Genomic DNA, 71,175 nt, shown 5'->3' on the forward strand with positions numbered 1-71,175 from the left:
TATAATTGAGCATTGTGATTAGTCTCCATATAAGGGATATATATATATATATATATATATATATATATATATATATATATATATATATATATATATATATATATATATATATATATATATATATATATATATATATATATATATATATATATATATATATATATATATATATATATATATATATATATATATTTAAATATCAAAAGAATTTTTCCCAGGCTTTGCTAAATAAAACAAATGGTCATAGAAATGCGGGGAAAGGCTCATTTGAATATAGATTTAAGTTTACTCTACCTCTGTGACCACCAATACCAGTCAAAGGGGGACCTATCATCAACTAATGGTTCAAATATCCCTTGAATCCCTGAAGTCTCTAAATACCCTGCATCAATTTGTCGGAAAAACTATAAACTTTTAACTAACTCAAAAACCAAGCAAGATAGGATAAAATGAATTGATCCAATTGATAGAATTGTTTAGTTGAAAGGACTGGATTCTTCAGTCGAATAGTGACGACAATGAAATAGGAGGACAAATTACATTATCTTATTCTTAACAGGATCAAAAGTTCTTATATACCACGAAAAGATCAGCATGACTTTTAGACCACTGAATTCTATTTTAGTTGATAAGTACAGCTTTAAGAAATAACAATATTTTATTAGGATCTTGATCGTCAGACTATATGGTAATCAGTTCTTAAATCAGGAGCTAGTGTAGGGTTTATAAGGGTTTCAAATGATACTGGATGCTTCAGCTGATGACAAAAGTTTGTCAGTCTCTTGAATTCATTGTCCACTTAATGACACCCATAGAAACAAAATATTATGTTTTTTCCAAAGGTCAATTTAAAAAGAATTCTAAAAATAAAAAATGTCAAAGAAAGGTAAAGATCTGCATAAGACCAGAAACGATCAATAATAACATAAAATAATGATTCAAGCATAAAACAAAAATAAATTACCACCAATGAACAAATGTGACTACAAACGAATAGAAATTATAATTAATTATCAAATTAACCTTAAAACAAGCAAAAATTATCAGCAACAAGATTAACTTGATACGCTCAACGATTTGTGAGATATTGCACATATGCTCTATTGTCTTTTGGTTTTTCTTTGCATTACCGTTAAATGTTCTGAAAGATTCAACTTAATTCCCTTAGCGGTTCCCGAACTATTGCAGATACCCCATTTTAAACGACCTGGAAGCACAAAGTGTATTTTGGCTAGTTCAACATCTCCTTCAACATGGTTTGAAGGTTTCAACTTGATACACTCAGGCATTTTTGAAATATCACAGATACACCCTTTGACAGCCTGCTTGCACCTAGCGTCTTTTGACTTAGTTCAATACCCTCATAAATATTCCCTGAAAACTTAATCTTGATATATTTTACCTTTTTGGAGACCCAGGATCAAGAATACCACCCTTCCCGAAAATAAAACCTATATGTAAACAATGGGAAAATTGCATAACTTACGGACTTTGCCTCAGGGGCTATGGGGGTCATGTCATCCCCAAAAGCATTGTTATTTGACTTTTCAACTATTTTGAACAAAAAAGCTATAGCAAAACTTCTATTTTACATGAGGGGGACGGTAGCCAATAATAGTGTGGGTAGGGGGCTTGTTGCCCTGCAATCACTCTTGACTCTTATAAAGGGCACTAGACAGTGGCGGATCAAGGGGGGACACCCCCCCCCTCCCCCCCCACATAGTCCAAAGTAGTGTAATTTACTTAATTAACGCAAATTTGCGTTAATCAAACTTGCTCCTAACGCAAGTTAATTGGATCGACCTATTTTGCGCCCCCCCCCTAACAAATCCTGGATCCATCCCTGGTACTAGATTTTTCAATTTTCAACCGAGTTAATCCCTTCTGAAATTTCTATGACAACTCCACCCATGCGACATGGGCTGGGCAAAAATAAATTGAAGCCATATCGCTTTTTACTTAGGCAACGCTACTTCGCTGCCTGTGACTAAATTGTAGTTTCAATCAGTTCATGGCAACAAACTATAAGGAAGGAACGACTCGGCTTAGTAGTAGCCGAAACCCTAGAATATGGAATTTTGATAGCAGTTATTGCATCAAAAGAATTTGATTTTTTTATGCTGATTCCAAGTATATAAAATTGATTGAGTTTTATGCTACCCATCAAAAGCTTTAAGCCTGAGAAAATTTGCTTGATTTTCCAGAAGGCCAGAAAACACCCTAAAAAATTCAAGTAGTATAACACCGACAGATTCAGCATATCAAAGACCTCTACTATAAAAATCCCAAGCTCCTATCTACAAAAATGCCGAATTTTGTTTTTTATTAGAAGAAAGGTAACAGATGCGTGTTCAATTTTTTCCAAAGACATCAAAGGGAAATAGGACTTCTAATTTCCAATTAAGTGAGCTTCCTCCGAAGTTTTTGCGGCCACCTTTTCGATAAAAACCTTATAAGCTCCGGGGCATAACTTACAAACCAAGCCTTTGGACTCTGGCGGTTTGCATCAATCCCGAAGCCATTGTTATATAATTTTTGAACTATTTTTACTAAAAGGGCCATCTCAAATTTTCGATTGGATGCATTTGAGAAAAAAGGGTGTGGATGGGGCTTCTTTTCCTCTGATCACTTTCGGTTCTTAAAATGGGGAACTAGAATGTTTGAATTACAATCAAATGAGCCTACTCTAAAGTTTATACAACCGCTCCTTAGATAAAACCTTATATACCCCGGGGAGTACCACACAACCCTTCACCCTGGGCTGTGCGGGGCCTTGTCAACCCAGTAGTTAATGTTATATGATACATTGACTATTTTGAAAAAATATCTTTCTCAAAATGTAGATCGAATTTATTTTGCGAAAAAGAGCGTAGGGTGGAGGGTTAGTTGTCCTCTTATTAGTTCTGAATCTTAAAATAGAACTAAAACGTTCAATTTCTAATCAAATAAGCCCCCTTCGAAGTTTATACCATCACCCTATCCATAAAAACCTCATATGCACTTGAGGCATAACTTACAACACTTACCCCCCCCCCCCTGAACAAGGCTGGGGGGGGGATGTACAAACCCTTGAGTTTTGTTATATGATCTTTGGTATATTTTGAAAAAAAATGGCTATCTAAAAAATTCAATTAGATACATTTGAGGAAAAGAGGGTGTAAGGAAGGGGGGAGGGGGGTGGGTGATGGGGTAGTTACCCTCCAGTCCCTTTTGACTTTTAAAATGGAACTAGAACTTCCAATTTCCAATAGAATGGGCCCCCTCCAAAGTTATAGACTTTGGAGGAAATTGGATTTCCCATTCTATTGGAAATTGGAAGTTCTAGTTCCATTTTAAAAGTCAAAAGGGACTGGAGGGTAACTACCCCATCACCCCCCCCCCCCTTCCTTACACCCTCTTTTCCTCAAATGTATCTAATTGAATTTTTTAGATAGCCATTTTTTTTTTTAATCCAAGAGACTGACAAACTTCTGTCATCAGCTGAAGCATCCAGTACCATTTGAAACCCTTATAAACCCTTCATTAGCTCCTGATTTAAGAACTGATTACCATATAGTCTGACGATCAAGATCCTAATAAAATATTGTTATTTCTCAAAGCTGTACTTATCAACTAAAATAGAATTCAGTGGTCTAAAAGTCATGCTGATCCTTTCGTGGTATATAAGAACTCGTGATCCTGTTAAGAATAAGATAATGTAATTTGTCCTCCTATTTCATTATCGTCACTATTCGACTGCAGAATCCAGTCCTTTCAACTAAACAATTCTATCAATTGGATCAATTCATTTTATCCTATCTTGCTTGGTTTTTGAGTTAGTTAAAAGTTTATAGTTTTTCCGACAAATTGATGCAGGGTATTTAGAGACTTCAGGGATTCAAGGGATATTTGAACCATTAGTTGATGATAGGTCCCCCTTTGACTGGTATTGGTGGTCACAGAGGTAGAGTAAACTTAAATCTATATTCAAATGAGCCTTTCCCCGCATTTCTATGACCATTTGTTTTATTTAGTAAAGCCCGGGAAAAATTCTTTTGATATTTAAATATATATATATATATATATATATATATATATATATATATATATATATATATATATATATATATATATATATATATATATATATATATATATATATATATATATATATATATATATATATATATATATATATATATATATAGGGAAAAGCTGCTTTTTACTTCCAGTACCACAAACAAAAGGTATATAGTACAAATATTCAACTGAGGAATATTTAGATACCTGATAAATCCGGTTCTTGTGCTCGTCTGTATCCGTTTTCTTTCAAAAATATTTTCATAAGTGTTGCTTACTAAAAGCAAGATTTTCAGAACACACAATCTTTATAGCAGAAATTTAAAAGTAGCAAATATTACTCATGAAACAATGATAAAATATCTTGAGAACATTTGCCAGTTTTAACCCATTGATCTTTATTGGATGTTGATATTTGCGAATATTTGTCGCTTGATGAAAAATTATGAATGAATTTAATTGCCATCTTTTCGTGTTTACGGGGGCTCGAAATATCGCTTTGTGATTCTTTTCAGCATTGGTGCGTACAAATTTGTACTTATTCTTCACCTATAAGTGGTGCCCCAGGTGATCATTGTTTATTAAGAGTGAATGGCACAGTATAGATAAGTCCTTATACAAAGAAATTCTTGACTCAACTCTTGCTAAAATCAACGTACCGTTCCACCTGCTTACTCATGGACAAAATGAAGACAGAATAGCTCTGAACCTCTTTTGCTCCGAAATTATTCACTCGATGAAGCTTGAGGAATCTGCCACTGTTCCAGTGGCAAAAGTGTACCCCAATATTCGTAAAAAGGGATGGGATAACCCAAATGTCAAGTTTGACAAGAAGAGATCCAAACTCTGGTACGAATTGTGGAAGGATTGTGACAAACCCCGCTCTGGAGTAGTTTTTCAGTGCTTTTGATATGCCAAAACAGAATTCAAACGTACTGTTGAGAATATGCAAGTCCAGCAAGTGGAGAAGTTGCCTTGTGATTGCAGGAGTGACCCACACATCCTATGGAAGCAACTCCAATCTAACATGGCTGACGCTGTTGTGCAAAGTCCCATTCCCGACGAAAGTTGGGTAAACCATTACAAGGACGTGTTTGTGCTGCCACCCAACGAGCTGGACTCCTTATATAAATCTGAGTTAGATAGGCAATTAATCAGTGCAAAACTCCGCCGGACTGCTGTCGTTGTTTCCAAATGGCATATTGAGATAATAGTGAGAAAATTGAAAAAGAACAAATCTCCAGGGCTCGATGGGATTACTCCGAGGCACTTACAGCACGGCGCAGAACTTGTACATGAGTACTTAGCCTTATTTTTCCAAATGAGCATAGAGCAGGGACTCACACCTGCCAACTTTCATGGTCGCCACACATCCAATATTCTGAAAAATTGTCGAAACCCATTGCTTTGTAAAAGTTACAGGCTATTCAGAGTTTCATCAGTTGTCAGCAAAGAGTTGGAGAAGGTACTGTTGTCCCATATTACGTCGCACGCTCTAATGGGAGACAAACAACTCGGATTCAGAAATGGGTTGGGCTATAGACATGCCCTTCAGTTACTAAGAAGAATAATGAGGCCTACATTTTTAGTTAAAATGCCACTGTTTGCCAGCAGCATCGACATTTCTGCTGCGTTCGATTCTGTCGTCCACTCGCAAGCACTGTGGTGCTTCTTAGATTCAAGAGTCGACCCCCCCCATTGTCCTTGATCTCCATGATTGGTGCTCCCACACGCATATTCGTCTAGCTTTGGGATGGGAAACAATCACCGGTCACCGCAAGCAAAAGCTTTCTGAACCTATTCAGCTCTTCAAAGGAGTTCGGGAAGGATCTACTCTAAGCCCTTTCATCTTCAACTCTTCGATTTACTCTGTAACTAGACTCATTCGACGGACGTTCTTTTTCGAGGACTTGGATCTAAGTTTCATTTCTTATGCAGATGACTTGTTGCTCATAAGCAGTACGCTAAGGGAACTACAAGGGAATCTTCGTCTCCAAGTGACCCTATACAGAAGAATAGGACTATGAGTCAACATATAAAAAACAGAATTTATCGTTTTTAGCGGCAGTGACTTGACCAATTCCAATCTTGTCCTTGGTGGTATCAGAATACAGCAGTCCCAGTCCCTAAAATACCTTGGTATCACGTACGGTCAGACACCTAGGTCAACTAGAGGCTTGTTGGCCGAATAAGTCCGTAAATTTATCTGCTCAGCATATGAAAAAGCTGTCAACTGCAAGTGGTCATTTAATCGATTTATTAAGTCAAAACTATTTAAAGCCGTCGTTTCTCCTGCCAGCTGTTACATATCACCCTTGTGTGAAATTTTGTCCCTCACTGAGCGTCGAAAAATACGAACCACGTTTTACAGATTTCCAAAATTTTTGCTGGGACTTCCACTAAGATTTTCTAACACGGAGATCTCATCCATATATGGAATCCTTGATCTGTCAACCAATGTGATTGATCTAGAACAGAGAGCCTCAAGACGATCCCGCAGTAAACTCTACGACACACCGCTGACTCAACAGTTTCTGTCAATGAAATACCTGCATTTAATTTTTAGTGTCAAATATGTTTTTCTTCTTTCTTCTGTTTCATTTTGTACTCCGTTTTTTTTTCCATTTATCCATTGTAAGCGGGAACAACTTCACTTCTTCCGTATCTATGCTTTTGATGACTCGGTCTTAGTTTTCTCAATATAGGACTCCCCCCATCCCTCAATTTCTTTTCCGAAACATATTCCTTCTTTGAAGTTTTCAGTCTAGACTGATCAAAAGTGCTCGTATCCGGAATCCTATGTTTCCTTTTATCTTATTATTGCATCTATTTATATTCTAGTAATAGTCACGGAGAAAGTCTTTATATTTCCAGCTGGTTAGAATAGAGTTTAAAAGAGTATCCAATTAGAAGAGTACATTTCATTCCACTATTAATATTAGTCCTTCTTTAATGTTAAGAGAACTTTAGTGTTAAGAGAGATGTAATTATAGTTTCAAGAGACCCTTGTTTCGGGAAGGGGATTTGAATGTACTTCGTACTTGCTATTCCTGGTATGGCAAAATTTGTTTATATTTGCCATACTATTATCATAATTTAAAAATTGTAACTATTTTTTTTCTAACAATATTAGGCTTTTTTCCTTTGTACTATCATCAATATAATCTTATATACTTAATATTTATCACAATTCATTAATTAAATCTAAGGACAAAATTTAAATGTTGACATGCAGCGGCATCTATTCCAAAAGAGTTGGTTCCTTTCTAGTTTCCCAGAAAGCATTTAGTGAAGAAATTCTCATATCAGTGAAACAATCTGATTTGACTTTTTTTTTATTGGCAAAAGTGAGTCAGTGCACTCAAAAGAATGACTACAGCTGCTCGCCCGACATTTGATCCAGCGAAGGGTGGGAAGAATGACTTATCAGCTCTTTCAAAGCAATATTCTAGCAGGGATTTGCCTGGTCACACAAAACTGAAATACAGGTTTGTTGAACTTTGTTTCTAACAACTTTTGAGGTAATCCTTGTCTATGGGTTCTTGTTGGATAAAATTCAAGTTTAGGGAATTTTTGGGTAGAATTCTGGACAAGCTACTAGGCTATTTGTTTCCCCAATTCTTTCTCCCTAGGGCATTTGGTAAATTTCCAGGTAGGAGCCTAGCTCTATAATTTAGCTAGGATGAAAGTGAAAACATCATTTGATGCGTTTTTTATGCTCTTTCGTAATTCAATAATCATTTCTGGGTCAATATATACCAAATCATATTATTGAGTTAGGAATAAAGTGAATACACCATTCAATGCCTTTTTTTATGCTGATTAGGAATATAATAGGCCTAAGCATTTCTATTGGAAATGAATTTCAGCCCCCCCCCCTATATATGCCAATTCAGGGTTAGGTTAGGTAAAGCCTATATAGGGGGGGGGGGCTGAAATTCATTTCCGATAGAAATGCTTATTATATTTGTAATCAGCATAAAAAAGGCATCAAATGGTGTATTCACTTTATTTGAAACTCAATAATATGATTTGGTATATATTGACCCATTTCTGGGGCTAATTGCATCTTGAGCCCATAAAGGGGCCCAAAAATATTTTATATGAATTATGAGAGAGTATAGGCTAAAACAAACATCAACTGATGATTTCACTTTCATCCTAGTTAAATTATATGGCCCACTGCAAATTTACCCACCCCTACCCTTTCAAAATAGATTTTCTGTTCTGCATCATTTATTGGTAAATTTTCAGCAGTTCATATTATTGACTTACAAATAAAGTAAACATACCTCTTGATGTCCTTTTTTATGCTCATTACAAATAAAATAATCATTTTTGTCAGAAATGAATTTTACCCCTACCACTAGGCCTATGTATAGGCTACCAATTCAGGGTAGGCTATGTATTTGTGCATTAGGGGTGTGGTGGTAAATTTTAAACTTACCTCTCATTTGCAGCTGAAATAAAAGTAAATTTTTACCAAATCATATTATTGACTTACAAGTAAAGTCAATATACCACTTGATGCCTTGATTTGAAATCAGAGATCAAAAAGCTAAATATTTGATTCCTTGAAAGATAATTAGGGCTCTGAGAGCCAAATCTAGTAATCTATGAATTAGATCTCCAAGAGCCCATGGATTAATTGAATGAATTTTAGGGCTCAGAATTTTAGAAGCAATTATGAGTTGGAAAATCAGTTTTGATCAATTTCACTCTCCCTATAAAGAATCACAAAATTTAGTAAAGCACAAGTTCTCCTATCATTTGTTTCACAGTAAATTATAGTAAGTAATCTCACTTTAAGTTTTTCTTGTACCACACTTTCAAGAACTTATAATTTTAGGATGTTGTTATAAGCACCCTTTAGCATATGTCTAAGAAAACTGTCATTAGGCTACTTATATTGTTATGTTGGCAGTAAAGACCATCCCTCTGTAGTAATATTAAATTTTCTGTTCTGTTTGTGTTTTTTTTAAATCCACACTTGTTATCCTTAAGAATCTTATTTCTTTGTTTGACAAAGCTCATAAGTCCTATAATGGGTAAATTTATGCTTTTTTGTATAATTGGGCTAGGAAGGAAGTGAATACATCTTTTGAAGCCATTTTTTTATGCTCTTTCTAAGTATATTAATTGCATCCAGGGTAAACTCCATTTTGAGCCATTATTAGGACCCAAAAAGTAACTTATTATAGTTTTTAGACTATGATATAAAATTAAAAAAATAGTTTGTAATAATTAGATATAAAAACTAGCTTTTAAATAAGCCCTTGAACAACTTTCTATGATGTTTTGGTGCCCTGCTAGCAACAAAGAAAAAAGAGCAGAACAAAAAAAGAAACTATGCTGCTATTTGTTAAGGGTATCAGACTCTTTTTAAAAATTCCTGCAAATTCATTTTCTAAATACCATTTTACTACTAAGACTAATCAAAATCAGGTATCATTCCCATATCAGCTACAAATGGCAATTTTTTTTTCTACAAGACTATCTTTCTAGAAACACACTTTTCACCTTTTGGTTACTACAGGCTCTTTTAACCTTCTTTAATGACTCAAACTGGAATTTGCCCCAGAAGTGAATATTAAGTTTAGAAATAGTGTAAAAAAAGTATCAAGTGATATATTTACTTTATTCCTAGCTAAATTATATGAAAAAAATATAAATTTACCCTTTAATGATTCTTTCAAATGCATTTCCACAAACTAAGACAAAGGTAACAATTCTGTGGTTGATTGTTTCTTATTTATCCTTTCCTCATTTAGATTTCATTATTGATAAAGTTTACTTCCAAATGTTCAGGAATTTCAGTTCTTTCCAGGATGATTTGGAATAGACAAAAGTGTCTATCCACTTTTCTGGAAGGCTTTTGTTTAACTTTGGGTGAATACCATCTTGTCTAAAGACCATTTCTTCTTCTTCTTCTATTTGACAGCAGGCAGGCTTTTCAGTGATACTATTTAGCCATTTTCCTTTTGCTTCACTCTGTGGGCTACAGAGCTACTGGCTTGATTGCCTCATGATTATTAGATATTTTCAGATATCTGTCAGTCGATCTGTCAACACTAGGAGTTCAATTATGAGTTGACAGACGTCGATTTCTATGCTCTCTGTGCAGGTATATTTTGCTAGGCTCTTAGCTGATAGTGAGATTTTATGGTGTTTGAAGCGTTTTAACAGTTTGCGAAGCAGAGTATGTTGTGCAGACGTCAGTATATTACATTCAAATAGGCAATGGTCAATTTTTTCATTATATATATTACAATGCCTACAAAGAGGGGACAGGGGAATTGAACCACTTGAATTAGAAAACTTATACAAGAATGCAAGAAAATTTAGTCTATTTGTTCCAGAGCAAATTCTATGATAAATTTTAGAAAGATACTTATTGGGAAAGGGGGAAAGAATAGGATTAACCTTATTGAAATTAATATCTGATAGTCTCCATTGGTAAATTGGCTGGCTCCATTGGCTGGTCAATATTTATAGCATTTTTTGCTATTTCATCAACCTGATGATTACCACTTATGCCAGAATGGCTAGGAATATACTGAAAATAAGTTTGTATGCCACTTGAAGCAAGATTATCTATAATACTGAGACAATGATGTGTCAATGTCCAACTTATACTGAGGAGCTGAGGCCAGCAACTCAAGGCTGGATAAAGAGTTGGAATATACAATAATATTATTTGAATTTGCAATCAAAGGTTGGTTTTCCTTAATGTGTTCTAATGCCATGATTATGGCATTTAACTCAGCAGACATTATAAATACATTATTGTATAATCTCTTGCCCATTGCAATTTTCAGGTGAGGAAGAAAAGCACCACTTGCTACCTTCTCATTCATTTTTGACCCATCAACAAATATTTGGAAGTGATTTTTATAGGTAATTGTATTAAGTTCTGCAAATTTTTTTTTTTTGGACAAAAGCGATGGGGGTTAAATCTTTAGTCCACTTTGAGAAATCAGTATTTATTATGGGACTTGACCAATTCCATGGAGGGGATTGGGGGAAAGTGGGTGCAATAGACTTTGCTGGTACGGGGAACTTCTTCTGAATGTTGGCATACTCATCTGCAATGCCTCTATACATGGCTGGATTTCTTAACCAATTATGTAGGGTGTGTGAGCTATTTGATTCAATTTTTGTAAGATGTTTTGTCAAGAGAAAGCTACATCTCTCCCTTATTGTTGTTAATCCACTCTCCATAAGCAGAAACTTTGTGCTTGTGGGGTTCCTAAGACCAAATATGAGATGTATTATATCATTTTGTGTTGTTTCAATTTTTTGCATCTGGGTCTTTGCACATGCACCATATACAATGAGCCCAAATAGTCAATATGGGGTCTTATATGTGATTTATAAAACTGGAGTAAGGTTTTCTCCTTACATCCCCAGGGTGTGGAAAGAAGTCTTTTTAGTATATTTGTTTTTCTATAGCATTTTTTTATTGTGTTTGAAATGTGGAGTTAGAAATTAAGTTTTTGGTCAAGCATGAGACCTAGATAATTAATATGATTATCTTCTGGAATAGTTGTTTTATTTAGAGTTAGTTTTGCATTAACATGGTTTCGCTTCCGGTGAAATTGGATTATTTTTGACTTGGTAGGTGCAATGGGTAAATCTGAATGTTGAGAGAATTTTTCAAATTGGAAAAGTGACTTTTGCAGATTTCCCCAACTCTTTCTCCCTAGGGCATTTGGTAAATTTTCAGGTAGCTCTATAATTTAGCTAGGATGAAAGTGAAAACATCATTTGATGCGTTTTTTATGCTCTTTCGTAATTCAATAATCATTTCTGGGGCTAATTGCATCTTGAGCCCATAAAGGGGCCCAAAGATATTTTATATGAATTATGAAAGAGTATAGGCTAAAACAAACATCAACTGATGATTTCACTTTCATCCTAGTTAAATTATATGGCCCACTGCAAATTTACCCACCCCTACCCTTTCAAAATAGATTTTCTGTTCTGCATAATTTATTGGTAAATTTTCAGCAGTTCATGACTTACAAATAAAGTAAACATACCACTTGATGCCCTTTTTTATGCTCATTACAAATAAAATAATCATTTTTGTCAGAAATGAATTTTACCCCTACCCCTAGGCCTATGTATAGGCTACCAATTCAGGGTAGGCTATGTATTTGCACATTAGGGGGGTGGGGGTAAAGTTTAAACTTACCTCTCATTTACATCAGAAATAAAGGTAAATTTTTACCAAATCATATTATTGACTTACAAATAAAGTGAATATACCACTTGATGCCTTTTTTATGCTCTTTCCAAATATAATAATCATTTTTGTTGGAAATACAGGGTATATATTTGTAAATAAGGGGTGGGAGGGGGTGGGGGTAAATGTTATTTCTGATGTAAATGGGAGATAAGTTTAAACTTTACCCCAACCCCCCTAATATGCAAATATATACTCTGAATTAGCATATAGGGCTGAATTGGTATATAGGGGTGAGGATTAGTTATATAGGGGTGGGGGTAAAATTCATTTCCAGCAAAAATGATTAGCAAATTATATTTGGAAAGAGCATAAAAAAAGGCATTGAGCAGTATATTCACTTTATTTGTAAGTCAATAATATGATTTGGTAAAAAATTTACCAAAATAAAGTTTACCCACACCCCCCTAATGTGCAAATATATAGCCTAGCCTACCCTGAATTGATATATATAGGAGTGGGGGGTAAAATTCATTTCCAACAAAAATAATTATTATATTTGTAATGAACATAAAAAAGGAACCAAGTGGTATGTTTACGTTATTTGTAAGTCAATAATAGGAACAGCTGAAGATTTACCCATTTATCTTCTTTTGATCTTCCAGTCTTTTTCTTACTCAGAGAAACCTTCCACTTTTATCATTCTCCTCAACTGGTATTGTTGATCAGCTGTAAGAGCCAAATTTATCAATCCTCAGATTAAAACCAGGGGTCTGAAAGCAAAATCTAGTATTCCTTGATTTGAAATCAGAGATCAAAAAGCTAAATATTTGATTCCTTGAAAGATAATTAGGGCTCTGAGAGCCAAATCTATTAATCTATGAATTAGATCTCCAAGAGCCCATGGATTAATTGAATGAATTTTAGGGCTCAGAATTTTAGAAGCAATCATGAGTCTGAAAATCAGTTTTGATCAATTTCACTCTCCCTATAAAGAATCACAAAATTTGGTAAAGCACAAGTTCTCCTATCATTTGTTTCACAGTAAATTATAGTAAGTAATCTCACTTTAAGTTTTCTTGTACCACACTTTCAACAACTTCTAATTTTAGGATGTTGTTATAAGCACCCTTTAGCATATGTCTAAGAAAACTGTCATTAGGCTACTTATATTGTTATGTTGGCAGTAAAGATCATCCCTCTGTAGTAATATTAAATTTTCTGTTCTGTTTGTGTGTTTTTTTTAAATCCATGCTGGTTATCCTTAAGAATCTTATTTCTTTGTTTGACAAAGCTCATAAGTCCTATAATGGGTAAATTTATGCTTTTTTGTATAATTGGGCTAGGAAGGAAGTGAATACATCTTTTGAAGCCATTTTTTTATGCTCTTTCCAAGTATAATAATTGCATCCAAGGTAAACTCCATTTTGAGCCATTATTAGGACCCGAAAAGTAACTTATTATAGTTTTTAGACTATGATATAAAATTAAAAAAATAGTCTGTAATAATTAGATATAAAAACTAGCTTTTAAATAAGCCCTTGAACAACTTTCTATGATGTTTTGGTGCCCTGCTAGCAACAAAGAAAAAAGAGCAGAACCAAAAAAAAGAAACTATGCTGCTATTTGTTAAGGGTATCAGACTCTTTTTAAAAATTCCTGCAAATTCGTTTTCTAAATACCATTTTACTACCAAGACTAATCAAAATCAGGTATCATTTCCAAATCAGCTACAAATGGTAATTTTTTTTTCTACAACACTATCTTTCTAGAAACACACTTTTCAACTTTTGGTTACTACAGGCTCTTTTAACCTTCTTTAATGACTCAAACTGGAATTTGCCCCAGAAGTGAATATTATGTTTAGAAATAGTGTAAAAAAGTATCAAGTGATATATTTACTTTATTCTTAGCTAAATTATATGAAAAAAATATAAATTTACCCTTTAATGATTCTTTCAAATACATTTCCACAAACCAAGAGAAAGGTAACAATTCTGTGGTTGATTGTTTCTTATTTATCCTTTCCTCATTTAGGTTTCATTGTTGATAAAGTTTACTTCCAAATGTTCAGGAATTTCAGTTCTTTCCAGGATGATTTGGAATAGACAAAAGTGTCTATCCACTTTTCTGGAAGGCTTTTGTTTAACTTTGGGTGAATACCTTCTTCATCTAATTCACAACAGGCGGAAGTGATTTTTATAGGTAATTGTATTAAGTTCAGCAAATTTTTTTCTGGACAAAAGCAATGGGGGTTAAATCTTTAGTCCACCTTGAGAAATCAGTATTTATTATGGGACTTGACCAATTCCATGGAGGGGATTGGGGGAAAGTGGGTGCAATAGACTTTGCTGGTACGGGGAACTTCTTCTGAATGTTGACATACTCATCTGCAATGCCTCTATACATGGCTGGATTTCTTAACCAATTATGTAGGGTGTGTGAGCTATTTTATTCAGTTTTTGTAAGATTCTTTGTCAAGAGAAAGCTATATCTCTCCCTTATTGTTGTTAATTCACTCTCCATAAGCAGAAACTTGGTGCTTGTGGGTTTCCTAAGACCAAATATGAGGCGTATTATATCATTTTGTGTTGTTTCAATTTTTTGCATCTGGGTCTTTGCACATGCACCATATACGATGAGCCCATAGTCAATATGGGGTCTTATATGTGATTTATAAAACTGGAGTAAGGTTTTCTCCTTACAGCCCCAGGGCGTGGAAAGAAGTCTTTTTAGTATATTTGTTTTTCTATAGCATTTTTTTTTATTGTGTTTGAAATGTGGAGGTGGAAATTAAGTTTTTGGTCAAGCATGAGACCTAGATAATTAATATGATTATCTTCTGGAATAGTTGTTTTATTTAGAGTTAGTTTTGCATTAACATGGTTTCGCTTTCAGTGAAATTGGATTATTTTTGACTTGGTAGGTGCAATGGGTAAATCTGAATGTTGAGAGAATTTTTCAAATTTGAAAAGTGACTTTTGCAGATTTGACTGTGCTATCTCAAAGGTGTTGCCAGATGACCATAGCACCAGATTGTCAGCATATTGTAGATTCGTGTGGGGTAGGTTCATGTCCCAGAGATATAGAACAAACGGGTGGCAACTGAGGACTGCTCCCTGAGGTAGGCCTTTGGTTGTTGTCTTTTGGGGTGAAGAGGCTGAACCAACACAAACAATGAAACTTCACTCTTCTATGAAGGATTTTATAAAAGATACTAGCTTGGGGGGTAGTCCAAGGTTTGCAAGTTTATTTAAAAGGATTTGGTGGTTCACATTGTCATATGCCCCTTCAAAATCTAGGAAAGCTGCAACTGGGACTTAATTTTTTGAGAATGATTCATTTATTGTATTTGTTAGCAAAATGAAAGCATCTGTTGAGGAGTGGTGTTTCCTGAATCCAGTTTGAGTGTGAGGGATCATATTGTTTTTTTTCAACAAACCAGAGGAGTATGTAATAGATAATTTTCTCCATTATTTTCCCCATCATAGGAGTAATCAATATGGGCCTATAGGACTCAGGGTTCTCTTTGGGTTTATTTTTCTTTAGGATTGGTAGGAGGGACGAACATTTCCATATATTGGGGAAATTAAAAGATGCCCAAGCGTGATTATAACAATTTAGCAGTTCTTGTTTGTATGAAGGGGTGAGATTCTTTATCCATGTAGGGTGTATGTTGTTATAGCTGCCGCTAGTTTTGGTCCTAATATGATGTATTGCATTATTCATTTCCTGGATTGAAAATGGACTACTTATATACTCGGATCCTGGGCGTGGTTGGTAACTTGGGTTCATAGGAATTGGGGACATTTTGCTTTAATTCTTTGATGCTATCTTATTAAAAAAGAGTTGCAAATAGCTTAGCTTTTTCATTATCACTGTCATAGTGGGTATTATTATGTATAAGCTCATACAAGAGTGGGTTGGGGGAAATCTTTTTCCCACAGATGTGGCTTATGACTTTATGTATAATTGGCTCATGTGTTTCTCTGGAGAGATTATTTGCAAAATTATTCCAGTAATTATATTTAGTATCTATTATAGTCCTTTTTAGATTAGATTCTGCTTGTAATTTTTTTAAATATGCACTAGGTGATGTTTTTTTTATGAATTCTGTCCTAGCTGCCTTTTTGATTCTCTATTTATTTTGGCACTCATTTGTCCACCAGGCTTTAGGAATGTGTTTAGGGTAGGTTTTCTTAGGTGTTGTCCTGGGGATAGCATGATTAGCTGTATTTATTAGTAAAGATGTGAATACTTCAGCATGTGTGTCAACTGTTGTGTTTGAAATGTATGAATTTTGGGTGAAACTTGTGATTTCATCATTTAGCTTATTTTGGAACATAGACCAATTTGCTTTAGTGTTGATATATTTGGAGGTATGTGGTAGAATCTCTGCACGTTCATTTAGGGAACACATTAAAACAAAGTGGTCAGTACACAGACTATCCATTTCATTTATATGAATTTTATTCAAAATATTTAATGACACAATTTGTAGATCAATTGTGGAGAATCTGCTACTTTTGGGGTTTAAATAAGTATTCTGGTGGGGTAGCAACTGCTAATTCATTATTATTTGAAGTCATATACTCAATCAATTTACCAGCTTTATTTGCTGGTTTATTCCCCCACAAAAGGCTGTGGGCATTGAAATCTCCACAAATAATGATATTTTTTAACATATTACAATTACTTATATAATTAAAGAAATCCATGGCATCTGTAGTTTGGCCATTAGGGTTATAAAAGCTTATTATGTAGGTTTTTATATTATTCAGCCAAACACTGATACCAATTGCATCAACATCATTAGCTAAATCTGGAAAATTGATGCCACAGAATTTTATATTATTTTTAACTAATAGAGCTACTCCACCTCCTTTTCTCTCTGATGATCTATCCTTTCTCAGGATAGTATATCCCAGATACTTAATTTGTTGATTTTGGGTTAAATGAGTTTCCTGGAGGCAAGCAAGATTAATGGAATTATTATTCATAAAAGATATTAGTTCATTTAGCTTATTTTCTGTGAGAGTGATCTTATGTTCCACTGGAGTATTGATATGTGTTGTGTTGTTGATTTATTTTTCATATGACTGTGTATCAATGTTCAGCTTTGTTAATAGTAAAGTAAGACCTTTTTTTGCTTGAATGCAATCATCAGGGATTTAGATTTTTGCCAATTCTGCAATAATTTTTGTTTTCTGTTGTTGATGTATGTTCATGGCCTGAACTGTATTACAGTTTAGAATGAATAAGCATATATTTGGGTATTGCATGTATGGTTGTGCATCCTGTTTGTCGGTTAAGGGATTGATTCATGGTAGTGTTTCTTGTTTATTTCTTCTTGGGAGGGGGGGCCAGGCTGACCTCATCTCACTGGACAAGGAGGCTCGTTGACTTGGTGGTTCCTTTTGATAGGGATGTGATCTAGGGGGCTTAGAAGATGGCGTTTTATACGGGGTACTTGATGCATTGGGGGTTTTGGTTGGTTTTATTATGGGTTTTATTTGGTATTGTTGGGCAGCATTTGCTTCCATTGCTGCAAAGGGGTATGGGATGGCCTTCTCTGTTACTATTTGGAGTGTTAGAGCTCTTTTCTTATATGTAGGGCATAGTGATTTATTTGTAGATTCATGTGGGCCTTTGCAATTGATACATGTAGACTGAGTGTTGTTGCAAGTTGTCGACTCTTTAGGATGGTATGCTTTACAATTACTACACTATAGGAGAATTTCATTGCATTTGTTTGTTGTGTGACCCAGTTTGTCATACTTCTGATACTGGATAGGCTTAAGTTTGTATTCCTTGTGTGGTTTGATTTGCCCAAATAGGAAGAACTTTTCTGGGATACTAATATATTCCTCCAGTGTGAATAAAAAGGATCTACTAGTTTTTACGCGATTAGAGTTAGGTTTTCCAAGTTGGGTAACATCATCAACTGGGATTATGTTGCCAGCCCTATCGGAGAGCCCTTCTTTTAACTCCTGAATGGATATATTTGGGGGAACATTATAAACTACTATTTTTGTTGGTGATTGTTTTGGGTTCCATTTAGATGCGTTAATTGGGGTATTCAGAAGGTATTTTAGTTTCATTATTGTGTCTGTTTATTTCTGATCGTTGACAGCTATTAGCAGATATCCATCATAGTTAATATTAAGAGAGAACATTGATTTTAGCAATTTAAAAATTGCCACTCTTATTTCAGTAATCTTTTTTATTTCAAAGGGGGTAGTAGGAGTAATTTTAAGGTAAATTTCTAAGTTTTTGGAGGGAGGATCTTGGGCAGTTACAGGGGAAATTCTTTTGATTGGGGAGATTTTTTTCCTTTTTTTAGAGCTTCTAGAAAGGACCTCTTGAAACCCATTATCATCATTTATGGTGACATTAGCCCCTACACTTATCATTGTCCTATTCTCAGAATTGGAGCTATCATTTGAACTTTGAGATAGTGTGCTTGACCAGCCAAAATGGGTATCACTTTCACTGGCATTTGAGGTGGGATCTGGGGGGACTTTTTTTTTTTGGAGGACTTCTAATCATTGCCTATTGGAAAAAGCTTTAAACAAAAACAAAACTAAAAACAAGAAGGGATAATAGAATGATATCAAACCGTCTGCACTATACTATGGGGAGGAGAAACACCACAGTATAGCCTTGAAGATGAATTGAGCAGGATTGGGTTGGTACAACTGCTGATTAAATGCGATAATATTTCACAAGAAAATTTATTTTAAATTTCTTATAAAGTTGCTGCTGTGTATTCTGCCATTTATGTATTCTGTGTATCTGTGTATTAATCTACCATTTCTGGTAGATTTTAGAATATAGTTCAATTCTTCTTTTGTTAAAAGACATCTATTGTTACACTCCTTCCCTTAAAGATTATTTATGTGTTTGTTTTTTTCTGGTTCTTTGCCATTCATATTCATTAATCCCAATTCAATTTTGAATAATTCATTCCTGGTGAGATTTCACTATAAATCCTTTGTCTTGGTATTCCTTCTGCCTCTACTGTTATGCAATTATGATCACTAACTAGTGTTGCTTCTTCCATCACTTTAACCTTGAAATTTGAAAAATACAAGTGTTTCCAAATCAAACATCTATTGTTGTTTAGGATGTTGCTGATGGAGCTATCTCTGTTTGCAGACTTTTCGCATTAGTAAGCATAAATCACTATCCACAAAAAAATCAAATATGTAGGACCCTGGATTGTTCTTTAGTGAGCAATTAAACTAAACTGGATGGTGAATATAGAGATCCCCAACTATGGAATAATCTAATCATATGGAATACTACTATAAATCAATTTAAAACCTTACCTATTTTAGTAGAACCTGAAGGAGTATATATCTAAACAATAATAAATGATTTACTCTAGTAGTATAGCCTATACTTCTGCCACTACCAAATCAACCTCCATTCTACTCAAACTATTTGGAATACTTAAAATTAAAGCTCTTAAACAACATTGAATTCTTTATGCCTATCATAACCCCTTATCCTCTGCCAGCTGTCCTCTGTCTTTCCTAATGACATTAAAGTTTTATAATTTGCTTTACTCTCAAATTGATTAATGGTTCTTTCTGGAAAAAAAATTCCAACCAATGTTCCTGAGCTGGTTTTACACACTGCTTAGCTTTTGTACACTTTCTCTGGGTAATAGGCTATTAATGTCAAAACTTGAGGAGATATGGTCATTTCTGTACAACTTGTGTTACTGCATTCTTTGTCTCACTGCTGTAGTTTGAACTTTCTATGCTTTGGATGGTTTGTTGATTTTTGTGGCTAGACTTGAGCAGTGCCTCTACGTAACTTCTATAAGTTACTGTAGCTCTTGCAATGCCCATTTGTTGTTACTCCCCAATATATGTTATTGTTCAATGTTGTTGTTTTACTGTGCAGAGTTTCAACGTTGTGTGGTTTCAGCCACAGTTGATACATAAATATTGCACTTTTCATTTGATTTTGGTTTTCAACTGAAGTGGGCAGTGATTTGACATTGTTTTGACAGTGTTTTGAGTTTTTGCATATGTCATACAAATTGGAATTAATGAACAACAATTATCCTTCCCATTTCAATGCTTCTGGCATTTCAAACATGTTTGTATTCTTGAACATCTTTGGTGCTGCCATCAAACTAAACTATCATGGGCAGTTCTTCTTCCTTAAAGACAGCCATTATTATTATTAGTCCGGGTTGCAGCAGTAGCTAGCATCCTAGTAAGAGACAATCACATCCAATACTAAAAAATATCATAGCCCATAACTTTTGGAAATAGTGTCAGATCAAAACAAGACATACACTATTAGAACTGCCTTATTCAAAACCCCTATATAGGAAACTTACCATCCCTTGGCTTGATTAACAAGAAAAATGTATTGGCTTGAAAAACAAGATAAGTTGCTTGAACTATGATATCTGCATAAACAGCATCTTTTTTTTAATCTGTTCCACTCAGATAGCAGGGCACTAGAATATCATAAGAGCTGTTTAATGGCTAATTTTAAAAGAAATTGCTGCATCTAGTTCCTTTTGTAATTAAAAAATATCTTTAAAATAGAATAAATTTTTTACGAAAAACTGTATTTTTCATGTACAAGATTGATGAATGAAGTCATGATCATAGATTGCTATATTAAAAGTTTTGCATAAAGGATGAATTATAAATTGGGACTATGTAAGATTCATTGGGTAGGGCTGGAACCTAGTAAAGAACAAACCACAGTGCTTAGTAACTAGAAGTGAAGATAATACAAGAATCTTTTGAAAAGTCTTACATAAAGTTTGATAATAAAGACCAATGGTAGGTTCCAGAACTCAATTATAACATTAGCGATTAATAGTTGTATGTTATTATTTTCATTCCAAGCCAACAGCAAACAAAAAATTGTATCAAAATAGTTTGCGGTAACAAACTAAGGAGCAACATGGCATAATAGTAACCAAAACTCTTAAAAACGAAATTTTGATATCTTTAGATATATCAAAAGAATTGGCTGATTATGCTAATTCCAAACATATAAGATTCATGAAGCTTAATCTTACATATAAAAGGCTACTAACATGAGAAAATCTGCAGGATTTTCAAAAAAAAGGGAAAATCACACCATCAGACTCAGCATATAAGAGAACCATACTGTAGAGATTTTAAGCTTCTATCTGCAAAAATTTGGAATTTTGTATTTTTTTGCCAGAAGAAAGATCATGGTTGCATGTTTCTTTTTTTTTCAGGGGTGATTGTATAAAAAACAATGGTCCTAGAACATTGAGAGAGGACTCATTTGAATGGAAATTAAAAGTTATAGTGCCCTTTGTAAGTGACCAAAAAGATTGAAGGAAAACCAGCCTTCATCCCATATCCCCTTTTTCCCCAAAATCCTGTTATCACAATTCTGAGATGGCCAGTTTGTTCAGTATAGTTGGAAAGTCCCAAAACTAAGCTTTTGGAGATAAAATGACCCCATATAGCCCCTGGGGATAGGTCTTCAAGTTATTAAATTTGTCCATTGTTATGTATAGTATTTGTTATTGGAAAGCATACAGACATTTTTGGGGTGGATTTTGTGCCTGGGATTAATTTTCTTTAGGGAGGGAATTTTTTACACTGGGGGATTTGACAGAATTCTTATATACAATTCCTTTTATTTGTCTTACTTTCTCTTTGCCAACTCAATTTTGCACGTGGAGATGTTCTGGGGGAATTTTCAGCATGTTTTGATTTTAATAAAGAACTCCCATGGAAGGGGTGACTTCCAGAGTGATCAGAAAAACGATTATAACTTAGTTTTTTTTCAAATGAAAGTATGCCCAGGATATTTTTTCAGGCTGAATTGTCAGCAACAAATTTTATGGAGAGGGGGAGATTTTCTGAAATGATGGAATTGTCCAGAAGGAATTTTAAGAGAAAAAAAAGGGATTTTTTTTTGTACTGCAACACAGGTAATGTAACACTTCTTTTGGTGTATTTTCAGTATAACTGAAAGTCTTGAATGCTGAAGTAAACACTTTTAAGCAAGTACATTTATTCTGAAAGATAAATGTGATCAATTTTGAGATGAAAAAAGGTACATATGGAAGTTTTTTTTTCACTAAAGAGCAACTTAAAATTAAGTGTTCAGATGGAAGGGAATAGGGGGCATTAGTCTCATGATATCTCAAAGTATATCTGCTGTTATATGTTTTATCATTGGTCTTTATTTTCATATACTAACTTTTAATGCTATCAAAGTTCAGTGTTGCCAAAGGTTTAAAGAGAGATAAAGGTCAGATTTAAAGATGACATTTGTTGCTGAAAAATGACTATCACAAACCCAAATGGGCAGAATTCGCATTTTAGCGTCAATAGAACAAAAAAAGAACCAAAAACAAACAAACAAACAACAACAGGAAATTATAAAAGGGTCGATATCAAATATGCAAAATGTTATAAACAAATTAAACTCATAAAATTAGAAGGTCAATGCCAAATCAGCAAAAATGTCAAAAAAATGGAAACTTGCAAAATTAAAAAGGGGATAAAAAAAAATTAAAACAAAAACATAAATTAGTTATGTGACTAAAAAATAAAGACCTCCAAATTTGCAAAATGAACATTAAAATTAAAAAATTATGAGGTAAAAAGGGAGTGAGGGAGGGGGGGGGAGTTGCTAAGATTCACTGATTGAAAATGTCAACTATGTAAGGGACATTTCTTCTATATATTTCAGTGCAAACTCTTATTGGGGCAAGAAAGGGGGTTTCTATTGAAACAGAACATGGGAGGCGAGGTCAAAGGGTTGAGTATTGACCAGGGAAAAAAGGTAGTTGTGGGAGGGTTATGAAGGGCATTGTTAGCAAAATGTAAGGAAATTTTTGCTCTCCTTTCCTTAAGGGTGACAAGATTAGCTCTCTGAAGAAGGGAAATATAAGGTACTTTACCCTCATTGAAGATAATTTTTAGGCACCTTTTATGGATTGGCTCTATTCTGTCTGACAATTCAATGGAGATGCCAGGATGCCAAACAGGACAGGCGTACTCAAGGGTTGAGCATACAAATGAGAGGGAAATTCTCAAATAATGTGATTTAGGGCATTTAAATTTTTTAAGGAGTTTTAGGAGGGAAAATGCGGCATTTATACGTTTTACGATGTCATTAATATGGCAATCCTATTTTAAGTCACTTGAGACAGTAATACCCAGTAATTTCATAGTGATAACAGACATTTCAGGGGGATTGGACAGGGGAAAGAAGGGGAAGATTTAAGGAAATTAATAGTAAGAACAGTTGACTTTAAAAGGTTGACTTTCATATCATTAGTAACAGCTTCAGCTGGTATCGATTCCAAGATGTCCATTGGGTTACTTTTTAAATTTTTGGAACATGTCTCTAAGACAGTTAGATCATCAACGAATTTCCATCTATATGGGAAATTGACACCCAGGTTGTTTATCATTGTAAGAAATGAAATTGGACCTAAGAGGGTTCCCTGGTGCACACCATTATAAATTGGGAGGGGATCAGAATATACATTCAGATAATATGAACCAGTTTTTTCAACCATAAGAGATTGTTTGATTCCTCCTGAAAATTAGGTTAAAAACCTTGCATATCAAGGAGACACCAGAAAATAAGAAAGAAGAGGATTGTATTTTGTGTGGTAAATATGGATATCCTTCTTTTTTTGAATATTCTTACCAGAAGTGACTGGCTGATAATTTCGAAGTAAGTAAACTTAGACCATGTATCAAAGTTAGAAATGAAAAATAAGATGAAATGCACCAAAACGTGCTGGAAAACTTGATTTGAACCATTAAATTCTCAAGTATACGGGATTGCACTAGGACTTCTAAATTGTACCGAAACACTACAATTGTATAGTGTTGACAATGCTGTCTGAGTTATTTTGAGTGAAATTTGTAAGAGACATATCTAGCAGTCCATGTTTGGTTGGTACAGCATTTTTTAGTGAGAGATAGGGGAGGCTTTAAATTCAGATATATCAGTAATAGATAACTTATGCAAAAACTAAATAGGTTTATAAAGACAGTCAGCTTAATAGAATTTCTTGGAATAGTTGGTCCCAAAGTATGGTTTCAAGGTACAAAAAACAATAAAAAATGAGGTAGCTACTTCTAGGAAAGGGCTCTACTAATATACCACCCCCTCCACCCCAACATCTGAAAATCCCTTATTTTATTTGGTAGATGGTTTGGGTGAAAGATATGCTCCAGTTTAAGGGGATATTTTTAATTGGATGTCAGGGAATGGCTTGGCTTTGGAAATCGTATTTTTTAGGTCTATTATTGTCTTCAAATAGTAGAAAAATGCCTAGGGACATGGGATTCACTTTAAACTGTGGAATTGAACTAAAGTTTTGTATATTTATAGAGAGCCAGGTCAAGGCACAAATGAAGAGGTCAGAAGCCGTGACTTTCGTAGAGACTTGGAGGAAAGGGAAAGAGTAGCAAGCAGAGATAAAGAACGAGGAAGAGGAGCAGAGAGAGATCGCAGAGCAATTGAACCTGCTCCTGCTGCAAAACGATCCCGGCAGGAAGCTATTCAGGCTAGTATAGATGCAGGTATGCATGACAAAGAAAAACACGACAGAACATCTCGGCTGTGATAATTAAAAGGGCGACATATGCCATTTTGGTCGAAAATGAGTCATGTGTATGTCATGGGTAAACCCAGCACGAGGAATCGAATGGTGAAATCAGAATTCTCCTATCTCCTACCGTTGCGAAGATAAAAAAAAGAGACATATGCCACTTTTGGACGCGGATCGCAGCTGGGCCAAAAAGGAGATACGTGCAGAGCACGTGTCTCCTTTTCGGCTGTAATAATTAAAAGGGCGACATATGCCATTTTGGTCAAAAATAAGGTATGTATATGTTGGTGGTAACCGTAGCACGGGGAATCGAATGGTGCAGTCAGAATTGTCCTATCTCGTACCATATTGAAGATAAAAATGAGACATAACACCACTTTTGACCTACCTCACATCCGACAACTGGGATAATTAAAATGGCAGCATATGCCATTTTGATCGAAAATGACTTATGTATGTGTCATGGGTAAACTTAGCACAAGAAATCGTATAGTGCAGTCAGAATTGCCCTATTTCTGGCCGTTACGAAGATAAATAAGAGACATACGCCACTCCTTTGGACGAGGACAAACTTTGAAGACTAAAAAGAGACATGCACCACGGACAAACATTTTTGCTTTTTTTGGCTCTCCTGAAAAGTTACAAAAATGGCGTATGTCGCCCTTTTAATTATCACAGCCGAACTCATGTAGCAACTTATGCTTGTACCTTTTTGAGGATTAAATAAAAGAAAACAAGTTTTTTTAACTGAAAGTAAGGACCGACGATAACACTGAAACCGACCAGACAAGCTTCCGTATAGGAACGGGGCTGGCCCCGCCACACTGCCTCGCTCCTTACGCTAAATTTTGACGTTCTCACAACTCTATTTTTTTAAACAATAAAAAAAATTTAGCGTAAAGAGCGAGGCGTTGAGGAGGGGACAGCCCCCTTCATATACGGAATAATTTCTGTTCGTTTTAAGTTCTAACGTCGTTCCTTACTTTCAGTTAATAAAACTTTTTTTTTTTTATTTAATTTTTGAACGTTTTTGAATTAATGCAGGTTTTGATTTGGACTTACCGTACATGAATAATTAAAACAAAATTTGCATATTATATTTGGTTAAATGGCTTTCTCGAAACTTGTTTAATTTTATTTACGAACGTTTTTATTAGTAATAAATATACGTAACTTAGAATTAACTTACGTAACGAACTTCTATATTCATAAATGTTTAACACGTATATTAGGGGGTTCGCCCCCTAGTCAATACCCTGCTCTTTAAACTATAGATCGAATTTTTTTTCCAGTTCTTTAAAAATGACCTCTTAATCACAATCAGTCGATCAGTTGAAAAACTTGTTTTTTTTATTTAATTCCTGATATTTTTCTTTAATAATGCTGGGAAATCCGGCGCCCCCTTCATAGCAATTTCCCTTCCCCCATGAAAACTTCCTTCATGGAAAGATCCTTCCATATAGTCCCCGACCCTCTCCTTCCCCCACCTACCAGAAAAAATCTCCTCTGAAAAAGTCTGTATACTTCCCAATAACCAATACTATATGTTAGTAGAAGGGGGGGTTCTACTCGTGTCAGTACATAATTTATGCATGTTTTTATGGACTTTGTCAGTGAGAATTTGAAAAACAGGAACTTTGTCACTTTCATGGACTATAGAGTCATTAGGGAGAACACGTGGTTAATGGGGTCAATGTTATTGTTGTTGTTTTGGGCACGCGATAGAGTCATTAGGGAGAACACGTGGTTAATGGGGTCAATGTTGTTGTTATTGTCTTGGGCACGCTATAGAGTCATTAGTGAGAACACGTGGTTAATGGGGTAAATGTTATTGTTTTTGTTTTGGGCACGCGATAGAGTGATTAGGGAGAACACGTGGTTAATGGGGTCAATGTTGTTGTTGTTGTTTTGAGCAGGCGATAGAGTCATTAGGGAGAACACGTGGTTAATGGGGTCAATGTTGTTGTTGTTGTTTTGGGCCCTCACTCAGTGAACTCCAAGGAAAATGTTGTTGTTGTGGTTTTGGGCACTCTATATAGTCAGTAGGGAGCACGCGTGGTTAATGGGGTCAATGTTGTTGTTGTTGTTTTGGGCACGCGATAGAGTCATTAGGGAGAACACGTGGTTAATGGGGTCAATGTTGTTGTTGTTGTTTTGACCACGCGATAGAGTCATTAGGGAGAACACGTGGTTAATGGGGTCAATGTTGTTGTTGTTGTTTTGGGCACACTCTCAGCGAATGCCAAGGTCAATGTTGTTGTTGTTTCCGGGCAAAGTTAATGACACTTCCTTCCTGTTGTTGTTCGAGGCAAATGATATGAGTTTCCGGGAAACAGTATTTGTTGTTGTCGCTCAAGGCAAATGTCTCTGTGGTCGTTATAATACACAAGTTCCATTTGAACAGTGTTGTGAGGTCCTCTACCCCAACCCCAAAGGGTTCCAATCCACCTACCCCAACCCCGAAGGAAGCCCCAGGTCCTCAAAGGTCCATCAGGCTCCCAAAGGGCCACCCGGCCCTCAAGGGTCCCCCAGACCCCCCCCCCCCGGGCCCCAAAGGGCCCCTCCCCCCTTTGGCCCTCAAAGGGCCCCTCTCCCTCCATCCCCCCTCCTCACCTTCCCCTCCCCCTCCCCTCCTCCCCCCTCCTCCCCCTCCCGCCCCCTCCCCCTCCCCCTCCCTTACTCCCCTTCCCTCCCCCATTTTTTAATATTTTTTTTGTGCGTTGAGACACAGAACGACCCCCTCCCCCGGCCCTTCCCCCCCCCCTCCCAAAGGGCCCCTGGCACCCCAAAGGCCTGATTTTTCAAAGTTCATTTTGAATTTCTTTCGTTGAAAAGCAAGAGTTGGAATATTTCACTATTGTTTGGTTGTGGTTTACCTTGTCACAGTTACATTTTCTTGATTTTTTAAAGTTCATTTTGAATTTCTTTCATTGAAATGCAAGAGTTGGAATATTTCAGTAGTGTTTTGTTGTGGTTTACCTTATCACAGTTACATTTTCTTGATTTATCAAAGTTCATTTTGAATTTCTTTTATTGAAATGCATGAGTTGGAATATTTCAGTAGTGTTTTGTTGTGGTTTACCTTATCACAGTTACATTCTCTTGATTTTTCAAAGTACATTTTGAATTTCTTTTATTGAAATGCAAGAGTGGGATTATTTCACTAGTGTTTGGTCTTGGTTAACCTTGTCACAGTTAGATTTTCTTGATTTTTCAAAGTTCATTTTGGATTTCTTTTATTGAAATGCAAGAGTTGGAATATTTCAGTAGCGTTTTGTCGTTGTTTACCTTGTCACAGTTACATTCTCTTGATTTTTCAAAGTTCATTTTGAATTTCTTTTATTGAAATGCAAGAGTTGGAATATTTCAGTAGTGTTTTGTTGTGGTGGTACCTTGTTAGAGTTACATTTTCATGTTAGGTTAAGTTAGGTTAGGTTAGGTTAGCCTACGTACGCGCGCGTATTTAGGCTAACCCAACCTAACCTAACTTAACCTAACCTAACTTGATCTAACCTAACCTAACCTAGCCTAACAAAAATCAAGAAATTTAACTGTGTCAAGGTAAAGCATGACAAAACATATTTCAACGAAAGAAATCCATAATAAACTTTGAAAAATAAAGAGAATGTAACTGTGACGAAGTAAACCTCAACAAAACACTACTGAAATATTCCAACTCTTGCATTTCAACAAAAGAAATCCAAGATGAACTTTGAAAAATTAAGAGAATGTAACTGTGACAAGGCAAACCATGAGAAAACACTACTGAAATATTGCTACTCCTGCATTTAAATGAAAGATAACAACAATGAACTTTGAAAAATCGTGAGAATGTAATTGTGACAAAGTAAAACAAAAAGAAACTCTACTGAAATATTCCCACTCTTGCGTTTAAATGAAAGAAATCCAAAATAACTTTGAAAAATCAAGGGAATGTAACTGTGACATGGAAAACTACGACAAAATACTACTGAAATAATCCCACTCTTTCATTTCAATAAAAGAAATCCAAGATGTACTTTGAAAAATCAATAGAATATAACTGTGACAAGGTAAGCCACCACAAAACGCTTCTGAAATATTCCAACTCTTGCATTTCAACTAGAGAAGTCCAAAATGAACTTTGAAAAATCAAGGGAATGTAACTGTGACAAGGTAAACCATGACAAAACACTACTGAAATATTCCAACTCTTGCATTTCAATGAAAGAAAACCAAGATGAACATTTAAAAATCAAGAAAATGTAACTCTGACAAGGTAAACCACTACAAAACACTACTGAAATAATCCAACTCTTGCATTTCAATGAAAGAAAGTCAAAATGAACTTTGAAAAATCAAGAAAATGTAACTGCGACAGGGTAAACCACGACAAAACACTACTGAAATAGTCCAACTCTTGCATTTCAACGAAAGAAGCTCAAAATGAACTTTGAAAAATCAAGAGAATGTACCTTTGACAATGTAAACCACGAAAAAACACTACTGAAATAATCCAGCTCTTGCATTTCAATGAAAGAAATTCAAAATGAACTTTGAAAAATCAAGAAAATGTAACTGTGACAAGGTTAACCATGGCAAAACACTACTGAAATATTCCAACTCTTGCATTTCAACGAAAGAAATCCAAAATGAACTTTGAAAAATCAAGAGAATGTAACTGTGTCAAGGTAAACCACGAGAAAATACTACTGAAATAATTCAACTCTTGCATTTCAACGAGATAAATCCAAAATGAACTTTGAAAAATCAAGAGAATGTAACTGTGACAAGGTAAACCACGATAAAACACTACTGAAATATTCCAACTCTTGCATTTCAATGAAAGAAATCCAAAATGAACTTTGAAAAATCAAGAAAATGTAAGTGTGACAAGGTAAACCATAACAAAACACTACTGAAATATTCCAACTCTTGCATTTCAATGAAAGAAATCAAAAATGAACTTTGAAAAATCAAGAAAATCTAAGGGTGACAAGGTAAACCATATCAAAACACTACTGAAATATTCCAACTCTTGCATTTCAATGAAAGAAATCTAAAATGAACTTTGAAAAATCTATAGAATGTAAGTGTGACAAGGTAAACCACGACAAAACACTACTAAAATATTCCAACTCTTGCATTTCAATGAAATGAATCCAAAATGAACTTTGAAAAATCATGAGAATGTAACTGTGGCTTGGTAAACCATGTCAAAACACTACTGAAATAATCCCACTCTTGCATTTCAAGGAAAGAAATCCAAAATGAACTTTGAAAAATCAAGAGAATGTAACTGTGACATGGTAAACCATGGCAAAACGTTGCTGAAATGTTCCAACTATTGCATTTCAAGGAATGAAATCAAAAATGAACTTTGAAAAATCAAGAAAATGTAAGTGTGAGAAGGTAAACCACAACAAAACACTACTGAAATATTCCAACTCTTGCATTTCAACGAAAGAAAACCGAAATGAACTTTTAAAAACCAAGAAAATGTAACTGTGACAAGGTAAACCACAAAAAAACACTAGTTAAACGTTCCAACTCTTTCATTTCGACTAAGGAAATTCAAAATAAACTTTGAAAGATCATGAGAATGTAATTCTAAAAAGGTAAACCATGACAAAACACTACTGAAATATTCCAACTCTTTCATTTCAATGAAAGAAATTCAAAATGAACTTTGATAAATCAAGAAAATGTAACTGTGATACGGTAAATCACAACAAAAGACTACTAAAATATTACGACTCTTTCATTTAAATTAAAGAAATACCAAATTAACTTTGAAAAATCAAGATAGTGTAACTTTGACAAGAAAAACCATTAAATAACCCTACTGAAATATTTCAACTCTTGACTTTCAACAAATGTAAAACAAAAAGGACTTTGAAAAATCATGAAAATGTAACTGTGACAAGGTAAACCACGACAGAACACTAGTGAAATATTCCAACTCTTGCATTTCAACGAAAGATATTCAAAATGAACTTGTAACTCTAGCAAGGTAAACAACGACAAAACACTCCTGAAATATTCCAACTCTTGCATTTCAATAAAATGAAATATTTCAACTCTTGCATTTCAATTAAAGAAATCCAAAATAAACTTTGAAAAATCAGGAAAATGTAAGTGTGAAAAGGTAAACCATAGCAAAACACTAATGAAATATTCCAACTCTTGCATTTCAATGAAAGAAATCCAAAATGAACTTTGAAAAATCTATAGAATGTAAGCTTGACAAGGTAAACCACGACAAAACACTACTAAAATATCCCAACTCTTGCATTTCAATGGAAGAAATCCAAAATGAACTTTGAAAAATCATGAGAATGTAACTGTGACATGGTAAACCATGGCAAAACACTACTGAAATATCCCAACTCTTGCATTTCAATGAAAGAAATCCAAAATGAACTTTGAGAAATCTATAGAATGTAAGTGTGACAAGGTAAACCACGACAAAACACTACTAAAATATCCCAACTCTTGCATTTCAATGAAAGAAATCCAAAATTAAATTTGAAAAATCAAGATAATGTAACTGTGACAAGGTAAACCACGACAAAACACTACTGAAATATTCCAACTCTTGCATTTCAACGAAAGAAATCCAAAATGAACTTTGAAAAATCAAGAGAATGCAACTGTGACATGGTAAACCATGGCAAAACGCTACTGAAATATTCCAACTGTTGCATTTTAAGGAATGAAATCCAAAATGAACTTTGAAACATCAAGAAAATGTAACTGTGACAAGGTAAACCATGACAAAAAAATACTACTGAAATATTCCAACTCTTGCATTTCAAGGAAAGAAAACCGAAATGAACTTTTAAAAATCAAGAAAATGTAACTGTGATAAGGTAAACCATAACAAAACACTAGTGAAATATTCCAACTCTTGCATTTCAATGAAAGAAATTCAAAATGAACTTTGAAAAATCATGAAAATGTAACTCTAACAAGGTAAACCATGACAAAACACTAGTGAAATATTCCAACTCTTGCATTTCAATAAAAGAAATTCAAAATGAACTTTGATAAATCAAGAAAATGTAACTGTGATAAGATAAACCACAAAAAAACACTACTCAAATAGTCCAACTCTTACATTTCAATTAAATAAATCCAAACTCAACTTTGAAAAACCATGAAAATGTAACTCTAACAAGGTAAACCACGACGAAACACTACTGAAATATTCCAACTCTTGCATTTCAATAAAAGAAATTCAAAATGAACTTTGATAAATCAAGAAAATGTAACTGTGATATGGTAAACCACAACAAAACACTAATGAAATATTCCCACTCTTGCATTTCAACGATAGAAATTCAAACTGAAGATTTGAAAAATCAAGAGAATGTAACTGTGACAAGGTAAACCATGACATAACACTACTGAAATATTCCAACTCTTGCATTTCAACGTGATAAATCCAAAATGAACTTTGAAAAATCAAGAGAATGTAACTGTGACAAGGTAAACCACGACAAAACAGTACTGAAATATTCCAACTCTTGCATTTCAATGAAAGAAATTCAAATGAGTTTTGAAAAATCAAGAGAATGTAACTGTGACAAGGTAAACCAACAACAAAACACTACTGAAATATTCCAGCTCTTGCATTTCAACGATAAAAATTCAAAATGAACTATGAAAATCAAGAGAATGTAACTGTGATAAGGTAAACCCTACCAAAACACAACTGCAATATTCCAACTCTTGCATTTCAATGAAAGAAATCCAAAATTAACTTTGAAAAATCATGAGAATGTAACTCTAACAAGGTAAACCACGACAAAACACTGCTGAAATATTCCAACTCCTGCATTTCAATAAAAGAAATTCAAAATGAACTTTGATAAATCAAGAAAATGTAACTGTGATAGGGTAAACCATAACAAAACACTACTGAAATATTCCAACTCTTGCTTTTCAACATAAGAAAGTCAAAATGAATTTTAAAAATCAAGAAAATGTAACTGTGACAAGGTAAACCATGACAAAACACTACTGCAATGTTCCAACTCTTGCATTTCAACGTGATAAATCCAAAATGAACTTTGAAAAATCAAGAGAATGTAACTGTGACATGGTAAACCATGACGAAACACTAAACACTAGTGAAATATTCCAACTCTTGCATTTCAACGAAAGAAATTCAAAATGAACTTTGAAAAATCATGAAAATGTAACTCTAACAAGGTAAACCACGACAAAACACTACTGAAATATTCCAACTCCTGCATTTCAATAAAAGAAATTCAAAATGAACTTTGATAAATCAAGAAAATGTAACTGTGATAAGGTAAACCATAACAAAACACTACTGAAATATTCCAACTCTTGCTTTTCAACATAAGAAAGTCAAAATGAATTTGAAAAATCAAGAAAATGTAACTGTGACAAGGTAAACCATGACAAAACACTACTGCAATGTTCCAACTCTTGCATTTCAACGTGATAAATCCAAAATGAACTTTGAAAAATCAAGAGAATGTAACTGTGACATGGTAAACCACGACGAAACACTACTGAAATATTCCAACTCTTGCTTTTCAATGAAAGAAATCCAAAATGAACTTTGAAAAATCAAGAGAATGTAACTGTGACATTGTAAACCACGACAAAACACGACTGAAATATTCCAACTCTTGCATTTCAACGAAAGAAATTCAAATGAGCTTTGAAAAATCAAGAGAATGTAACTGTGACAAGGTAAACCAACAACAAAACACTACTGAAATATTTCAGCTCTTGCATTTCAACGATAGAAATTCAAAATGAACTATGAAAATCAAGAGAATTTAACTGTGATAAGGTAAACCCCACCAAAACACTACTGCAATATCCCAACTCTTGCATTTCAATGAAAGAAATCCAAAATTAACTTTGAAAAATCAAGAAAATGTAACTGTGACATGGTAAACCACGACAAAAAACTAGTGAAATAATCCAACTCTTGCATTTCAACGAAACAAATTCAAAATAAACTTTGAAAAATCATGAAAATGTAACTCTGAAAAGGTAAACCACAACAAAACACTAGTGAAATATTCCAACTCTTGCATTTCAATAAAAGAAATTCAAAATGTACTTTGAAAAATCAAGAGAATGTAACTGTGACAAGGTAAACCACGACAAAACACTACTGAAATAATTCAACTCTTGCATTTCAATAAAAGAAATTCAAAATGAACTTTGAAAAATCAAGAAAATGTAACTGTGATAAGGTAAACCACAACAAAACACTACTGAAATATTCCAACTCTTGCATTTCAATAAAAGAAATTCAAAATGTACTTTGAAAAATCAAGAAAATGTAACTGTGATAAGGAAAACCACAGCAAAACACTACTGAAATATTCCAACTCTTGCATTTCAATGAAAGAAATTCAAAATGAACTTTGAAAAATCAAGAAAATGTAACTGTGACAAGGTAAACCACAACCAAACAATAGTGAAAGATTCCAACTCTTGCTTTTCAACGAAAGAAATTCAAAATGAACTTTGAAAAATCAGGCCTTTGGGGTGGCAGGGGCCCTTTGGGAGGGGGGGGAGGGGCCGGGGGAGGGGGTCGTTCTGTGTCTCAACGCACAAAAAAAAATATTAAAAAATGGGGGAGGGAAGGGGAGTAAGGGAGGGGGAGGGGGAGGAGCGGAGGGGGAGGGGAAGGTGAGGAGGGGGATGGAGGGAGAGAGGCCCTTTGGGGGTCAAAGGGAGGAGGGGCCCTTTGGGGCCCGGGGGGGGGGGTCTGGGGGACCCTTGAGGGCCGGGTGGCCCTTTGGGAGCCTGATGGACCTTTGAGGACCTGGGGCTTCCTTCGGGGTTGGGGTAGGGGGATTGGAACCCTTTGGGGTTGGGGTAGAGGACCTCACAACACTGTTCAAATGGAACTTGTGTATTATAACGACCACAGAGACATTTACCTTGAGCGACAACAACAAATACTGTTTCCCGGAAACTCATATCATTTGCCTCGAACAACAACAGGAAGGAAGTGTCATTAACTTTGCCCAGAAACAACAACAACATTGAGCTTGGCATTCGCTGAGAGAGTGCCCAAAACAACAACAACAACATTGACCCCATTAACCACGTGTTCTCCCTAATGACTCTATCGCGTGAACAAAACAACAACAACAACATTGACCCCATTATCCACGTGTTCTCCATAATGACTCTATAGCGTGCCCAAAACAAGAACAAAAACATTGACCCCATTAACCACGTGTTCTCCCTAATGACTCTATCGCGTGCCCAAAACAACAACAACAACATTGACCTTGGAATACGCTGAGAGAGTGATCAAAACAACAACAACAACATTGACCACATTAACCACGTGTTCTCCCTAATGACTCTATCGCATGCTCAAAACAACAACAACAACATTGACCCCATTAACCACGTGTTCTCCCTAATGACTCTATCGCGTGCCCAAAGCAACAACAATAACATTGACCCCATGACCCCTGTGTTCTCCCTCATGACTCTACCACGTACACAAAACAACACCCACAACCTTGCCACAGGAACCAAGTGTGATCTCTTCTTAGTCTATAACATGTCCAAAACACCAACAACAACAATGATCCTAGTAACCACGAAGTCTGTCCAATCACTCTATAGTCCATGAAAGTAACAAAGTTCCTGTTTTTCCAATTCTCACTGACAAAATCCATAAAAACATGCATAAATTATGTACTGACACGAGTAGAACCCCCCCCCCCCTTCTACTTATGTTAACATTGAGTAAAGTTCATAACTTTCAGCCCTCCCCCTGGGGACTTTGGGGGATCAAGTCATCCTAAAAGACATTTTTATCATATTTTCGACCATGCTGAAGAAAATGGCTATCTCAAAATTTTGATAGGGTGACTTTGGGAAAAAATGAGAGTGGGAGGGGGCCTAGTTGCCCTCCATTTTTTTGGTCACTTAGAAAGGGCACTAGAACTTTTAATTTCCGTTCCAATGAGCCCTCCCATGATATTCTAGGATCCAGGGGTCGACACGATCACCCCTGGGAAAAAAAAAACAAAAAAACAAGCCAACATAAACCCGCAGCCGTAATCTTTCGTCTGTCAAAAAAAGGAAAATTCCACATTTTTGTAGACAGGAGCTTGGAACCTCTAGAGTAGTGCTCTCTGATACGCTGAATATGATGATGCAATTTACATTAAGGTTATATAGCTTTTAGGGGGTCTTTCACCCTTTTTTCGAAAATCAGCCAAATTTTCTCAAGCACGTAACTTTTGATGGGTAAGATTAAACTTAATTAAACTTATATATTTGAAATCAGCATTAAAATCTGATTCTTTTGATGTATCTATTGGTATCAAAATCCCGTTTTTTAGAGTTTCGGTTACTATTGAGCCGGGTCGCTCCTTACTTACAGTTCGTTACCACGAACTGTTTGAAAATTTTGGAATATACTGAATATTGGGAATATGTGTACACACGTTAAGTGTATCAAATATATTAAATACATGATAGATATTTGCTTTGCACATGAAAAATTCGTATGGTATACGAATGCAAAAATTTAGATTGAGGAGGGGGGGGGGGTACAACTTTGTAAATTCATAGACACATTATTTTGAGAATATAAGCAACTATTGGAATAATCATAAACATCTTGAGATTCGCAGGGGAGAGGGACATTGACCAAAACTCCCTCTCTTGGTTCTTACCTGACTTTACATCAAACTAGACATTTTGTGTTTGCAAGGTAGAAATTGTCTTTTTAGTTTCAAGCTAAATGATTATAATGTGAATTAATAAACTAAGAAGTGAATAAGCTATAAAAAATAACGAATCACCTACAATTTTTTGTTGTTGCTTTTTTTATATTTCGTCTTCTGATCCTGCTTTAGATATTTGTTGATTACCAAACCAAGTCTGACTGCCAAAAGTACACTAAGAATTTCTCCATTGCCAAAATTTCTTTTGTAGCAACTTTTTGATGCTTTTTGCACTATTTTCAGCCTGGATTTTTTAAGGGATATTCATAGAGTCTTTATGTGTTGAATTGAAAATTGCAACCAGATTTTTTGCATATGCTAATGATATTTTTAGTTTTTTTTCTAGTTTTTTCTTTATATGAATAACCAAAGATAGGTCCTAAAAATATCTGTTTTTTTTCCGAGAGCAAATCCAATGTTCTATTAAAGATGGGATTGTGTTTCAAAAACACAGGAAAAGCTTGTTATTATATCACGTTTATCATGTATTATATTAAATTGAAAATTCTAATCCGATTTTTTCTAGTGGCTTCAGTTTTGCATAGCCTAATGATATTTTTGTGTTATTGCCTGAATAACCAAAGATTCCACCAAAAAATATTTATTGGGTTCTAGAGGAGTAGAGTGGCTTTTCACCAACAAGAGTTACTTTGTTTGATGAGTGAAACTTTCAGAAATAAATCTACATTCCAAATCATGTAAGAGAAAGTGTTTCGAGGTTTGCCCTTGTCCCCTCTTTATACTTGTAGGGCTTGGAAGATTTTAATGACTGGCAGCTGAGCTTGCACAGTCACACCATTGACCCCCACCTCAAGCCAAAAGATTGTTGATACTAGGACCTTCCCCTGTCTCAAAGGACACAGGATTGCAAGTCTAGCATGCCATACACTCGGCTAAAGTGGCTCACGCATGTACCACACACAATGTCTATGAACAGAGTTATGATTATGATTAATTCAGACCAATGAACAGAAATTGAAATCGCTTGTAGTGGCCAACAATTTGATTGGACTCCCATTTAACATATTAATGACTGAACTCTGTCTTGTCACTAGTTCCAAAATTAAGCTACCAAGTAATTCACTGTCAATATTGACGATTCTATCAATTAGCCTTTTGGTTTGTTCAGGTACCTAGACCTCCCTATTTGACCCACATTGAAAGTGACTCAATCATTTTCTGATTTACCGCTTCTCTTCCTGTCTTCTGGTCTTGTTGTTGCCAACAAGAGTTGTTTTAACTCTTTTTTGGTTGCTCAGCTCTATAATGTGACAGTAAGCACTCTTTTCTTTCCTATGGCTTCCTTCTTGAAAGTCACTATAGAGCTGCTGGGTTTTGTAAATGGAACTTTCAGGAATAGATCTATAACTCAAATTAGTGTAAGGAATGGAATTTTTAAGATCAGTTCCCCTCCACCTTTTTTCTACATATAAGGCTTGGAAGATTCTATAGACAGTTTTTGTGGGGTCGACTTTTCACTGATGACTATCACTGACAATGGCTACTTGGAGCGCATTCGATGTCAGTGAACAGAATTAACTTATAGAGACCTATAATGCGATTGGGCTCTGTTCTAACAAATCAGGACTGAACACCTTCTTGTCAACGGTTCTGAACTAAGGTACCAAGTAACCACTGCTAATCTTGCCAATTCTATAATGAAGGTTTTTGAGTCGCTTGGGTACCTGGGTCTCCCCATTTTACCCTTTTTGAATAGTACTTACTCAGCTCTGATTCACTACTGGTATTCCCGTCTTCTGCAATTGGTGTTGCCAGCAAGAGTCTTTCTAAACCCAGTTTTATACTGCGGCTGTAACCCCTCATCTCTTAGCTCTGGCGCCCTTCTGAAAAGTGTTCACAGTAACACATAAGAAGGTCATAAAACTCGTATTCTGTCAATTAGCCAAGATCTTTTCGCGATTCCTCTTTTGGCTCAGAAATATAACCACATCCATCAAGTGCCATATTGCACACTTCTTCCCAGCTGTCAAAAGAAGAAATAAAAATTTCTGAGCTGATGTGATTAAATCTGTTTATTCATAGTTTAGTTGGATTTTATAATATTTTGTAATTATTATTATTTTATTGGAAAACCCTTCATACAAAAAAAGGAAAAGACAGAGCAATAAGCTAAAAGAAAAGAAGAAATACACATAGACTTAGCAGTTATACATCTGGTTTTTAGTGACGAACGCTGGAGCTAAGATCTAAATCAGCTCTTAGAACAATTTACACAAAACGAGAAAGAAAAACTCAATTATACACTGCACTGCACGTACGCGACATGTTTTTTAAGCTCCCAAATGCTGAACAAACATAAGCAATATGAACATTGTTGCATCAAGCCACATTTGGTAAACAATTAACCCAAATAATCATCAGTGAATTAAAAATATACAGTAGATAATCATATCAACTAGTGCAAATATGACAAGAAACATTAAAACAACACTTTTGCCTGCTGGTCTTGAAATCAGACCACTCTCAACAAATGATGCGTTTACTCCAATATACATAAATATGAGAAACAAGAAAATTATTCAATCACGGATTTTTTACATCTTTACTTAAAACAATATGCTTAAAAGAATGGATAATTAATAAACAGTTAAATTACTAGTAATGTACGCAATATATTATCAGAAAAAATTGACACCAAGATTGAGAATAACCAGCGTCACTTAGATTGGACTCATATGAAAAGAGACTAAATTATCGATCAGTCTGAAAATTGCACCAATTACACTAAGCGCAAAAAAAAAAACTTAAAAAAACACAACAAATACATCTTAACTACTGGGCCAGTACCGACGACCAAGGATGGTTCAACTTTGTTAAACGGGAATTATAAGCACGAATTTGCTTTTCTACAGCTATAATAAGAGTTGCGGATCCAAGAGGAAAACATAAAAGTTTTTTTGAGAACTGGAAGAAAACAGAACGGATTTTTGACATGTCAGATTTTGTGAGCATTTTCCAAGACGGCGGTGTTTACAGATAATGTGGTAGAGCAACAGAGTTAAAAAGCTTCGAAAGAAGACGGTGGTTGAAGCGTAACTTATTAGTTACAAAAGAAGCATATGATAACCCAACTCTACGTTCAATGTGAGCTATTAATAGTTGTTGCGTGTGTATTATTGACGAACCAATGGGAAGACCAAGGTAGGGGATATGATCTACTGGCTTAATCCTACTGTTTCCGAGATGAATATCCTCAGGCAACGCCTGTTTCCAGTTTAAGAATGCAGATTCGGACTTTCCAGCATTGAACTGAAGACCTAGTTTTGCATACTTAAATTGTAGCGTTACGAAAATCTCGCTAATGCGCTGAATAGTGTGGCTCAGATTCAGAATGTCGTCTGCATAACATACAAGAGATAAATCAAGGCCAGCAAATATTAAAGATGTGGGAACTGCTGACTGTGCATCAAGAACTCCATTATTGAAGAGAGGGTAAGAAACAGCACCTTGACGGGTACCTTTTTCGACGTTGACAAAAATATCAGGGGTTGGTGCGTAGACTTGAGAGCCGTCAACTTTAGCTAATGGGTGGAGTATTAGGCGAACTTTAAGACGAGAATACATGTCTCAAAGGGCTCTGATATATGAAGGACTCACTCCACGTTTAGCGTAGCATAGCGGCGTGAATGAGAGAGTATCAATTTTAAACCCAAAGTCAGTTGCCAATTCTCTTTTAGTGTCTGTTGTCTCAGAATTTGCAGCAACCAAAATATTACCTAATACAAAATGAAAAATAATTGAGAAAAAACTGATTAAATGTGAAGCTATACAAACAGACTACAACGCTTTACAAACATCGTGCCTAGCTAACACGAGAGTTTCACCTGATGCATCAGCATCGATCAATGCGTCGCGACAACCGACAAAGCGTGGGCACAACCGAGACGTGGCTGGAATCCAAATAGGTAAGGTGGAACTTAGCCTTTCGCGTTCAGCTGGTCAATGAACAGAAATTTGAAAAAAAATTACAGAAGGTAGTAGCCACCATTATAGGGCGGAAAGACGAGCACTAGGTGGCGAGTTTACCTTTCTTTGGAATTCGAGTAAGATCTCCAATCGAGAAAGAAGAAGGTACAACTCCTTGGGCAACAATCACCTGCATCAAAAGAGCAATATGGTTTACCAGCAGCTCGCTTCCATGCAGAATGTGAAGAGCCATTAATATTCCACGAAAGTACAGCTTTCGGAGTAGTAGACAGATCCATATCGTACCGTGGGCTTTGCTAGTTGACTTTTGTTATTGGGACGCTTTACACTGTAACAAGTATGGCCGGCAACTTTACATTCTAGACAGAACATTTTTTTAGAGCACGGAGAGGCACTGTTAGAGGTGTGATCGCTTGATCCACAGCAAGAGCAGGGGGCCCGATTGGAGTATTGCGAAGCCAGATGCCCAGTCTTATGATACGAGAAACAACGCTTTGGGAGATATACAAATGCTTGTGCAGAAAGCTTTTCGTAGCCAACTTTCACAGACACTTTCAAAAACTTATACAGGTTTTGTTTCGACCCAAAGTAGACCTTGAACACTTGGTGTTAGAGATTTGACTTGATTTTCATCATATTCGATCGGTACGCTTTTCAGGATCCCTATAAATAGTGGGGATTTCACACTCATCGAGGTACTTAAGGTACTGTTCTTAGCATTCTCGGCAATTTTGTTTGCTGCACGCTTTGACTTAAAAACAAGTTTCCATTCTGAAACCGATTTTTTAAGTTCAGTTATTTCACCTGAGGCCTCAGGGCAAACTTTATCGACAAAGTCGTTACGAGCTTTAGGTGAGGTCAGGTTTGTAAGTGCAAACCTAAACCTTTTACCTTTGGTGAAACCTTTGTTGAAAGTGTATTTTATTTGTCTCTTGTTTTCCTCTATATTCTGTCTTTTACTAGTTACTTCCTCCTATGCCAGCTGCCACATAAGGCGACAACAGTGCCTCTCCACCACAGCTTCTGAAGAGCTTGCGGCCACAGTCTTCCAAATATGTTGCCACCAGTGTAACATCTCTCTCAAAGCACCAGCCAAGCATTGGTTTCTGTCGTCCACGTCTTCTAATACCAGGGGAGAGGACAGGACTGGAAATCGTCGAGAAGCCTGCCATCGCCCATACGAACCATGAGGCTCCAGCCGTCATCTTCTACTCTGGATTGTGCAAAGGTGTTCCCACGATGCACTGGAGGCAGTATTTTCAAACAGTTCGTGGTAACGAACTGTAAGTAAGGAGCGACCCGGCTCAATGGTAATCGAAACTTAAAAAACGGAATTTTGATACCAATAGATACATCAAAAGAATCAGATTTTAATTCAGATTTCAAATATATAAGTTTCATCAAGTTTCATCTTACCTATCAAAAGTTACGAGCCTGAGAAAATTTGGCTGATTTTTGAAAAAAGGGGGAAAGACCCCCTAAAAGTTATAGAACCCTAATGAAAATCAAACCATCATATTCAGCGTATCAGAGAACCCTACTGTAGAGGTTTCAAGCTCCTATCTATAAAAATGTGGCACTTTCCATTTCTTGCCAGAAGAAAGATCACGGATGTGTGTTTATTTGTTTTTTTTTGTTTTTTTTCTTTTCCCCTTGGGTGATCATATCGACCCAGTGGTCCTAGAATATCGTGAAAGGGCTCATTGGAACGGAAATTAAAAGTTCTAGTGTCCTTTTTAAGTGACCAAAAAAATGGAGGGCAACTAGGCCCCCTCCCAAGCTCATTTTTTCCCAAAGTCACCCGATCCAAATTTTCGAGATAGCCATTTTGTTCAGCATGGTCGAAAATATTATAACTGGGTCTTTTAGGATGACTTAATCCCTCGAAGCCCCCAAGGGGAGGGCTGAAAATTATGAACTTTACCCAATGTTAACATATAGTATTGGTTATTGGGACCTGGCTCAATGGTAACCGAAACTCTAGAAAACAGTATTGTACCGTGAGTAAAATATGATATATTTAAAATACAAAAAAATAAAGTTCCTTCTTTCTAAGGATAATTCTGACTTCCTCTAATTAAGTTTAAATCTAGTTTCAAAAAAAGAAAAATTCTTAATCAGCAAAGAAAGAAAATTGCATCTTAGCCTCAGACAAAGAACGGTGCTATCCAGTTTTGAATTTTGCCGAGAAGAGTGGTAATAAAAAAAACTAGAAAATACAATGTTTTCGCAGGAAGTCTAAGTTATAAGAGTGTGTGAACGTTTAAATCATAAAAAATATTTAAGACAGATTATTGGACGGAGGGTTTGGCCCGCCTCAGGACTTAGGCCAATTGTGGGTCGGCTCTTAGAGCGCAGGACGAGGACTATGTTGGATAGTGTGGTAAAAAAGTGCTTTTTGAAAGATTATTAAGATGAGAATTATATTGGCATTCAGGCATTGCGATTCAAATTATTATGCAGTCATTTTAGAGACTTGGTTATTATTTACCGTCAATTGAAGTGAGCCCTGTTGTACACCAAAATGTAAGTTACAATAAATCTATTGCTCTTCTTTTTGTGTTTATTTTGTTTTATATGTCTGTATCTAGTCACACGACAGGCAATTAGTTCGTATGTCTCCAAGGTACGTTCCCAGGGATCTGATCTCCAGATAGCTCGAGGAAAAGAGGTTACACTTATATAGTTATACATCTCATTTTCTATCAAGAATTGAAGGTGGCGCGGTAATAAATCTGCCTTACTCCCCATTGCTGTGGCGCAGTCCTAGATGGCATAATCCTTAGCGCTATACGTGGGACTATTGGAGAACTTATAAGGTGTAAGTTCACGGCTTTTAAGCATACATTTGACGCGGTCAATCTTCATTACCGCAATTAAGCCCAGTCCCATAAATTTTTATCGCTATAAATGGCGCGTCGGAAATTGGAGAAAATCATGTGAACTAATTAGGCTATAAACTTTAATTTAAATTTAATTATTGGAGAGATACAGACATATAAGAAAAAGTGTGTAGGCCTATAACCCCTAAGCTATTATAGGAAAACCCTTTAAAATATCTTATAGGAGATAATAGCCTCCCCCGAAATAGGTTAATTGAAAAAATAAATTTACTTTGAGTTATTCAAACGAAAAAAAAAAATATCAGAAGAATTAGAAGAACAATTAAAGGCGCAAAAGTTGGTCGCAAAAAATGTAAAAATAGCAAAGTCTATTCCACAATACAATGGACAATCAGATATTGACGAATTTAATATCCAATTGGCCCAGTTTGTAGAATTAACAAAAACAGAGCTAGAAACGTTAGTTGCCATGCTCCTATTAAGATTAAAACACCAGGCCTTAACCTTTCTAAGACAGATTGAACATACTAGAGGTGACGAAACCAACTTGCCAATAAAAACGGTGGATACATTGTTAACAGCATTTATAAACAGATTTATCGAAACCAGTTCTACAAATAAATTAAAACACGGAATGGTATGCTTTGACCATTCACAAAATATAAGAGCATATCTTGATAATATAAGGATTTCGGTAGAAGCAAAATACGAAAAAGGTTCAGGAGAACTGTATGAAAAAGTCAATGTTAAATACCTTTTTGCAAGGGCTATCCCCAAAACTATAGATAATGTTAACATCCAAAAATATTCAGTAGCTTGATGTTGCAGTTCAGGAAGTAGAGCGATTGATCGAAGTTGATACGATGGTGGCTAATCCCAGTAAAGCAAAAAAAAAAAATAGCCTAGGCGAATCAAACGCAAACATGATCTTCAAGGATAATCAGGTATTTCTCAAGTTCTTTCGAGCAGACAGCTCCCCAGTTCAACAAAGAAATAAACATAAGAGCTCAGTAGGTAGGACACTTTGCGTTTTCAGCCCTTTAAATAATCCAGTTACGAAAATAACCCTACAATAATAAGATGCTGTATTTGCAATCGACCTGGACACATCGCAAGGGAGTGCCGTTATGTCCCCAATAGCACACCAAGAATTGCTGTTGGCAGTATGTAAAATTATGGCAACCATTTGTTCGGAAGAACTAATTTTAGCGCCGGCGGTGCACTAGGCTATAACCTGGGGAGATTGCGGCAATCAGTACCTTACCACGTGTACCAAACAAAATTGTACAACCCTCCCCCAATAGACTAATTAATTACCGATTTGAAAACCCAAATACTCGCCAAAGCCAATATAATGCGAGAATGCTATATAGAAATCACGAAAATTTGCCGACGGGAAATGAAAATTTTGCAAGCCAACGGCATTTGCCGTCAGCGCCAGCAAGCGGCACTGACGCAAGACATCCAAGTTACCGTAATAATACATGGCGAAGGCAGACAAATCTAAGTCAATTAGATATGCCTATGGAATCTCATATGTCTGAATATCTATTGCAGGCACCGACGCATGAAATAAATCCTCAGGGAAACGTTTCAGGCCCCTCAGAAATATAAATTGGACCCAGAGGGCGCCTAAAATGTCTTACAGGTCCAAACTGATAGTAGTACCGTCTTGTAGTGATAATAAATAACAAGTTACCTATATTTAATGATTTTTGTGTGGCAAATTTTTACTTTAAAGCTTTGATTGACTCTGGTGCAACGATTAGTATCATAAACTCATGCGTATTTAATATGTTGCCTCAGCTTATTAGGCGACAGAGGAACCCCAATAATCCCAATTTAACTAGCGTGACAGGGCATAAATTGGATACAAAAGGTTTAATTCGCCTAAACCTAAAGAGGGATAACAAAATTTTTCCGACAAATTTTATAATATGCGATAACTTTCAGTACGAAGCCATTATTGGCGCAAATTTTTTAAGGTCTAATAGAGTACTATTAGACGTGGCAAACGAAAGGCTTGTCTACCCGGCTAAGGTAGGGGAAGAAATTTCTACCTTAAGAAATTGTAACAGAGGTTACGAAGAGAACGTAACAGTAAATAAAATTTCTGGTGGCATAATCAGAAATTTGTTCAATTATTCTGAGAGACATTGCAGAAACGAAGTAAATTTAAATAATAAGTGGATTGAATCTGCGAAAATAAAAATAGGAGATATGCGACAGTATAGATCAAACGAAATTAAGAAAATAGTGGAATTATGGAAAAACATAGTAAAGCCCAACGTTGCGCCACAAGGTTCCTCAATGGTGCTACATAGCGCCAGTATGAATCTAATAGACAATGAAAATAAAGATATATATTACGGATTCACGATAAAGAAAACGAAAGTCCCTCCCAAAACGATGCAAAGAATTCAAATATCACAGATAATGGAACCAGTGGATAGCAAATCTGAAATATGGTTTGCGATCCCATCAAATGTAATTCCTGAAAATCTGTTATGCGAAGAACAGATTATATCTTACGACAAAGGAGAAGGTGTTATTTGGGTAACTAATAACCACGAAAATGATACAATTACTATGAAAAAGGGGGCATGTTTAGTCCAAATCCAAGTTTTATCGGAGAATGATTTAAATAGATGCGAAAACTAAAAGGAACCTAGTTAACGGCATTAAAGCCTCTAATAACAAATATCCTCTAACTAAATCGCAATTTTTAAACAAATTTAATATGGATCATATTACGGACTTGGAACTTAAGAAAAAATAATGCAAATTATTTTGGAATTTTAAATATGCATTTTCCGCATCCTAGAATGACTTCGGAATTATACAATTTTACTAAGATTAAATTTAAAAAACAGAGAATCTTGTAGTAACACAACCATATCGTGCGCCATATAAGCACAAAGAGTGGCTAAAAAACAAAATTCATGACTTAGAAAAAAAATGAAATTATACGTTCAAGTATAAGTCCGTATAGTACACCAGTGGTCTTGGTACCAAAAAAGAATGGTGATCTTAGACTTGTAGTAGATTATAGAGCCCTCAACAAACAAGTAGTTAGCGATAAATTTCCTTTACCAAGAAGAGATGAAATTCTTGACTCCATTTCAAGCAAAAACAAAATCTTTACTTCTTTAGATCTCACCCAAGGCTACCACCAAGTCAAAATAGCCGAAAAAAGATGTCCATAAGATTGCATTTTCACCATCTGAATGTGGTTCATATGAATACTTAAGAGTACCTTTAGGACTTAAAACAAGTTCAAGCGCACTATGTAGACCCTTATTACACCTATTAAGAGGATTAAAAAATATCATTCATTTTGTTGATGATGTCATATGCGTGGGAGAAAACGCTGAACAACATTTAGCAACATTAGCTAAGGTGTTCGAGAAATTCAGACAGGGTAATTTAACCTGCCGGCCTGAAAAAGTAAATTTATTTCAACCTAAAATTAAATTTTTAGGATTAGTAGTAACACAAGGAGAGATATCCCCAGACCCAGATAAAATAAAATGTGTTAAAAACCTCAAACCCCCTAGAACTATGAAAGAATTAGGAGGAATTTTAGGCCTTACTGGTTACTTCTGAAAATTTGTGCGCAATTACGCCCAAAATGCAAAACCCCTCACGGAATTAACTAAAGGAAACTCCCAAAATGTTACCTGGTCCCAGGAAGCTCAAACTTCCCGGAGACCGTCTCAAAAAGGCACTCACTTCTGAAACAATATTATCACTTCCTGATTTCGAAAACAGACAATTTGTGGTCACAACCGATGCTAGTTCAAAGGGCATTGGCGCTATGCTTTTGCAAATAATCCCGGTAGAAAACCCTAATCCTCTAGAGGGAACGCTTAAACAAAAACAAATGGAAAAAGTTATATGCTATTCGAGTAGAACTTTATCAAAGGGCGAAAGTAGTTGTTCCGCCACAAACTTAGAATTATTATCTATAATCCACCACTTAGACAAATTTAGACACTATTTAATTGGTAGAAAATTTATACTACGATCAGACCATAAAAGCTTGCAGTACCTGCGCACATTTAAAAACCCCACGGGAATTCTAGCTAGATGGATTATGAAAATCCAAGATCTAGATTACGAATTTGAATATTTAAAAGGTAAACAAAATACATCTTGCGACTTTTTGAGTAGATACCCAGAAAATATGCGGTCAGAAGGTGAGGAAAAAGAAGTTAACGTTATCAATGCTAAGAGCAAACATGAATGTAATAAAAACAAAGTTAAAGACACAGTAAAAGAAAATAAGGTTAACTATTGTCCCCTGTCTTTAGAAAATATAAAAAGAAAGCAAAAAAGGACGAAATGTGTGTAGCACTTATTAATTATTTTGTGAATGATGATGCGTTACCAGATAAATTCAAAACTCTTAGAAAAGAGATAGACAATTTTTACTATAATCTTGATGAAGAAATACTATGTAGAATCGTGACTTCTGAGACAAATAGAAACCAAACCTCAATAATACCTGTATTACCACAAAGCTTAATAATACATGCCTTCAAATATTTTCATTCAGATATAGGTGGACACTTAGAAGTAACGAAAACTTTCCATAAATTAAAAGAATATTTTTACGTGCCGTCGGGAATAACAAAACTTGTAAGTACATGCGAAGCGTGTAACTTAAGAAAAAACCCCAAGCTTATCCTAATCCTCCAATGGGAAGGGTCCCGGTAGCAAAGTACCCCTTCGATATTGTCTCATTTGACTTATATGGAACCAGCGAAGGCTTGCCTGTTTCCAACAGAGGCCATACTTGTATTCTTTCAGTTATAGACCATTTTTCCGGATTTGCTTTTGCAAAAGCATTAAAAAAATAAAGCGCTTACGCCACAAGTAAGGCGTTGGCAAAATTATTTTTAAAATTTAGCATTCCAAATAAGGTTTTAAGTGACAACTGAAGCAATTTTGTTTCAAAGGTAACAAAAGATTTAATAAGTTTTCTTAACATAGAGAAAATGGTGACATCTCAGTATCACCAACAAGCTAATGGTAAAATAGAAAATAGGCATAAAATATTTTCGAATGTATACAAAAGACAATAGGAACGATTGGGATCAATTCTTACCTTATTTAACTAACGTAATCAATACTGCTCATTCAGAAACAACTAAAGACAATCCACTTTATTTACTTTTTGGTCGTTATTTTAGAATCCCTTATAATGAGATTATTGAATCTCGGCAGTATTATAATAACTCGGAAGATTACAAACAAGAATTCATAAATAGGATGAGGAAAACTTATAAAATAGTTAGGCAAGAGTTGGAAAAATGTAAAATAAACCAAGAGCTAAGAAACCAACCCAAAGTCAAGGGGAGCATAGACTTCAAAATAGGAGACTGCGTCTACCTAAAGAACGAGGCAAAAACGGAAGGCAAAAAAACTTTCCAACTAATATTCTGGACCGTACAGAATAGTCAAAAAATACGATAACGATTATACTTTTAAAATGGAGAACCCCGATAGTGGAAGAACTTACAAGTCACATGTTAGCCGAATAAAAAGAGCCAAATTTCCAGAGAGATGGGTATCACATCCCTCCTCTTCTGATTCGTCAGATGCAGAAAATGAGCCCCCTAAATCAAGACTGGCAGAGCTAAAACCCTTTAATTTCAAGCAAGACTTTCGAGAATGAGAGCGATGAGGAAAACTTTGAAGAATTTATAGCTATGAAAAATCTAGTTATTCCCAAGAGACCATCCCTAATACCAAACAGATTAAAAACGCCAAAATATCCAAAAAGTACATCATCAGAGAGCGCGTGAGAATTTGATTTTACTATATCTCCAAAAAACCAATTTTTTCCCGATAAAATTTTAACTCCTTGTTCCCCCACGAGATTTCCAGATGATAAGGTTTCCCCTGCAACACCAATAGAGAGGCCCCTGTTATTACAGAAAGAATTGAACAGAGCTGTAGAAACTCCGGGTATTACTGTAAAGAAAACTCCTCCCAAAGGTTCAACTAAAACAAATCTGCGAGAAAATTAAACGTCCCCATAAAGAAGAGTTGAAGTACATTGTCAAAGAATAAAACTCCCAAGGAGGACCAGCAAGGACAATATCATTATATAACTGTGTCCAAGATCGAACCTAGACAAAGGGCATCCTGGATAAACACACTCTTTCAAAGAATGCCCCACCCCCCTGAAGACCTGCCATTCGAACAGTGGAGGAATCCCGCGAAAACTTTGGATTCCTCTCAAAGCTCTCAAGAACCCTTCAAATCTGCCGAGTTGAAAACTCAAAGCGAGGACTTAGAGAATAAACCTTCTACTTCCAGAGGAGTAGAAATTTACAAATGAAGGGGAGGTGATACCTCCAAAATGCAAGGTGCAACTTCTAAAAATTCTGCTACGGAATCATCGGAAACCAGTTCCGAAGAGTCTGACGGCGAATCAGACCATAAAGTAGTTAAAGAAATAGGGAAATCAAAACCGACTTCAGCAGCCGCACACGCGAAAGAGACAAAATTAAAAGGGCAAGAATTTTTGAAAAAACTACAAAAAGTTTGATTTTATTTCGCTAGAAAAACCGACAAAGAAAGAACCGCAAAAAGTCAAGGAGAAAGTGACGACACAATCGGGTAGAACGGTTAAAAAACCCGATTTATGGAATTACACTTAATCAGTATAGGATTAAAAGATTTTAATGGATAAGCGTCATAAAGGAACAATAATTAAAAAAAAACAACTTTTAGCTCACAAGTAAAAATCATACAATTATAAAAAATGATGTAGAAAAATATTATTCAGAATATGTTATGGCTTCGCATGAATCGATACCGTCTGATACCGTCTATTCAACATATATCAGTTCCCAAAAACAAATTCTAATTAAAAAGCCACATTGTATATAATTAATTCGTATAATTTCCTTTAATATAAAAATTATACCCGTACCATTGCAGTACGATGTATCCAGTCCAACTGAAAGAAGCCGTGATAGGAAGTACTAAGCGAGAAATATTCATTCATCTTAGAAATGATATTTGGCTATTTTCTGTTCAAAGAGAAACTGTTGGAACTTTGTTTTGCTACAACAATAAAGAAAAAATAGACCCAAATTACAAAACAGAATTACTGTTACAAGATATAGTTACGATAACCAGAAAACAAGGATTTCGACTTGTAACTAAAGAGTCAACTGTTCGAACCCCGTTAATTACCACGAGCACAAAGATAATAAGTCCCAAAATAATCAATTTCAAGGCAATTACCCTGTCGTACACTATTCACAATATAGAAAATGAGGAAATGAAAACCTCAATATGGTCCAAAATAGAAAAAAATAAAGAGACATGAAAGCTTAGAAAAATAAGAGAAGCATTAGATTCCCAGATCCCCCTATTTACGGATGAAGACCAGAGAATAACGTATGTGGATGATATATACGGACTATTCTCAACCTATTTTTGGTGGAACATACTACTGACCGTATGTTTCGTATTTGCGACTTCCTTGACCATAAGAACCTTATTGACTTTTAATTATGGAAAAATCCTGAGACTAAGAAGGCGAAAACCAAGAGAAGAACACGGGGAAACGGCTGAAATGCAGAAGTTAAACCCGGAACCCCCTGAGAACGTCTAAGCCAAGAAAAAGGGAAGACATTAGAAAACGAGTAGGTATAGAGGTCTCCACTCGTCCTTGCCATGTCTTGTTCCCTCATTGTAAGGTTGTTTACGTAAAACCGTGTGGCTATGACGCTGCAAAATGCGTTTCTTAAACAGCACGGACGTGCGTGAACATGCAGGCATGAAATATGTTGTAAAATTAGACCTCAAACTTAATAATGTAGAGTAACTTATGTTTAAAGGATTTTTTTAAATCTAAGAGAGAACTTGATAAGTATTTTAGAATTAAATAAGCCTTTTATCGTTTTTTCCTTTCTCAAAACAAATTTGAAGACATCTATGTTTTAGATTTCCCAATGGGAATTATATGCATACGAAACCAACATGATAATAATGTCGTTTTATTATAACCAACGTTATGTAGTAATATCAGTGTATCTTTTTATATTATCTTGTAGGGTAATATTCACCCTAAAATGCACTCAATCGTATCGTTTATTATGTATTATGACTCCTTGATTTTAAAGAACGCGTGATTCTGCCTCGTTATTTTTATTACAGGAAGTGGATTGACATATTGGATATCGATCATTACAATGAGTTGTCCAGTGCAGATACAACCTAGTAGCATTTATTTTCATCATACCTCAACCAACGAAGAGTACTCACCATAGACTCCTACCAATTTCCATCCCATCTACGTCTACGAAAATTACAGTTACCTTTTGATCGTTGTTTCCTCGACCACGAACCATATTACGTATCAGGTAACATTATATTTGAATCTCAGTATCCAGTGCATTATCGAACTATATAATCACATAAATCCTGAGAACCCCATCGATCAGTACAAGATATAAGTACCTAAATATCACCCATGATAATCCTTATGGACACATGAACCATTTGACTGTATAGTTATGATATTTGATGATCCCAAAAATTATTTATATGACGCAGATTCGCGCGTTGAATCCCTTTCGACCATCTCGGAATCCATCCTATCCCCTCTGTCTGGAAAGTTCATATCTCTGTTATCCCATAATATTACGAGATAATTTCTGAAAAATGGACCTGGAAACCAAGCATTGAATTACAGAAACCAAAATTAACCCCATCGACTAACCCCTCAATAACTATATACCCCTCCCACAACTTAAAGACAATATGTTGAAGGAGTCACTATAGTTTGATGTCGACCTGTTCCAAATCCAAACTTCAATTCCCCTGTGATTAACTTAGGAATCACCGCAAAGGTTAACAGACGCAAGCCATGAAATAACAATTTTATAAGAGAACTGTGAACCCTAAGTGCACGAAGGAACAATTTTATACGAGAAATACATTCTCTCTGTGCCCTAAAATATCCCAAAAATGATATGCTGAGGAGAAAATAAACGCACTCCCAGTGTTCGACCCCTTAATGATAAGGCACCCTATGAACTATCAAAAAGAAAGTGAGAATGAACTCTGATAAGCACATTCCTACACCTGTAGTTGGAAGCATCATTTCCAAGTTGACAATTAGACAAAGCTCGTCGTGTGAACACAATTATGCTCGAACTGTTCCATGAAGAAACTATATTGTAAGTGCCTTAAAAATTTTGCCAAGACGAAAGGAGTAAAGGACCATAATTTACAACAGGAGGATTGAGTACGCTAAAGAGACTCGAAGGTGATGAAATAGGTGTGAATTTACATATGTTACTTCTTAATAACTTTGATAACTCAAAAATCCCAATATCCTATCATTAACGTTGCGTAGCAAACATCCCCTGTGAAAGTATTCTAATATTACCAGTGAACATGGTAAACCCAATATTGTGTATAATAAATCGTTCTTGTATGTAGTTTTAGATGCTCAAATAGAATTATGGGTCGCGTTGTCGTGCTATTTATTTAATGTCGTCTAGATAAAAATAAGTATGCCCTATAGACAGCAAAATAAAAAAAAAACTTGTAAAAGGTAGATTCTCAAAAAAAGAATCTTATGTAAAGGTAGAATAGCCCCAAACTTTGTTGGAAATGTAAAAGTAATCAGTGTTAGATGTAGAAAGAAAAAAAAATCTTTAGTATAGTAGCTAGACTAGAACCATGAATAATCTTAGTCCGGTAAATAAGAAAAGTAATAGAGAAAACTTTTAGCACTCCTGATTAAGCCAAAATAAAAATATGAAATAATGCAATGTCAATCAAAATTATGTAGAATAAATAGTTAATAAATTGTGAACATTTCAAAAGCCCAAAGGCAAGCAAGTCTTAATGACGGGACGTCATTAAATAATGTGAAGGGTAATATGTACCGTGAGTAAAAGGTGATATATTTAAAATACAAAAAAATAAAGTTCCTTCTTTCTAAAGATAATTCCGACTTCCTTTAATTAAGTTTAAATCTAGTTTCAAAAAAAGAAAAGTCCTTAATCAGCAAAGAAAAAATTTGCATCTTAGCCTCAGACAAAGAACGGCGCTATCCAGTTTTGAATTTCGCCGAGAAGAGTGCTAATAAAAAAAACTACAAAATACAATTTTTTCGCAGGAAGTCTAAGTTATAAGAGTGTGTGAACGTTTAAATCATCAAAAATATTTAAGACAGATTATTGGACGGAGGGTTTGGCCCGCCTCAGGATTTAGGCCAATTGTGGGTCGGCTCTTAGAGCGCAGAACGAGGACTATGTTGGATAGTGTGGTAAAAAAGCGCTTTTTGGAAGATTATTAAGATGAGAATTATATTGGCATTCAGGCATTGCGATTCAAATTATTATGCCGTCATTATAGAGACTTGATTATTATTTACCGTCAATTGAAGTGAGCCCTGTTGTACACCATATGTAAGTTACAATAAATCTATAGCTCTTCTATTTGTGTTTATTTTGTTTTATATGTCTGTATCTAGTCACACGACAGGCAATTAGTTCGTATGTCTCCAAGGTACGTTCCCAGGGATCTGATCTCCAGATAGCTCGAGGAAAAGAGGTTACACTTATGTAGCTATACATCTTGTTTTTTCTCAAGAATTGAAGGTGGCGCGGTAATAAATCTGCCTTACTCCCCATTGCTGTGGCGCAGGCCTAGATGGCACAATCTTTAGCGCTATAAGTGGCTCTATTGGAGAACTCATAAGGTGTAAGTTCACGGCTTTTAAGCATACATTTGACGCGGTCAATCTTCATTACCGCAATTAAGCCCAGTCCCATAAATTTTTATCGCTACAGTATTTTGATACAAATAGATACATCAAAAGAATCGGATTTTAATGTTGATTTCAAATATATAAGTTTCATCAAGTTTAATCCTACCCATCAAAAGTTACGCGCCTGAGTAAATTTGGCTGATTTTCGAAAAAAAGGGAAAGACCCTCTAAAGGTTATAGAACCTTAATGAAAATCACACCATCATATTCCGCGTATCAGTGAACCCTGCTGTAGAGGTTTCAAGCTCCTATCTACAAAAATGTGGAATTTTGCATTTTTCGCAGAAGAAAGATCACGGATGCGTGTTTATTTATTTTTTTTTTTTTTGCCAGGGGTGATCGTATGGACCCAGTGGTCCTAGAATATTGTGGGAGGGCTCATTGGAATGGAAATTAAAAGTTCTAGTGCTCTTTTTAAGTGACCAAGAAAATTGAGGGCAGCTAGGCCCCCTCCCACGCTCATTTTTTTCCCAAGGTCACCCGATCAAAATTTTGAGATAGACATTTTGTTCAGCATGTTCGAGAATATAATAAGTATGTCTTTTAGGATGAATTAATCTCCCGAAGTTCCCGGGAGGAGGGCTGAAAGTTATGAACTTTACCCAATGTTAACATATAGTATTGGTTATTAGGAAGTATACAGTACAGACGTTTTCAGGGGAGATTTTTCCTGGTAGTGGGGGGGGGGTCGGGGGCTATGTGGGAGGATCTTTCCATGAAGGAAGTTTTCACGGGGGAAGGGACATTGCTATAAAGGGGACGCCGGACTTCCCAGCATTATTTAAAAAAAGATCAGAAATTAAATGAAAAACAAGTTTTTCAACTGCAACAGCAGCAACGTCAAAACTTTAAACGAACAGAAAATATTACATATATGATTGGGTTCATCCCCTAGTCAATACCTCGCTCTTTAAGCCAAATAAGAGCTATTTTCATAAGAGCTATTTATTCTAATTAATGGCCTTTGTGATTAAGCGGTCATTTTTAAAGAATTGGAACAGAATTCGAACTTTTGCTTAAAGAGCAAGGTATTGACTAGCTGGCGAACCCCCTAATATACGTATTAAAAATATATGAATATAGAAGTTCGTTACGTAAGTTAATTCGTAAGTTACATATATTTATTACTAATAAAAATGTTCGTAAATAAAATGAAACAAGTTTCGAGAAAGCCATTTAACCAAATAAAAGTAAATTAATATGAAAATTTTGTTTTAATTATTCATGTACTGTGAGCCAAGATCAAAACCTGCATTTATTCAAAAACGTTAAAAATTAAATAAAAAAAACAAGTTGTTTTAACTGAAAATATGGAGCAACATTAAAACTTAAAACAAACAGAAATTGTTCCGTATATGAAAGGGGCTGTCCCCTCCTCAACGCCTCGATCTTTACGCTGAAGTTTGACTCTCTCACAACTCTATCTTCTTAACAAATACAAAACTTTAGCCTAAAGAGCGAGGCGTTGAGGAGGGGGCAGCCCCTTTCATACACGGAAAAACTTCTATTCGTTTTAAGTTTTAATGTCGCTCCTTACTTTCAGTTAAAAAAACTTATTGTTTTTATTTATTTTCAAAATCTTGGATTCATTTCTCAAGCTGCTTTAGAAGTGCCCATGCCTTGCATCTGTACATTAGTAATATGTCTTGTACTGTTTTTATTATTATTATTTATTTATTGACAGGTGATAAATCTATAATAATAATGTCCCAACTTCTTAAAAAGTTCGTGTCGAAGAAAATTCCTGTCCTGCCTAACAAAAAGTTGCTTATATTCTACTCATTATGGTTCTAGGCTTTGGCAAGCTAGTTCGCATGATATCTGCTGGACTCTAACCTGAGTTCGAACTTCCTTTTATAGTTAAAACTTATTTAATCTTGCTGCAATTTCTTTCCTTTTCAGGTAACCATTTAAATTCTGCTTTCTTGCTTTCTTTTAGGTTCATCCCTTTGAGTTTTTCATAGTTGCTGCAACCATCGCAGCCTAATAAAGAACAAAGTATAGCCCAGAACAACCGAAACAGGATACACAGTTGTGTGGTTCTTCAGCTATACATAATTTAAAAAATGACTTTTTAATTGTTGTCATGTTGGGGACCCAACCTCCTCAGATCTACAACATCACAATATTGTTGGTTATTAACGGGTCTAGCTAGAGGGGAGGAGGGCAAAGGTGGACAGTATCCTTCCTACAAATCTCATTGTCCCCATGATACTTAAATATAAACGCAGAGCTAATTTTGGACAGGGCATGGTAAATCCCCACCAAAAATCATTTGCTACACCTATAACTTGTTTTTCGTTCTTTTTTTTTGTTTGGCCAAAAACTAATTAACATTCCAAGACAGTATGCATATTTAAATAAGTAATTAAATTAAATATTTAGTATTTATAAAATGTCTATGGTATACAAAATCTTATAAATAAAGTATTAAATAGGCTACGTATCTATATTATTTGTGCCTTTGGATCTAAACTAAAAAGGGTGAATTCAAATTCTGCTTTCTTCTCATAATGAGAAAAAGCTTTCTTTTCTTGCTTGCTTGTTTTACTTCAATTTGCTTTCTTTTCAGATGACCGTGATTCAGATTCAGATTCCAGTGATTCAGATGAAGACGACACTGCTGAACTTATGGCTGAGCTTGCGCGTATCAAAGCAGAAAGAGCTGCTGAAGCAATTAGAAAGGTTTGGTTATTTATTTTGAATACTGACATAATGGGATGGTGTTTTTTGTGGAAAAATATTGCATATCAAGAAATGTTATACGAATGCATAGAGAATAAGGAAACATAAGAAAAATGCAAAAAAAAAGTTCTGCCTAGCCAATATTTCGGCCTTGCATCAGAAGCCTTTATCAACAGGAGAAAAAAAACCCCACTAAAACGTCGTTTAAACATGCTCATTTAAAAAAAAAACTAAGAAAAACATGAAAAAAGAACACAAACAGTAAACAAAAATTAAGTGAAAACGAAAGAAAAACATATCTAATAAAGTCCAATATGGTATTTCAGTTACTATATCACTATTTCTGTTACTATTTCAGTTACTATATCCAATATGGTGTTGCAGTTACTATATAGAATATCCACTGTCTTAAACTAGCTTTTGATTTTGGAATCCAGCAGAATTAAACTATATATTTATTAAAAATATATTTATTAAAATCTTACATGTGCCCTTGATAATTAAAACCAGATACAGGTTAAAGAAAACATTCATATGATTACATTTAAAAAGTTATACTAATCCTTTATTTTGCTAATTCATTCAATTTTTTCAAACGTTATTATTTTAAAAGTTTCTTGACTTGTGTTCGGTTTCAATTATTTCAATTGAATTAATTTAATTATTTAATTTAATTGGGCATGTGGAAGAATCTAAACAGATTGTTTCATTTTGCTAGATTCTAATATATAAACCACCACATTCGAATAAAAACATTTTCTGCTTTTTAGTAATTTATTGATTTGCTAGATTCGCCAGTATCTAGAGCAAAAATCGTTTTAAAAATGCCAATAATTAAGTAATTACATAGGTAAAACTGTAATAATTAAAACCATCTATCTTGTAGTGTCTTTTTTTCGTGTCATCCCGTCAAAGCGCTCTGTTGAAATATCGAACTGAAATTTCTTTTTTTTTTCTTGTTATGTTTTTTTTTCTTATTTTGACTCGAAAATGTGAATTCAGCCAACCTGGACTCGTAATAGACATTAAAACAATATCTTTATCTCGTCTTTAATGATTGTTCAGCAGATACATTAAATTCTCTAGAGATAATACTAGGTAGAGGCCTCTTGCTGATGTCATGTCAACGCTGACCCTTGCGATACTTCAAAAGGGAATATAATGAATATTATTTATGTAATTATTTCAATAAAATAAAAGTTCAAAATAGGGATAAAATACTTTTTAGAGCTAATTCTGAGCTTTTTCCGCTTAGGGCTAATTCTGTATTTATCCGCAGATTCTTTCAAAACAACTGCTGAAACACAAGGGCCGTTAAACTAGAATAAGAATTTCCTTCAGACACTGAAGTCAGTAGCAACTCATTCGATAGCAGTTTGCGGAAAAGCAGGCTAAATCCTAGAAAAGGGCACTGGAACTTTTGATTTCCAATTGAGTCCCCTCCAAAGCTTATTCGACCACCCCTTCCATATGAAGTGCCTAAGGGAAAAAATAAATGAATAAATTAAAACTGAGTCCTTATGGGTCTTTACTATAGGTAGTGCATTACGATTGCCCCTGACTTAAACTGGGGAGTAGAAATATCAATTTCCCTTCTAATGAAAATCTGGAATTATCCAAGGTGAAAATAGGGGTAATTTTGCGTTCGGGAGAGGAGAATATTCCGCGGGGAGGGGGGGGGGGTAAACATCGGCTCGCGGGGAAAAGACATCATGAATACAAGATTTATCTGAGAAGTTAAATTTAAAATAAAAATGAGGATATTGATTCTGCTTTGTCCCTCCACATTGTTGAAAGTCCAAATCATTTAGTTCTTTTTGATGAGGCAGATTTAATATTTGAAGCCAATGGCTTCCCACATTCTTTTAGGAAGGTAATTGCAATTAAAAAAAAAATCCATAAATAAGAGACCTTGCTTTAAATAGTGGCACTGGAGATATTCCTGTAAAACCAATTTACAAAAACTTAAAATTATAGGATTGAAATAACACTTTTTCTTCAGTTTAAATTAAGATCATCTGACCAAACTTTTAATGAGAATTAGGTCAGTAGACAAGCTAAGTCAATCACTAATCAGAGAATTCTTGTCCATTCTAATTGTTGAATAATCTTTATTTTATTCTGGCTTGGTTTGTTTGATTCAGTCTTTCTTCTGCTCTGTTAGAGTTAATTCAAAAGGTTACTTTTTTTATTGAGCACTGAATACTGCTGGGCGGAAGTCCCTGATGAAATGTCATTTTCTCTTCCTTTTTGTCCGCTGGCCGACATTACCCTCATTTTTCTCGGCTATTAATGTTGTTATTTCTTTCTTGTTTGTCATATGTCATCCTGCTTGTATTTTTGCCTTTAACAGTTCTCAGAACTAATGTAATTTTATTTCAGCTAATATGTCACCATTTTAACCTGTACAGTTACATATTCAATCCTTTTTCTGCCAGCCTCTTCACGCTTTTTTGTGCTCTGAAAATTGCAAGGCGTCGTAAAATATGTAAGATACCGGTAAAATAGGTAAATTACGTAAAATAGGTAAAATACCAATTCTACAGGGATCCGTAAAATATGGTAAAATACATAAAATACCCAATTTTAGCGTGATCAATTTTACCAGTTGCAACACTAGTAATGACTTATCTTAAATTTGATTATTCTTCATTTTTTATTATTTTTGGAAGAATAGCGAAGGCAGCAAAAGGATATTAATTGAATTCAATGAAAATTGTGCAAAAGCGCTTTCGTAATAATCAAAGTAAAATGAAGAATAAAACGAATAATTATATAGTAAATGATTAAAATTAATGTAATGGCTTTACTATTGGATTTATAATATAAGTTTAATAATGAATTTAATATGTTATGGCACGTGTGCTGGCTTGTCTGCGCTCCTCTAAATCTTGTAATTGTGATCCTCTTTTTTCATAATTTCTAATAATCCCTGCACAAATCACTTACTTTAATACGCTGGCTGGTCTTTGCGCTCCCCTAAATCTTTTAATTGTGATCGTCTTTTTTCATAATTTATAATGTTCCCTGTACAAATCTCTTACTTTAATTTGTGAAACTGGGATTTTTTTTTTCGTTTTTACTTTTTTTCATTTTTTACTTTTACAGGAAGAACAGCAAAGGCAACGAGAGGAACAAATTAGAACTGAGAATCTCCTTCAAGGAAATCCTTTGCTTCAGTATGCTAGCACTGCCACTAAAGCCGATTTCCGCGTTAAAAGACGTTGGGACGATGACGTAGTTTTCAAGAATTGTTCACGATCTGAGCCAGAGAAGAAAGATAAAATCTTTATCAATGATTCGCTTCGATCAGAGTTTCATCGACGTTTCATGGAAAAATACATTAAGTGATTGACGAAGGCTTTACGTCAAGACTATCTATAATGTGTTCTATAATTGAAAATGTTAAAATGTTGTTGTATTGGAAGCAGTTTTTTTTTTTTTTTTGGAAAGAATAAGTTTATAAATAAAAATCCGTTGGAAATGTTTATGATTAAAGATTGTAGGCATATAAAGATTTTCGCAGTGTTGGGGAAAAAGTCGCAGTCCTTGGGGAAAAAGAAGGAAATCCAATTTCAAAGATTCTCTTTGGTCCCTGCTTCATTGAAATTTCCTGAAAAAATATATATATAAGTGACTAGCAAAGTTCAGTAATTTTTTAGGGGAAACTTTTTTTTTGTTGTTATTTCATTATTTTTAAAATGTGACCTTAAAGGGCAGTGATGAAAGCATTTTTTTTTTTTCACAATTTACGTTCATCAATTCAAACCAATCGGAAGCAGTACCTCAAAATCTCAGAAGCTCAAAGATTCTGAATATATAAAGATCGTAAATATTAGGGTACATGTACAATTTTCCACTAAAGGAGTGTCAAGTGGATATTTGAGGCCGATTTTGAGCTGTTTGACAATTGCTTTAAAAAAAAGCAGTAGAATTTAATTTTTTCTATTTTTACGAATATTGTCCTTCTTCTTTAAACGGTAGTTCATCTTGCTAAAAATTCTACTGCGGCCGATAAATATCTTCTTATTCACAAAGACTTTCCTCGGCAGCGTCGCCGGCTTAGAGGTAACTAGACGTCAGTGCCGTTAGTCATCTTCAGAGTGGTCTGTTGCGGGCGATGGTTGAAGCTTCTTGGAGGTCGATTTTTTGGGAAGTGAATCGACCGCAAATGACGTCCGTTTGTCTGGTGCGTGGTTCCTCTGTGGTGCTTCCAACCATTTGCAGTTGAGTCAAAGTCGACAACGAAGCGGGCGGGAGTTTGTTGGTGCTGACAAAGTAGTGACATCTAGAGTAGTGACATGTACTGACAAAGTAGTGACATCTGACAAAGTAGATTGCTATACCAATGGAGTGAGTGAGACAAAGACCGCTGGGACAGGGGTAGTAATTTGAAGGATTGGAGAATTTCCTTGTTCCTTACCTTCTCAAACTATCTGACGTATTCAGTTTTTGAGCTGTTTCGTCTGGGTGGCATCCAAATTCATCACCTGGGTCTGGGTCTTAGGCTATTGACAAATATAGGACAAATTAGGCCTTAGGAGAAATATATATAAGGACAACTAGGTCTGGGTCTTAAAACAAATATAGGTTTCTTTTTTTTAAGAAGTGAATCAATGTACAAATTTCATAACGTAATTTTATCTATGAAAACCAATTATTGATAAAGAAAATCTCAAATTGAATGAAATAAAAAATATATTTAGTTGTTTTTATTTCTTGTTACAGATATTATTCTTCACTCCTGAACGGTAGTGCAACCTCAGAGTGGCTGACAAATGTAGGTGAAGATTTTTTGATTGTTTTTATTTTCTTAGGAAATGAGCGACAAATATGCTCGGCCACATAAGTTTCCGTAATTGATTTTAAATTCTTTATTGAACTTTTAGGCAATAGAATTAATTCTAAAATGTTTTAGTGCCAAAGCACTGGTACTTATACCAGACAGAACATTTTTTTGAAGGATCTACGCTTCGACATAACTTGTATAACATTAAAACAACAGTTTTAATTCTTATCACACTGACCAGATCTTTCTTTTGTTATGTTTAATTGTACGTTTTATTCTTTCTTTTAATTTTCATTTTTAGAAAATTCATCTGATTCGGTTTACTGTATTTTGTCACTAGATAAGGCTTAGTAACGAAATAATTTGTTTGAATACATGGAACTGTATTTCACTGCAAATTAATATGCGGAAAGGGAATTTGATCTCGGTTTCGTGACTTAAAATCATTTCACAAGGCTTTTTACGTGGCTTACACAGAGTAGAAGAATTGTTTATATATTGGATTTCTTACAAATCTTAAAAATGATTTAGTTGAGTTTGGCTATTAACTAATATAGTAAATGAAAGCTAATTTATTTCATTATATTTTAGTTCAGCGCCACCTGAACTAAAGCTGGTTTTATTTATAATATTTCGTACTTCATTGGTAGCACTTTCCCTTCAACTGAAAATTTATTTTTGATGAAATATTCCTTATTAAGTACGGTTAACGCCAGGCTTAAGGAAATTTTTGCTTGAGTTCAAAATAAGGCCAAATTAACTTATAAATTAAATAATTAAATTTTTGCTGATGCATTGGTCCCTGTTTCCCTTGAAGCTTCGTCCCCTATTGATGTATCGTTGTATCTAAAGATGATTACCGTGGCCAAACTGAAGGATATGCCATGAAAAATAGTTTGTCTGGCAATGACTTGAGGAGTTCAAAAATTCTGAACTATATTTTTCCATCTATATCTAGTATTCTAAAACCGTTAATTGACAGTTGTTTCCAACATGGTAAGTTTCCAAACTTTTTAGAATATGAAAGAGTGATACCTTTCTATAAAGGAGTTGATAGAAATTATATTGGTAATTATCGCCCAATATCAGTTTTGCCGGTTATTTCCTGTCTTATTGAAATAGTCTGGTGACGAATATATAAAAGATTATAGGCATATTATCATAATTTCTGGATTTTAGATGGGGGTTGGGTTGGTGTTATAAGCCTGAATTATTACCAATTTAGGTTCAAATTTTGTTTTCTGGATCTTGTTTACTTTTTGGTTCTTTTTTTCAATCCCAAGAGCTTAATCAAGGGTCAAAGGTCTTTAGCAGATGTCAATTGTTGTCCAAATTTTGTCAAAGTTGAAATAAAAAATCATCCAAGCTCGTATGGCTAAATAAGTTTCTTTTGTAGGAACTACAAATTATGTTCTTTGACAAAATTCTAATACCTTTCTATAAAGGAGTTGATAGAAATTATATTGGTAATTATCGCCCAATATCAGTTTTGCCGGTTATTTCCTGTCTTATTGAAATAGTCTGGTGACGAATATATAAAAGATTATAGGCATATTATCATAATTTCTGGATTTTAGATGGGAGTTGGGTTGGTGTTATAAGCCTGAATTATTACCAATTTAGGTTCAAATTTTGTTTTCTGGACCTTGTTTACTTTTTGGTTCTTTTTTTCTAATCTACGGGTTTTAATTAATGGTCAAGTATCTTTCGAATATTGCAATTGTTGTTCAAAATTATTAAAAGCAGAAATAACGACTCATCTAAGGTCGTGTATCCAAAAATACTTCTTTTGTAGGAACTACAAATTACGGTGTTTGACAAAAATCTAACACCTTTCTATAAAGGAGTTGATAGAAATTATATTGGTAATTATCGCCCAATAGCAGTTTTGCCGGTTATTTCCTGTCTTATTGAAATTGTCTGGTGACTTCTGGTCACCAGAAATTGAAAAATTCTGGTGACGAATATATAAAAGATTATAGGCATATTATCATAATTTCTGGATTTTAGATGGGGGTTGGGTTGGTGTTATAAGCCTGAATTATTACCAATTTAGGTTAAAATTTTGTTTTCTGGACCTTGTTTGCTTTTTGGTTCTTTTTTTGAATCCCAAGAGCTTAATCAAGTAAGTAACAATGGGTTTATTTAAAAAAAAAATATCCATCATCAATTCCCTGAAGCAATGCTTGTGCGGGAGAAAACCCTCCTAATAAATAAAAAAAAAAACAAGAAACAAAAAAAAGAGAGAAAAAAAAAGAAAAAAAAAAAAAGAAAAAAAAAAAATAAAAAAAAAACAAAAAAAAAGATCGTGTCAAATGATCGTGAATAGTAGACGCAAGACTAAAAATTCCTGAAAAACATGATGGTAACTCCGAAGCTAAATATTTAAACATAAACAGAGCATTATAGAATACACATATTCCTGCTAACGGTAGAATTTTCTACTCACGGTAAAGATGCCTCACCGATACAGATAGGTCAATTTGATTACCATAAAGAACTCTAATTGCCATATTCTGTGTTACGCAGAGCGGATGGAGGTGAGTTACGAATGTTTTCGACCAAACCATACAACAGTAAATGAGATATGGGTGAACCATAGAAAATACAACATTCTCAGAATTTCACACAGAAAAAGATACCTAAGTTTACGCATAATACCAATATTACGAGACAATTTGCTGTTAACAGATGCAATATGGTCTTTAAAACTAAGGCTTTCATCAATTATAACACCAAGGTATCTAGTACTAGTAGATCTTACAATAGTATGGTGCCCTACTTCTATACTATTAATCCATGGATAATGTCCAGTAATTCTACCATAAATCAAAAAATTTTACTTATTGTGATTCAGTTTCAATTTATTTACTTGCATCCACTTTTCAATTGAAGAAATATCTTGTTTTAATATAGTCATCAACTCATTTCAGTTCTAGCAGCTACAGTGAAATGGGCATCATCAGCAAAACATGGTAGAATTCCTTTAGTACCGTAAGTATCAAGGTCTAAAGAACAAGACACATTAGTTGAATCTCTACAAAGGTCATTAATATAAACCAAAAACAACAAAGGGCCCAAAACGGAACCCTGGGGTACTCCAGTCGAAATATATTCAATTTTAGATGTAACTCCACCCATCACGACACACTGAGTCCTTCCACTAAGAAAACTAACTATGACATTTAAAAAATCACCACGTATACCACTACTATATAGCTTTTGAACTAGTATATCATGATCAACAGAGTCAAATGCTTTAGTAATATCCAAAAATATCGAAGCTATTTTCAGACCCTTGTCTAAAGCATCATTAATAAAAGTTGTTAAAAATAAAACTCCATGCTCTGTAGAATGATGACTCCTAAACCCGAACTGACTAGAACTAAAAAATTGTCTTTTCTCGAAAAAACTTACCATCCTACTATGAATCAACTTTTCAAACACTTTAGAAATAAATGGCAGTAAAGAAATCGGTCTATAATCACTAAAACAATGCTTATCCCCTCCTTTAAATATCGGGATAACATTCGCACATTTTAGACAATCGGGAAATATTCCAGCTTTTAAAAAATTATTTATCAGTTCTAAAAAATGACTAGATATAACAGGTAATATCGACTTCAAAACCTTCAACGAAATAAAATCGCCTCCTGATGCACCATTTTTCATATTATTTATAACATCAAATAATTCATCAATTGTTACAGATTTAAGGTACGCAGACACATCACAATCTTCAAGTAGGAACTGACGAAAATCTCCATCTTGATCCAATACTGGCACCGATGATGACACACGCTGCCCAATAGTAGTGAAGTGATTACACATCTCATCTGCAACATTATTATTCATTCCCATATTATCTGGACGGATCAAGACGCTACCAGGGCAAGTCACCGACTTAATCAATGTCCAAGTCTTACTCGGGTTACCCTCAACTTTTTTAAATTTAACCTTATAATATTCTACCTTAGCCAGTCGGAGTGCAGCATTTAACCTATTATTATAAACTCTATATATTACATTATCATGAGGATCATTGCTCCTTGTTGATAACTTATATAAAAAACGTCTTCTATTAATTGACAGTAACAAACTCTTTGTAATCCAAGGTTTATTCGGAGACACCCTTCTCTTCTGTATTCCTGACACTTCACAACATTCCAAAAACGTATCCTTAATCTTACCATACCAAAGGTCAAACTTCAAATTTAAATCTAATTCTTCTGGTAAAAATTTAAAGTCTAACTGTTCTATCCTAAGCTTAAATCATGAAATAGTATTTGAATCAACTAATAATTTCTTAGGCTTAGGGCGAGCATCACAATTAATATTAATATTCTTAAATATACCCGGAACTAATATAGCCAAACTAAAGTGATCCGAAACATCATTTAACACAACACTTGACGAATCATGGGGAACATTCAAAAATACATTATCAATTAGAGATGAAGATGACTCCGTCACTCTAGTACAAATATTTACAGCAGGATGCATCCCATAACCTAACATTAAATTCAAAAAATTCCGGGCTTTTAAATTAGATGTTAACAATTTCAAATCAATGTTAAAATCTCCACACACAAAACACGGCATGTTCTTACGAGTTAGAAGGTCCATTTGTTGCTCTAATAATTCTAAAAAACAATCTACACTAGCTGAAGGGGGGCGGTTACAAACAGCAATAAAAAATGGGTCACCATTCTTATCAACCTCCGTAACAAAACACTCAAAAATCATCTCTTTATTAACACACAAATCATCCCTAACCTTCACATTCAAATCAGTTCTAATATACAGGGCAAGTCCTCCATGCTGATGGTGAGTACGATTCTTAACATACATATTATAATTTGAAATATCCAATAGTCCAGAATTATTATTCATTAACCATGTTTCAGTAAGTGCAAGAATATGAAAATCAGATAGCATACACAGCTCCGACAAATAATCCAATGTACTATTTAACCCCTGACAATTCAAATGAAAAATGCCAAGTTTATCCGGTGCCAGTCTAGTATGTAAATCAGCTGGGCACTTATAATTTACCTTCGGAAAAACATCATCTACCCCCATATCAAAATCCCTGTGAAGTACCCCTAATCCTAAATCCGAAACACTCAATGGATTATTCGCAAGGCAATCCAAACGATCATTACGAACAATTACCATTTTTTATAAATATATATATAAATAAAAAAGAAAAGGAGGGTAGTTGCAACCAAACCTAACCAACTGAATAACTTAACTTACTATAACTTGGAGGGTCGGTGGTCCCGTTTCCAACGTAATTGAAGCTCCAGAAAAAACACAAAATAACCTAAAAATAATAAGAAACATATTAACAAAATAATATAAATAAACAAACGAATACAAAAAAAGTGAAAAATTGTCACTAATACTAGCCTGTCAAAATACAGGCTTACTATTTCCATTACTGAATTCCAGAAAATAATAATTGAAGAAAACACAATGCTCTACATGTGTCTACCACTTACCCATTCTAAATTCTAACAAAAACCAAATAAATGAGAAAAAAACAACAACTTTTTTTTTTTTCCATAAATACAAAAAAAAAAGAAAAAAAAAATATATTAACAAAATCTTAATTAACCATTCATTATATAACTATCTATTGGTCACATAACTCAGGGATAGGCTCATCGTAACCAAATTTTGCCGCCACCACAACGGTCGATCTGTATATATGGTGGAACTGTATTGGAAACCCATGATGAAACTCCTATAGCATTTAATCTAGATTTTTTTACATACAACTTCCTTCGAGCTTCACGAACTGATTTTGGTGAATCATCGCTAACAGATACATTTCTATGGTGTCCAACAACTTTACCTTTTAATTTCTTTCCGTTCTTAAGCACACTGACCTTCGCATCTCGAGAACCAACATCAACTTTAAAATACGGTTGCTCCTTACTGACACTACCAACAACTCGAAACCTCGGGACCATGGACAGACCTAGACCCTCCAAACACAACTGGTCAAAAAAAGTTTCGGCTTGGGTGGTATTTTCGCAGGGAGCATTCCAAACGATAATATTCGTCTCTGTATGTCGATACTCAGATGCCATAAGCCAACGAGACAGATCTGCATTCCCAGTTTCATACTTTTTCGTTGCACTAGCGATAATTGACATTTGATTTCTTAAGCTTAGAACATCAGATACAAGCTGTGTAACACGCGAACTCGTAGTATTAACTTCTGATTTTAGCTCAGACTGTGTATTTTCCACAGATACCATGCGATTTTCTAACATTTTTATACTATCGTTTATAGAGTCCAGTTTCTTACCATTTTCAGTAAGTATTGTTAGCATCTTAGCAAAATCATCCGCCAGGGTCTTCAGTGAAGCGACATCGTTATTTCCTTCAGATGAAACGGTCGAATTCAACAAACTGTTCTCAACAGACTGGGATCCTACTTGGACAGTTTTAGCAATCTTCCTTTTTCGCCCCATGGCAAGTGCAAATAAAATAAAATATGTAATCTCTCTTACCTATTTTGGCACCTATAATTTATCCACGTCGATGCGGACGTGCAGTTCACTAAGCCACCGTTAATTTGGGCACGGCTAACACCCCTATCTCCTGCACCGACGACTTCCAACAGCGATTGAATACCGACGCTACTTCAGGAATCACAACCAACTTTCAGGAATACTCTGTAGCGTTTGCAAAATTCAACTAATCAAATATTTGCATTTCATTCCACTCTTCAGGGCAAGCGGTAAAGACACCTGAACTACTACTCAATCAGAGCTTGATTCATTGTCTTTGGCCTATTTTCTTTTTTTTTCATAATTAAATGACGTAATCCAAGGTGTATAATCCCAAGCCAATTCAATCTTTCGCAATATCTTCACTGTCTAACAAATACACTTTTTACAAACCAAATAAATTCAAAGTTAAATCCAATTTGCGTCCTCACAGTTCAAAGGCTCATTCAGTACTGAAAGGGTCAAAGGTCTTTAGCAGATGTCAATTGTTGTCCAAATTTAGTCAAAGTTGAAATAAAAATTCATCCAAGTTCGTATGGCTAAATAAGTTTCTTTTGTAGGAACTACAAATTATGTTCTTTGACAAAATTCTAATACCTTTCTATAAAGGAGTTGATAGAAATTATATTGGTAATTATCGCCCAATAGCAGTTTTGCCGGTTATTTCCTGTCTTATTGAAATAGTCTGGTGACTTCCGGTCACCAGAAATTGAAAAATTCTGGTGACGAATATATAAAAGATTATAGGCATATTATCATAAATTCTGGATTTTAGATGGGGGTTGGGTTGGTGTTATAAGCCTGAATTATTACCAATTTAGGTTCAAATTTTGTTTTCTGGACCTTGTTTACTTTTTGGTTCTTTTTTTCAATCCCAAGAGCTTAATCAATGGTCAAATGTCTTTCGAAGATTTCAATTGTTGTTCAAATTTAGTCAAAGCTGAAATAAAATCTCATCCAAGTTCATACGGCTAAATATGCTTCTTTTATAGGAACTACAAATTATGGTCTTTGACAAAATTCTAACTTTTAGGATTCAACAGTTTAAAAAAAAATGTGTGCAAATAGGGAAATTTTTTGATGAAAATTAATAATAATTATTAAAAACTAATACTAATTTAATATATATCACTTATACAATTGAACTGAAAGTGCACAGTACTAACAACTTAAGAAGAACTGTAGTAAACCACGTAAATATGTCTATTTCAGAATAAACATAAAATTGGAGACAATAGTGTTTCTTAAATGTTCAGTTTTTGGTACGGTTTACTTTTTGGTTCTTTTTTTATCATATACGTGGTATAAATAATGTTCAAATAATTGTATATTATGTCAATTGTTCTTCACTAATATTCTATTCTGAAATAAAAACAAATACATGTTCGTGTGTATAAAATTGTTTCTTTTGAAGGAACTATAAATTACAGTGTTTGACAAAATTCTAACTTTTAGGACTCAACAGTTTAAAAAAAAAATGTATGCAAAAAGAGACATTTTTCGAAGAAAAGTAAAAAGCCTTATTAAAATCTAAGACAAGTAGAATATATATCATTTAATAATTGAACTGAAAAAGAACTGAAATCTCTCAGGTTGAATAAATGAAGCCAAAAACGTACAGATATTAAGGTTATTGTTATAAGCCTGAATTATTACCAATTTAGGTTCAAATTTACTTTTCTGGACCTTGTTTACTTTTCGGTTCCTTTCTTCTCATCCCAAGGGCTTAATCAAGGGTCAAAGATCTTTAGAAGATGTCAATTGTTGTTCAAATTTAGTCAAAGTTGAAATAAAAATTCATCCAAGTTCGTATGGCCAAATAAGCTTCTTTTGAATGAACTACAAATTATTTTATTTGAAAGAATTCAAACTTTTAGGATTCAACAGTTTGAAAAAAAATGTGTGCAGAAAGGGAAATTTACCGATGAAAAGTAAAAAGCCTTATTAAAAACTAAGACAAATAGAATATATATCATTTAATAATTGAACTGAACGCGAACTGAAATCTCTCAGGTTGAATAAATGAAGTCAAAAACGTACAGATATTAAGGTTATTGTTATAAGCCTGAATTATTACCAATTTAGGTTCAAATTTCGTTTTTTGTATCTTGTTTACTTTTTGGTTCTTTTCTTCTCATCTAAGGGGTTAAATAAAGGGTCAATTATCTTGAGAAGATGTCAATTTTTGTTCAAATTTATTCAAAGCAGAAATAAAATCTCATCCAAGTTCGTACGGCTAAATAAGTTTCTTTTGTAGGAACTACAAATTATGTTCTTTGACAAAATTCTAACTTTTAGGATTCGACAGTTAAAAAAAAAAATATCTGCCAAAAGAGGCATTTTCGAAGAAAGTAAAAACCCTTATTAAAGTCTAACACAATTATAATATATAACAATTAAAAACTTGAACTGAAAAAGAACTGAGATCTCTCAGGTTAAATAAATAAAGCCAAAAACGTACAGATATCAAGTTTGATGTTATAAGCCTGAATTATTACCAATTTAGGTTCAAATTTCGTTTTCTGGACCTTGTTTACTTTTCGGTTCTTTTTTTCTAATCTAAAGGGTTTAATCAAGTGTCAAATATCTTGCGAATATGTCAATTATTGTTCAAATTTAGTCAAAGTAGAAATGAAAATTCATCCCTGGTCATGCATAAAAAATTGCTTATCTTATAGTAACTAAACATTACGGTCTTTTAAAACATTATAAATTTGATGGTAAGGCGGTTTAAAAAAAAAAATTCGTGCTGAAAGACGCCTAGTTGAAGTAAATAATAACATGTATTAAAGTCTAAGAAACTTGGAATATATAAAACTTAAAAACTGTAACCGAAAGAGATCTGAGATATCTAAGGATGAATAAATAAAGCCAAAAATGTACAGATATTAAGTTTGGTGTTATAAGCCTGAATTATTACCAATTTAGGTTCAAATTTCATTTTTTGGACCTTGTTTACTTTTCGGTTCTTTTCTTCTAATCCCAAGAGCTTA

General features: G+C 34.7%; 1 protein-coding gene across 1 annotated transcript; it reads left to right on the forward strand.

The window, feature by feature from the left end:
- Positions 1-7,359: 7,359 nt before the first annotated feature.
- Positions 7,360-60,357, forward strand: c12.1 (spliceosome-associated protein CWC15). The gene is made up of 4 exons (XM_089103919.1): positions 7,360-7,547; positions 24,629-24,819; positions 56,757-56,869; positions 59,978-60,357. Exons 1-4 carry the CDS (start codon positions 7,429-7,431, stop codon positions 60,218-60,220), a joined length of 666 nt encoding a protein of 221 aa, XP_088960045.1. The 5' UTR covers positions 7,360-7,428; the 3' UTR covers positions 60,221-60,357.
- Positions 60,358-71,175: the final 10,818 nt, after the last annotated feature.

The sequence above is a fragment of the Artemia sp. Qi Xiang Cuo genome, chromosome 18 (genome assembly GCF_049724085.1).
Source record: "Artemia sp. Qi Xiang Cuo chromosome 18, ASM4972408v1, whole genome shotgun sequence".
NCBI lineage: Eukaryota > Metazoa > Arthropoda > Branchiopoda > Anostraca > Artemiidae > Artemia > Artemia sp. Qi Xiang Cuo.

What these genes read in the sequence shown, in the direction of transcription:
- c12.1 (XM_089103919.1), top strand. Translation starts at nt 7,429, where the DNA reads ATGACTACAGCTGCTCGCCCGACATTTGATCCAGCGAAGGGTGGGAAG. An exon ending in TCAGGCTAGTATAGATGCAG is followed by an intron (nt 24,820 to 56,756) that starts GTATGCATGACA and finishes CTTTCTTTTCAG; the next exon opens with ATGACCGTGATTCAGATTCA. An exon ending in CTGCTGAAGCAATTAGAAAG is followed by an intron (nt 56,870 to 59,977) that starts GTTTGGTTATTT and finishes TTACTTTTACAG; the next exon opens with GAAGAACAGCAAAGGCAACG.